Source organism: Olea europaea, chromosome 15 (assembly GCF_002742605.1).
Source record: "Olea europaea var. sylvestris chromosome 15, O_europaea_v1, whole genome shotgun sequence".
In the NCBI taxonomy this organism is placed as follows: Eukaryota; Viridiplantae; Streptophyta; class Magnoliopsida; order Lamiales; family Oleaceae; genus Olea; species Olea europaea.
In genome coordinates this window covers 4,982,103-5,054,191 of record NC_036251.1, presented here as the reverse complement: position 1 = coordinate 5,054,191, position 72,089 = coordinate 4,982,103, and the positions used below count along the sequence as shown (strand labels likewise).

At 35.0% G+C, this 72,089-nt stretch overlaps 1 protein-coding gene across 2 annotated transcripts; it reads right to left on the bottom strand.

The window, feature by feature from the left end:
* Positions 1-13,139: 13,139 nt before the first annotated feature.
* On the bottom strand, positions 13,140-57,988 carry LOC111409905 (DNA-directed RNA polymerase III subunit 2). Of its 2 annotated transcripts, XM_023040011.1 has the most exons (39): positions 57,790-57,988; positions 57,519-57,705; positions 57,347-57,428; positions 56,438-56,559; positions 56,147-56,239; positions 55,223-55,295; positions 55,019-55,109; positions 54,839-54,891; positions 51,436-51,500; positions 49,104-49,209; positions 48,907-49,017; positions 48,608-48,667; positions 47,608-47,646; positions 47,447-47,497; positions 47,249-47,347; positions 43,981-44,040; positions 43,804-43,896; positions 42,868-42,969; positions 42,594-42,704; positions 42,405-42,521; positions 32,184-32,300; positions 31,995-32,075; positions 24,870-24,974; positions 24,698-24,778; positions 24,469-24,600; positions 24,326-24,370; positions 20,906-20,983; positions 20,698-20,837; positions 20,476-20,566; positions 19,859-19,983; positions 19,631-19,766; positions 19,411-19,541; positions 19,093-19,218; positions 18,967-19,022; positions 18,060-18,130; positions 16,730-16,814; positions 16,553-16,656; positions 15,741-15,869; positions 13,140-13,456 (listed from the first exon to the last, which is right to left on the bottom strand). In XM_023040011.1, exons 2-39 carry the CDS (start codon positions 57,569-57,571, stop codon positions 13,406-13,408), a joined length of 3,465 nt encoding a protein of 1,154 aa, XP_022895779.1. In that variant the 5' UTR covers positions 57,572-57,705; positions 57,790-57,988; the 3' UTR covers positions 13,140-13,405. The 2 variants fall into 2 exon arrangements, with proteins under 2 accessions (XP_022895779.1, XP_022895778.1); XM_023040010.1 differs by having other exon boundaries at positions 57,519-57,988.
* Between the last annotated feature and the right edge of the window lie 14,101 nt (positions 57,989-72,089).

The window sequence follows — 72,089 nt, the reverse complement described above, 5'->3', positions numbered from 1 at the left end:
ATAGCCTCATCTGGATCTTATTATAGGAGTTCATCATTACACATCATTTCCTCAAACTGACCTCCCTAGGTAATAATCTCTCATAAAAGTAACTCACAACATGCCAACTTTCATAACCATGGTGGGGCAAAGGGCTTGCAATTTTTTGTATCTTTCACATGCTTAATATAAAGTTCCGTTGTCCTTTTAGACAAAAGAAAAAATTTGTTTTTTTTAAAGTAGTTGTTTATGATGGGAAAAGTATTTGCCAAAGAATGCTTAGATCATTTCAACCCAAGTCCTAATCGAACATGGTTGCAGTGAATACAGTTAGCTTTTTGCTCGCTCTTTAAGTGAAAATGGGAAAAATTTTAGCCTAACTACATCCAATGTACCATGTTGACTGTGGAAGATTGCCACCACCTCCTCAAACTCCCTAATATGCATTTATGGATTTTCGTTTTCAAGACCATGAAAATTGGAAAGAAGTTGAATCATTCCCGATTTTAAGTCCATACGTGACATGTTAGATGGAAACATGATACATAATGGTGCACATATGTGTGTGGGGTGAAGATAATCGTGCAAGGTCCTATAGGGTGCATCGCCGTGCTCACTATCAGACATTGTATTATGTCGTGTGATATTCATGCCAGCAAATGCATTATTAAAAAGAGCGTTAGAAAGTGATTCAAACACTATTAAGGCCTCGCAATAAATCCCTCTCACTTGTCTCGAAACCCGTTCATAAAACACAAAAAAATGAAATTAAATAAGAAATAACAGAATAGCTAAGAAAATAAACTAAGCTAACTACAAAAATGTAAAAGAGGAATGAAGTCACCCTTTTGCTCGAGAATCTTTCAATTATTTATACCATCTCCTCGACAACGGCGTCGAAATTTGATTACGCCCAAAATATAACGCGGTAATTGTAGTATAGCCTTGGGGTGTCGATTCCACAGGGAAATAGGAAATGCTCAATGGATCATAAGCTTAGGGGTTTCGGGAGTTATGCGAAACTAGTTTATCAATTTGGAATGAAATTTAAATATCAATATGTGAAATTAGTGAAGCATTGAAATTTCCTCAATTGGGTTGGATCGATTAACATCAACAATTCATGTATTATTACTCAATTAGAGGTTTTCATCCCAACTCTTTAATTGAAAGATTTAACAGTAAAGATCACTTTAGTTCCAATTGGAACTCTAAGATTTAGACTTTCTAATTATTGGAGTAAGATAAAAAGTAATCATATACTTCAAGCATAAAATCATAAATAACCCACCAATAACATGAATGAAATTGCAGCTCAATAAATATTTCGATCAAACAATAGAAAAAATATGATTGAATATATGAAAGATCTAATAAAAATTAAACCAATTTCAAAATCAATTCATAAGGAGAAATTTTAAAATCTAGAATTTTTTGACAATAAAATACCAAATTACATGAACAATTGATGTGATTTCCCCAAATCCAATGAGTTTCTTCTAAGCTTCACCAAGGGTTTTAATTCTTCATGGAATTCTTGAACCAAAAAAAAAAATGATGTGTGGACGAATGATGGCCTTCTGGGACGATTGAGGGCATAAAGAATATGAAAACATGTTTCCATAAGTATTGACTAGAAATTCGGAAACTGAAAATTTTTTGCTAGAATTATAACTATGCGACCACATAGTATAAATGCATGCGGTAGCATAGAACAAACTTTTGGCACTCAAAAAATCCCTGGAGCCTTCTATGCGTCGCATGGTTTTTGAACTATGCCACCGCACAGTTCAACAATTTTTTCTGTCGGACAACTTTTAGTATTTTGGCCATAACGTTTCATCCCAATGTCTGATTGAAGTGATTCAAGTTGCGTTGGAAAGCTAATTCAAAGGTCTACTACTTTTTTTCAATGTCATCATCCAATTCGATTGTTTGACATGTCAAAAATGGGTCCAATACGAGGCTGAAAATCGTTGCGTAAATTTTTTTCGATTGGGAATTTATTTGTGATCAAACTTTGACTGTATTTCATCCCTTTGACTTATTTTCTCATCCACTTGACCTCTAACACTTTCGAATCTTCATCAATAAGGTTAGACACAAGTTTGGAGTTTTTTCACTTTAGTCCCCGAACTTTCATTTTCTTCCACTTTAGTCTTTTTTCGCTCTTTTCTTCTATCTTCCAACTTTTCTACCAAAATGCAATCTGAATCAAAGCATAAGTATAATGAATACATTTTGGTATCAAATAATCACATGAATGCAATAATTAAGAGGGAGAAATATTATATTTTACGCTCTTATCACATGTTATCTTCATCCAACTTGGCAAATCCATTGTAATACTTTGCAAGTACCCTTTCGTTTAATTAAGGAAGACCTTTTCTTGAAAAAATTTGATGTTTCATCCCAGACTATCATTGAAATTGTCTAATGCTTGTTTTCAGCATTTCAAATATTATCTAAACAAAAAAAGTTTCAACATTGAGGCATCAATGCACGAATACAAGCATTGTTCTATACAATGCATCGCATAACAAATTTCACATCTTAGACCTCTAAGCATATATCTATAATCAATATAGAGATTAGACATTGCAAAAACTTTTTTACTTTACCAAGATCGGAATAATGCAAATATAGCTGAAGAGTACAATGAGATAATACCAACACAAGATAGATTAAAAATACGGAGGTTAGCAAAGCATACAAAAATAAAAGCTATTAAAAATAAATAAATAAATTGTTAAAACTAAAATTAACTAAAGTGGTAATCAAAGTAAAACATTCCTTAACAACAGCACCAGAAACTTGATCACTAAGAAAGTGCAAACCGCAAGTGCACCATCGCGTTCAAGTAATAAAGTAGACTTTTTTTAGTCCAAGTTGTTGATCCCTTAAAGAATGTATACTTTCGATTACACAATTTTAATTAACTTAATTTTAGCAATAAAAAGAAACTCACAATAAAATTTGATTCTTAAAAAATAAGAAAAATTAAATAAAAATTTATAAAATAAGAAAATATAAACACTTGGGAATTTTGGAAGACAAACCTGGTTGGGATTCATGGTTTCATTTAACCATCGCCTAATTAATTTTTCCAAAAGCCAATTAACAAATTATTCATTTACAATGTTAGACCCATTTTTCAATTTTAGTTAATTACCTCTCTCAAGCAAAATTAACCATAATTAATTGGTTTAACCTATTATATCTTTATATCGATTCAAACCAAACAATCGCATTAAATATTTGTAAAAGTAACTCAATAGATCACCTAGGGCTAGGGGTAATTTCTACTCAATGGATCACCTAAGGTTAGGGGTAATCTCTATCCCCTACACAAACCTAAGATTTCAATTATTTGGTCTAAATGTACAACTTTCTTTCAAACTTTCAAACGGTATACAAATCACTAAACATAATTATTTATTGGCCAAATAAATGAAAATAAGAAAAATACAATAGTAGAAACACATGAAAATAAGTATTTTAACATGAAAAAACAAATATTAAAATTAATTAAAGTTAGGTTAAACTAATACCATAAATTCCATCACAAGAAATTAGCCCATATTATATATGATAACAAAGGAGAATATTAATCTTATACATCACAAATGATAGAAAATAATAAAGAAAATACAAGATTTAAGATGAAAAAAATAAAAATAAAACCCCTTTTTGTTGGATTTTTGGTTTAAATCTTGAGTTTCCCAATTCTTCTCCACATTTTCTTTGATTCACTCTCCTTGTAGTGCTCTTGATTCACTACAAAATACCAAGAAAAATTAAAGAAAGAAGAAAAAGAAGAGAGAAAGAAAGAAGAAAGAAAACGAAAAAGAAAAAGAAAGAGAAAGAGACGGGAAGAAAAAATGAAAATGAAAAAGCCTAGCAAGAAGAAAAAAACGAATTCACGTCCCAGCTAGTGGTTTTAATTATAAACCTGATTAAGTCAATTCAATGAAGCTAAGAACCCAGCATCCAACTCATGAGGTTACCATTACTCTGAATCAAATTAATGCAAATTTTAGAGTCCATCCCCGCCTTTATTGAGGAGGAAGAGATATGAAGGTTGGACATCCATCGCTACCATAATGACGCGGTTGAGTGTTCATTCGATCCTGCACCCAAGTCTAGGCCGATCAAACCTATCCATTTTGTAGAAAATTGTAGCCAAGTCCCTAGGTTTTGGAAATAAATTAAAAGTGGTCCCCCAACTTTTAAAAGTGGCGCCTAGGTGCCAACTTTCTGTTAAAAACGCACAATTGGTTTCGTTTTTGCAGCCAAGCCCTTAGATAATTGCATGTCAAGTCCTTTAACTTTGATCTTTACAATTTAGTCATCAAATTTTGACATTTATATCAATTTTGTCCTCCATAAATTGCAATCCAAGGTCCTCAACTTTTGACATGTGCACTTTGCCCTCCACCACTTCACAATTTTTTGTACGCTTTTAGTCCCTTTTCCTCATTTTGCTTTGTTCTCATTCCATGGGTGATTTTTGGCCTGTAAATGCAAATATTACCCAATTGTGAACAGAATTCCACATATTTCCTCAATAATAAACATATTTAAATATTAAATAAGTATATAAAAACTCACTTATCAATCTCCTATGTTAAGACTTTAAAATTTAAAATTAGATATACTTATTGTATGTGCCAAACATCCCTTAAACATGATATTTGTCCGTCAAATGACTCCCATTTTCATCCACCTTATTTTAATTCTTTCTCATACCTATCAACACCTCAATCTGAATTTTTCCTTTTTCCCACTTAGGCACCCCATTTAATTATACCATTCACCCACTAAGTGCCTAACCACTCCCCACTTCACTCAGCATTTTAGACTTTAATTTAGTTAACTATCAAAAAATTGCCATTTTCATTTCATTTGGAAATTAACCCGTAGCCGCGTTTCATCTCAGAAATCCCAACATTTACACATAAAATTCCACTTACCTTTTTAACTCCCATATTGGTTAACTGCCAACCGCCACTTTCATTTGTATTTGAATAGCCACGTTTTCTCTCATAAACCACAATATACATACATAAATTTCGAGTAATACTATTTGTAGTCACTCACTGCGACAATCGCCCTACGTGACATACACATGGCAGGTAATTATTTGATACATTAATGTGGTATTTTTTTTATTCATTAATGCATCAAATAACTACCTGGCACGTGTATGCCACGTAGGGCGACTGCTGTAGTGAGCGACTGCAAATAGCATTATTTATAAATTTCACTTCCCCTTTTTCCATAAAGGCAACTTTAATCTAAAAATTATCTGAAGGATATGCTAGGAGCACGCTGCATTTTCTTACAAATTAGACACAAATGGGTTCTCAAACTCCAAACATTTAAGATAAGGAATTTCAAAACTTTTGTAAGTGAAGCAAAATCATTTTTTTTTCTGATTTGCATTAAACGTTTTATTGTGTTACTCGGGAGAAAATGGAAGCATCCTTTGGTGGTTCGAATAAGATAAGAAGAGGATAATTTTGGTACTCGAAAGGGGGTAACAAAATCTAAGAATTAGTCGACTGCTTGATCACTAGTTCGTTTTGCAAATTGACAGTGACACAAAAAATCAAAGTTTGCATTTCTAAAAAATATATTCTTAACATCATTATTTAAGTGTTTCCTACTAAAACCCTGTTTGGCCCTCATTAAATTATAATTCATTTCTCTATCTTCTTATCAACTACACACCACATTCTCCAAAAAATTACTATTACAAAATCAAATTCTCATTATAATGTGGAGTAATGAGAATCAAACACAAGCTTAGTATTACTTGTGGTACTCACCCTCTACTCAAATATTACATAATAGCTTGAAACATGATAGTAGCTCGGTATAGTGGCAAGTGCTTGGCGAAATGGAGTGCTCTTTAACTTTCTAGCAAATTTTTAGCTATGTAATTCTTTTTGTGAACACTTAGATGATGCTTTTAAAAGGTTTAAATGTCCATTTCAATTTTCATTCAGTTTTTATACAATTCACGTCATCTATAATTTAGAAATGACGGATTCTATTTTCTTACGAAAAAATTGCATAACTACTGTGCATGTTTTAGAGCAAAATTAGTAGGGTTTGAAAGGTTTATGAGTCTTCTCATAGTAGTCTTTGAAATCACCTTAAAATTTTACTGAGAAAAAAAAGTTATGCCCATTTTAGTAAATTGTTTCAGATCAATTTTGAAAATACTGTCCAGCATAGTTAAAAAATATTTTCCTACTTCAAACATCATCATTATGAATTTATGATCCAAATTTGTTTTATATATATATGAATGTTAGTCTCTATTAGATTTCATAAATCTTAGTTGACGTTTGCTAGGTCAAATATATTTTCTTCTCGCCACTGCACAACCAATGAAAACTTTTACCTGCTTGCTGAATCTTCTCAAAATATTTTTCAAAATCATTTATACCATAATAAGCCCTAGGTGGAATAGTATTTTTTGAAAAATGAGTGGTTGAGAAAAGAAGAAAAAGTTTTCGGATTACGTGTAATATTATTTTATGAAAAATTGTGTGGTTGAAAATAGGAAAGAGAAAAATGAAATGTAATTTATTGGGGGCTAAGTCTATATGGTCAAATGTTTTGATATCTCATTATTTATAAAATATTTCAAACTTTAAAATTTATCCTTTTAACAATTTATTTTGGTTAACTTTATAAAACTCAGACATTTATTTAGCACGTCGAGTTATAAGAATTTGAAGCATTATATAAAATATAATATCACCACAACTAGGGGTCAAGATGTTGAACTAATTTATCAATTACTTCTTTGTTGAATAAAACTACAGATTTCTCTCATAATTAAGAACCTGTTTGAGCTCCATTAAAATTGAATTTTGGAGAAAACGTATTTTCTAACAGTTTTTTTTAGATAATGTGTGGATAAAAATTTTAATTACGTATAACATTATTTTTATTGGAGAGTTTATAATTGAAAATAAGAAGGAGAAAAATAATTATTATTTTTTTTTAAATGGAGCCCAAACAGGACTAATATCTCTAATAATGATCGTCAAAGTATTAAAATAAAAAGTATTATGAGAAAATTCAATTACTTTAAAATTAATAATTTTTTTTCTACATTATTCACATTTATCCAGGTAGTGTGCAATAACAGCTATGCAACTTTTTTTTTAAATTACCCCCACAGGTAAGGCATAAATGATAAATGACCACTATATTTATTTAAATCATCTATTATACATGCCTTTATTATTGTATAACGCAACAGCGTTCGAATGAATACTATTTCTAAGAATATTTTCGTAGCTTTGTTGGAGATACTTCTTTATGATCTTGGTCAAGTGTTCTCTTTCATGAGCGTAAGATCGCCACTAGCTAGTACATTATCATACCTTCGCAAATTAATTTCTGTAAATAAACGCAGCAGAAGAAGCAAAATAGAGCTGACAATGACATTTCAATTCCTGTTTAGGTTAGTCGTATCGATGCATTTTTGCCCAGCTAAGATTTTTTTTACTCGTGCTATATACTTAACTTTCAATTTAAAGTTTCTCAACACGTAACAATTTGTTTCCTCATTCATTGTTTACTGTTTGAAACTTATTTCCTCTTTTTTAATGTCATCCAAATCAATTAGATCCATGCTTCAATGCCCATGATCATCGCCTAAATTACCAAGAATTGAAATGTCATTAAAATCACTAAAATCGTGATTTAACGGTGAAGACAGAGCATGATCCATTGCACTTTTTGGTGCGTTGGAGCCACCAAATATTTCGCAAACTCATTAGTGTCGAACAACCTACTATAACTCATTTGAAATTAGAATAATATATGGAAGAAATTAGAAAGAGGTAGGATTGGTATAATATAATTTATATTAGAATAACAAGAAAATTAAGAGATAATTTAACTCAAATTTAGACAATGAAAGAACTAATTGCTTGTATGAAGATTGCAAGAACTAATTTATTGTAGAATACTAAAATTGAATTAAAAATTTAGAATGTAGAAAAAATTATAGTGTGAAAAACATGAAGTTGGAAAGATGTAATATGATAAAAATCTTTAAAAATAAAAAATAAAAAATAAAAAAGGCCAAATTGTCAATGTTTCGAAAGCCGGCCCGATCATCAACCAGAAAAAGTTGAAGGGTCAAAAGTCAAATGGTCGAATCGAAGCCGAAAAGGGTTGATCCAGATTAGAATAATAAATAAATTTATATATTATATTAAGAAATTTATTAATTAAATTATCACTTTAAAACCCATTATCTACAATTTACTACTTATGGAATTTAAGTGGTAAAATTAAATGGGCCAAACCGATGTTTAGATTATGTTTAGGGAAGAATTCATAAATCATGTATTAACTATGCACAATTCAAAGACCATGTTTTAAGTTTAACTAATGCAAAAATCAGGTTTTTATTTAATTAATTAAATATAATAAAATCACAAATATACAATTAATGGTCACGTTTATTCATTGATCACATATCATCAAATTAATTGGTCACGAATTATTTTGAGGTCACGAATCAAAGCTTTGATAGGTCACAGATTTTTTCGAAGTCACATATCACAGTTTATCTATCGATTTTATAGGTCACAATTCATGTCATTGGTCACAAATTAAAAATTTTGTAAGTCACAGATAATTTCGAGATCACATATCAAAAATTATATAGGTCATAGGTCACATATTTTCAAATTTGATGGTCACATATTACTTTTAAATCACAATTGTTCGAATTTTAAGGTCACAGATTACAGTCACGGGACCAAACTGGTCACAGACACCCAATCCCGAGCCACCCTCACTCGGCACCACCACCAATGCCAACAAAATCACCCACGACAACCACAGTCACTCCCACTTGCACCACCACCAGCATCTCCAGTCTCCACTACCCCAACACCGCACAACCACCACGACGATAGCATCAACATTGCTGAACGTACCACACACATTGCCAGCAACATCACCACACATACCACCACAGCCAGATCACACAAACTCGCCACTAATCCTGTCAAAATATACCGCACCACCACCAACGCCATCAATACCTCACCTGCGACTGTTAACATTTAATGTCCGGCAACAGATCGCAATTGGTCACGATTCTCGCAACAAAATCGCCTTTCTACGCTCTGTAAAAACCGGTCGCCATATTCAATATGAAAAGCGGCGACGGCAGCGATTCTCCTCCGGGCGTGAGAAGAGTGTCGTTGCACCACCAGACCGCCTCTTGCCATTTCCTATCTTAAACGTCATCGTGCGAGAGTATAGTGCTGTGTCGCGCGACTCCGCTGCGAGGTGACAATCGGCCTGTCGGCACCGCCACCATTGTTGAGAGAGGAAAGAAAAGGGAAAATAGATCGTTTGCCCCATTATCTCCGGCGGCGGTCGCCTCCTCGACGGCGACGACAGTGAAGGCAGAGAGAGACGAGAGAGAGGGAAGAAAATTGGGGATATGTTTAGGGTTTGTAATTGGGGATAGATTAATTATATAGAAAACCTGATTTTTGCACAGGTAATCTTCAACCCTGGATTTAGAATTTGGAAGTTTAAACACCTGTAGGGGTGTAATTTTCCCTTATGTTTAAGTGCGGACAACATAGCGCACAAATTAATTAGTGAATCTATCATTAACACATTCACTAATTAATTAATGTACCATGTCACCGTTGCTTAATATAAAATAAGCAGTGGTGCTCATTAGATTTTTTTTTATATATTTGCTGGAGATTGTTTTAGATTCAATATTAGATGTTTCGATTAAAAATTTGTGATTTCTCCAAAAAGATACAACAAGAGTAGACAAGCAACTACACCAATTTTATTTTATATTTATGAAAATAACAAATATTCAACCTGCAAAAACCGTCATCGGTTCACAGATTTTTCGGTTGAACCGGGTGGTTCCCATTTTTTTACACCTATTTCTATGCAATTGGTTCATGGATTTTTTTTATTCGATCGGACGATTCGGTTCAATTTTCAGAACATTGCAAATTTTATATGATTTTTAGCCAAAACACAACCCTCGACTCCTATAACCAAAGCTCATGCGTCGAGCTAGACACGAAGAGTCAATGAACTGCTCATCCCATTTGCCAACCCTAAGTGTTAGAGATTCCAAACCCTAAGCAAATTTAATTGCCCCTATGTTTATGCATATATTTATTCGCCAAATTGAAAAGTTTAGGGAAAATTTTATCTCTGTAGGGATTAAAGTGAAAAGTAATGAAAATAGGTATTTTGTTAAAGACAAATTACTTACAAAGTAAATAATGATTAAAAAATTATATTCACACAATAAATAAATAAACCTACAAGTTTGGATCAATTTGCAATTTTTGGTTTTTAAGGTACATAACTGCAATTATGTAAAATTGTGTGTTCACAAATGAGCATTCTCCAAATATGTGACACACACACACACGCACACAATGAACATGAAATAAATAATCACTGAAATCAGGTTGCAATACCCTATAAATTTTATCAATAACTGGTTTGTTAATACTAACGTTATCAAATGTAAATAAAAGAATTTTACTTTCGTAATTATATTCTTTAATAATACTCATAATAGCGTCAGTATATTGTTAGCATTGTGTGAGAACTCAATTATTTTGAAAGCAATAATTTGTTATACATATGTCAAAGTAGGTCAATGTAGTGTACAGTTACAGATATATAACATCTTTTATTAAAGATATATAACACTACCATACTTTTGCAAATCAATAATTAATTATTTCTTTGTATTAAGGAAATATTATATTGTACTAGAAAGAAGAATATTTCTACTGACCTCAACGTACCTCAGTTGAAAATATTCTTTTACATAGGAAGCGAAATGTTTATTGCCCGTTATTGCTAAAGGCAACTCGGCACCAACAACGAACTTTGCCATTCATGTTCAAACTTTCTCCTCCAAATCCACATGATAAGTGTCGTAGAAGCAAAATCGACGATTAGACTACCAAATTGCAATTGTGTTTGAGTGCCACCAACAAGCCCATGTTTGACCGCACATTTATTGTAGTGACGGTTGAAGTAAGAGTACCAATAGCCTTTTACCGATTTTCCCCCCCTTGCTTCGCTCTTGCATCGAGAATATCTAGTCCCACTTGTTCTATTTCGAGAACATCAACATTATCCAAATTAATTGGAATACTACTTCCGTGAGCATCCAAATCTGAAATTTTTTCAGGAATGGGTATGTTGTTGAGACCGACATTCATTGTGAAATTGACTTTGTGACGTCATAGGTGATTCACCTTTGATACCGAACAAGCCCTTAACAAATGATTGTGGATCCACTTGTAATGAATTGATAATATAAGAACTTGAAAGAAGATGAAATGACGAATGACTATGTAGAAATTTGATAATTGTAGGAATATAAATTGTAATGAATCGGTGTGTAAAAAATTATGTAGAGAACATATATTATAATTTGTATAGTAACTAGTAAGTAAATAAAAAGTATGGAAGAGAGTAAAATTGTAAATTTGTAAAAATATTGAAATTGAAGGTGAAATGTAGTAAATTGTAGAATGTAGAAGATAATACGAATTGTTGTTGGCGTGTGAATTATCGTGGCTTGCCAAGCCTACTCATGGGCGAGCACATGAGGCGAGCTAAGTCGATTCAACTCTACTGTAGAACCAGCCCGCACAGCTTGGACGAGGCCGAGTAGCACACAAGTCGAGTTTTTAAGAGTCGAGCGGCCAAACCAACCGGCCACTTGATCCATTTGCCACCCCTGGATATATTACACAACTTGGAATAATAAAATAAATTTAAAGAAAACTTAAAGACGACTTATGTTTAACTCAGCCACAATAATGCTTGCTCTCACAATGAATCAAAATTTACCCATTCCCTCTGGACCAAACCACAAATTTACCGTCATGACTAACCAACCTCAAAATCCCATCTCAGCTGTAAAGTCCTAAAAATTTTCATAGATGGAATTAATTATTTTATCCTCTATATATATTTTAAATTTCAATTTTATTTGGGTCAAATTTTTAGATTGATAGGGCGAAGATAAGTATATCAATATTGAGATTCTTGGATAGCTCGTAATTAATCATGTATATTAGGCTTAGAAGAAAAAAAGTTAATTTGTATAAGTGAAGCCTGAGTTATTAAAGAAAGAAGAAAAAAAGTTAATTTGTATAAGTGAAGCTGAGTTATTAAAGAATTTGTTATTAAATATTATTTTATTACTTTTGTTTGACTTGTGAAAGTGGGCAGCCACACTATGGTTGTTGCAATTGAGTTAAAATAGGTTGTTTTATTTGAATTGTTGAGAAGTTTTAGGTAAATTTGACTTTCACTTGTCATAAGACATTTTTCCTATATTTATTCATTTATGCAATCGATTTCCACATAGAAAAAAGTGAGATTTCTTTCACAATACTACATAATTTTTATAAACACGACACCTGGATGAAAATTAAGTTAGAACATGATCTTGATTTCATATCTCCAAAATAAAAATTTGATCTAATGAGTTGAAGTTATTTTTATCCCATTTAAATTATTTTTATCGTATTGCTGAATTATTATACTTATGAAAATTAAAGATATAATATGATATGTATAATATGACCATTCGATACCAAATATATGTTATGTACTGTGCTCTTACAAGTTACAAGTTCCTAAAGATATAATGATGATATAATATTTTTTATGCACGATTTAAATATTTTTATTCGCGATTGCATCATTATCCGTATCCTACTAAGTATTCCGTTGATGGATGATGAGATGCAAATATGATGCCAAAATTTATAGAACTTAATAAAAATAATCCGATGTAACATGACTATAAATTTTATTTTCAGCATTATCTTGGTTTTATTATCATGTGGTTTATGCCATTTAGGATTTGAAACATTGTTCTAATTGTTTATGTTTTCTATATATTTTATTTAATATTGGCAGAACCAAAATTCCAAGTTGTAACGTTTGATTTATTTAGTTAATTACAATATGAATAAAGTATGGCGTAGGAAAATCTTTGTTCTTTTCTTTTTATAAATGAATATATACAATTTTCTACATGAATTTGAGTAAATTACCATTTCGTAATTTTATACATATTGCATGTCATGTTATTTCAAAAGAAAATTTGAATATTAAAATTTTGGGTCGTTACATCAGCTGCCAACCTAACACCAAATAAATATATACCAAAGTGATAATTTAACTCAATTGCATGTCCCCAAAATTTTCTTTGAAAACCTAGTATAAAGGGATATTCACATTTCAATATTGGCATTTGCACCAATCATGTTCTATTACAGCACCTGTAAAAGCAGAGTCGCGCTAGCAAAGTTAAGTATTGCCTTCCAAAAAAATTGGGAACAGAACATAACCTTCAAGCCTCTGTTAACTTCAAACGGGGTACAATATTCATCGCTTGAAGTTCCTATGATGCAAGTAGACAGAAATAAAAAGGCTCAGACACATAAATGTTTGTCATTAGAAATTGAATACTGGAAAACAAAAGTATCAACCAAGTAATATAGTGAAAAAAAAAAAAAAAAAAACAAATAGAATCACTCTTTATGTATTCATCTATTATGTTAAAAATTCCTTGGACAGGAACCACAAATCAAGAAAACTAACAAGGCAGTACAGACATTGACCTGTAAAAGCTCATTTTACATCATAAACCAATTCTTGGCAGAATTAGATCCTGCCTGACCTGGATGAGAAATATATTCTTGTACTTGTTAACAAGGGGTGAAGATACCAGAATTTCAGCCATCTAATGAGGAAAAATCTTAAAGATATATTGGGAAAAAAAAAAATTATACATATATATATATGAATGAATGAATGAAGAAGCTTTATAGCATTTTCTGCAAAGTCAAGTACGATCATCACAAAAGGTACAAGACAAAATTTGGAGAGAAATGAATACTCGGTTTTCCACTGATTTTCAAAGAGATATTTAGCTTCTATGAAACAAAATTTCATTCAGATGCAATAATAATAGAGTTTCATATCACTACAAACTTCCATCAAGACTCTTGACTTCAGTCCTAATTCAGTTGTAGTCAGACTGACTATTGAGGGCATTAATCATGATTCAGAAGATTAGAGGAGTACTCTGAATCTAAAGGTTTTAGATTGAGTAGAATGAGGACGGATATGGAATATTTTTTCCAGTAGTAGTAACAACGTGAATAATAGTGGAGTTAATTGGAGGATAGTTTTATGATTGCATGAAAAGAGATTCTTATAGGTATTTAAGTTTTGGTCATTAAAGATTTGAATAAGATTTAACGCATAGAATTGATTATTCTGTAAAAAATATTATATTGGTTACACATTATGATAATGTTCAATTGTTAAATAAAACGTCTATAACATAACCACAGCAAAAATAACTTGTTTATATGGATATGTGACCCTACTATAATCGACTAGATAAATAATAAAATAAATGTCAACAAGCAGAGGTGACACTGTAGAAAAGGTATAGGGTCCTGTGGTCATGAATAATCTAGTTGAAGTAGATCTTTCACTAGATCATGTGATGAGCAAAACAGAATGACGAAAAAGAATTTACGTAACCAGCTCCCAACTTACTGGGGAAAGGCAGGTTTCTTGTGATAATAAATACTTGTCATCTAAATCCATAAATGGAAACAAACCTACAAGATTCCATCAAATCAACTCCCGCTCCCCCCCCCCCCTTATATGAATGAATGAATGAAGAAGCTTTATAGCATTTTCTGCAAAGTCAAGTACGATCATCACAAAAGGTACAAGACAAAATTTGGAGAGAAATGAATACTCGGTTTTCCACTGATTTTCAAAGAGATATTTAGCTTCTATGAAACAAAATTTCATTCAGATGCAATAATAATAGAGTTTCATATCACTACAAACTTCCATCAAGACTCTTGACTTCAGTCCTAATTCAGTTGTAGTCAGACTGACTATTGAGGGCATTAATCATGATTCAGAAGATTAGAGGAGTACTCTGAATCTAAAGGTTTTAGATTGAGTAGAATGAGGACGGATATGGAATATTTTTTCCAGTAGTAGTAACAACGTGAATAATAGTGGAGTTAATTGGAGGATAGTTTTATGATTGCATGAAAAGAGATTCTTATAGGTATTTAAGTTTTGGTCATTAAAGATTTGAATAAGATTTAACGCATAGAATTGATTATTCTGTAAAAAATATTATATTGGTTACACATTATGATAATGTTCAATTGTTAAATAAAACGTCTATAACATAACCACAGCAAAAATAACTTGTTTATATGGATATGTGACCCTACTATAATCGACTAGATAAATAATAAAATAAATGTCAACAAGCAGAGGTGACACTGTAGAAAAGGTATAGGGTCCTGTGGTCATGAATAATCTAGTTGAAGTAGATCTTTCACTAGATCATGTGATGAGCAAAACAGAATGACGAAAAAGAATTTACGTAACCAGCTCCCAACTTACTGGTGAAAGGCAGGTTTCTTGTGATAATAAATACTTGTCATCTAAATCCATAAATGGAAACAAACCTACAAGAATCCATCAAATCAACTCCCCCCCCCCCCCCCCCCCCCCCCCCCAGCCTCCGCACACGATAAACTACATCCTTCGAAATCAAATATTATCAAACTGTACATGTAATTAAATAATTCATATTGAAGAAATATCGAAGGATCATTCAAGATTAATTTTCTAGTTACCTGGAATAAGAGCTTGCATGCATATGGCAACTTCATTGTGGATATATTATCCCCATTCTTACATGTAGAACAGTTGGCTGTCTTTAGTTTAAAGTTGTAATATCCTAATAGACCACATTTTCGGCAGACCTGTGGAGAAACATGATTATTTCAAGGAATAGCATAAGAGAGTTCGCAAAAATTTGAAAAAGACAGATTGCTGCCACGGAACAAGTTAAAATTTGCATCATTAATATATGTAATAGTCTACCATTAGTATAAGAAGACATTAGTCACATTACACTACATGCGTGCTGAGTATAAATGACAGATGATCATCACATTACACTAGGAGACATTTCAATCTTCAGTACTGGTTTGCATATCAGTAATTTAAGCACGGGAACCAAATCTCAGCAGTCCTATGAACATAGTTTTCCTATTAACATGGTCCAATTCATTGTCAACCTTTTAACTAAAAGAAAGAACCATTACAGGCACTATGATTCACATCATTTAGCTACTACAGAAATTTACATCCCCTATCCCATACTCGTGAGAAATAGCAGCTTAATCAAGTCCAACATTTACTTTCCTGCAATATCAGAAGACCTTAGACAATCAGTTTATATCATGTGCGTCTCTAGTTTAATGTATGCAGCATCTTAGCAGCTCAGACCTTAACCAGAGTCAACTATTAAATCCTCTTTTACATGCCAACTCATGAGCTATAACACCATTCAAAGATCCTTTGAGAAGTGTCAATGACACAAGCTTCCCACAGTAAAATGAGTACAATGGTATGTGTGGAGGAGTTCCAACATGGGGCTTACCTGAACCTCAAAGGGATCACTTGAAATCATTAAGCGTTCGTATATTAACATGCTGGCTCCATAGGCAATTAAGCAATCACGTTCCATTTCTCCCACCCGAAGTCCTGGTCAATTTGAAAATCAAAAAACAGCATTCCTGGGTATGAGAGTTCAAAACAGATAATTCGAATTTCAGACCTCCATTTCTACTTCTCCCTTCAGTAGGCTGTCTAGTAATCATAACTCGGGGTCCACTACCTCGAGCATGCATTTTATCTAAGACCTAAGAGTCAAACAAAAGTTAAATTATGGTAAGTAAAAATATTCATACCACAGGGGACCTTCGCCCTGATAAAAACAGAACTCTAACTGTCAGAAATGTACACCGAACATACATGATACAATTTTTCTCAAAATTCATAGATCTTCCACAATGCAACAGAAATTCCCTTATGCACAATATGTGGCATGCAAAGCAAGGAGGTAAAATCCAGGACATCATATGGTTCAAACCAACGTGCACAATAATTACGCGCCAATGATGGCATGTAAATACACGTGACATACATATAATCTGGATGGGGAGGAGATAACTATGGCTTGATTAACTCCATCATAAATTATTTTTCCCCCAACCACCACCCCCCACCCCCCCAAAAAAACCACCAAACACAAAAAAAAAAAAAAAAATCCCCTCCCCACCCCCCTCAAAAACCACCAAACAAAAGAAAAAAAGCATTTCCCATCCACATGCCAGAGGGTTATCCTACAGGATACACATAATTTTGTTTGAACATAAAGTACTAATGCCTTCATGACACTGATAAAAGGAATTTTATATGTGAAAATGATACCAATTCATAACACTACCATTTAATCACAGAATTGTTTCCTTGTATTCAAAATGGGAATGGTGCTCCTTCGGCAATTTTTTGGTTTGATCTTACTTTATAGCATCACAAATTTCCATACATATGAATTTTTTGGCCCCCATTATTCCACATGATAATGAGATGATAGTAATTTTTTGGAGAATGTATGGTTAAAAAAGAATAAAAAGTTTTTGGGTTTATGTGTAATACTGGAGGCCAAACGGATTTACTTCATCAATAAGAGGCTAGAAATATCAAGGCTTGAATTTGATATTGTTAGATATTAGCACTCATTATCTTTCATTTAGTCTATATTATTATTATAGACCATGTATCTTTTAAATATTGTTCAAAGCTGGACATTTTAGAAAAAGAAAACTGCATCAGCAGATCAAAGTTCAGAATTAAGTAATCAATGGATGAGTTCAGGCTTTGGATTGCCCCATTTCATATAAATATGGCTGATGATGGAAAGAATATAACTAGACATGCTTGGATGGGGATTGATGTGGCCTGACCTTCCTATTTATAGTTCATAAAGTACATTGTCAAACTGACGAGCTAATAAGCATCAAATATGGCAAATGACAAGAGGCACAATTGATGCTACATCCATATGCTTAGAGCAACAGAAATGGAGAATTTTTTTCCCTTACCATGTGTTTCAGCTTTTGGTAATAAATAGGACCCATGAATATGTATGCTTGCAGTGGCTCACCAGTGATACCTGGTCATAAAAGGACAAGACGTACAAAAATAACTAAATGCAAGTACATTTTGACACTAGTAATCCACCTTGAATAATAGAACATTTGTGTCCTCATCTGTTGGATAGAATCAAAAGCGACATCCAAACATTGCCAATGGTTAATCTACAAGTAGTAATTTTCTACAATATGTAATGTCGCGGAGAAGTTGAGAAAAAGGATCACAAAGCCGACCTCTTATTTATAGGGAATAAGCCTTTTTTCATAAGCTGTTGCATACAATTTGTCTTCTGATATAGAAATAAATTTCCGGCTTTATAATCTATCGAAAAACATGAATAGTAAACTTCCAAAAAGCTTATTGATCGAATTCAGTATATGATAGCAGACAGTTCAACTATAGATAAGGAGGAGGAATGGGTAAAATAGTACACTTCTTAGATTCAGGAGACTCCTCAAATTTTGAGATTCAGCGCTTGTTTGGTAGGGATATTAAGTCAATTAAAATCAATTTTTTGATCATTATTTCACTATTCCAGTTGTCATTTTTGAATTCTTCTCTCACAAGTAGAACCAACTTTATTTCTAACGGTCAAAAAATCAATTAGCAAAATTTCCACCAAACAAGCTCTCAGTCTAAAATATACAAGAAAATATCACAAATTTAAATTGTCCGCATAAGCAGTAGAATAGTTCTTGCAACTATTGAAAACAAATCAACAAATATTTTCAAGGCACATCCAACATTGAAGAAAATCACCTATTAATTTTTTAAATAAAATGCCATGCGTAGAATTAGTAAGTTTGCTAAGATATTATTTTCAAATGCTGAATTCTAAAAGGTAAAAGAGGGGACCTGAGTAAATGAAGTCTTTGCCATTGTAACTGAAACCATGCTTTACAAGGGTTTCACTGCAACATTATAAACAGTGATGAGAAACTGCGAAAGATACACAGAGCGGACCTCAGGGAAAAAGAGGACCTTATAGCTTCAACTCTATCGGCATGACCACTGGGCTCTCCAAATGCACTACCATAATGAAATCTACCACAAGAAACTCCAGCTTTGCTTCCAAGAAGTTCTATCATCTTCCCCACTGTCATTCGGCTGAAGATGCACAGCATATAAGAAATTATATATTATACCAACACAGAGATTGATTTTATCTCACTTAACCATCTAAAGTCATGCTTACAATTTCAAACATATTTGACAAGGGCAGTTTTCATTCAAGGAGGAAGCCACTTATTTCAAATCTTTGAGCCAATACTCAAGATCACGAATATAGAAACTAGTTACCTTGGAAATCCATGAGGATTCATAATTAAATCAGGACATATGCCACGTTCAGAAAATGGGAAATCTTCCTGTTGAACAATTGTGCCACAAACTCCTTTTTGACCATGTCGGCTACTAAACTTGTCGCCAACCTGGGTAGAAAGGAACTCCCCAATTTTGAAAGAATACAATGACACAAGCAGAAAAACTGCATCCGCACAAGTTGAATATGAATTCTAACCTCAGGCCTACGAGTATGACGAATCATAAACTTAATGCATAAATTATTATTCTTGTCAGAGAACAGTGACACTCGATCCACAACAGGCGTCTCCCCTTCAGGACCTTTGTATGTCTGTCTACTGGGCTTATATGCACTGGATCCATCAACATACAGGTGAGCTAGTAACAGCCATCTACGTAAAATGAAAACTGGAGGAAAGATATCAGGAGAGAGCAAAATAGAAACCTGTCTGGCAGCCCCATTGGAGACGTCACTGGCCCCCGTGTGATTGTGGGGGACTCTTTATTAATATAGATGTCATGAGGTCTAATTATTTCTCCAGGAGCTGCTAATCCATCATCATCCAAAATCTGCGTGTTGTAGAATATTAAAATGGCAAGCAATGAAAATTAATTTCACAAACTTTTAAAAAATTAGTAGATAATATAGAACTGTTTACTCATTGCCGAAAGCACTTATAATAGATAAGTAATTTGACTAATTAAACCCTAAAAAATATAAAGGTTCCAATTGACAACATAAAAAAGATCTTTATCACATCACAAAACATAGCGAGAGTAAATAATAGCAAATTAAGTAAAACATGGTTCAAATCACCTGCAGATTACTGTACCAGTACAGCTGATAAATCAATATCATCAGGCCTGATTATCTAATTGAAACCAAACATTTGTGCTTGTTCTCTCAAATCAGTCCAGTTTCAAAGGAAGACAATAAGCGATAAATTAAAGATTCAAAAATATAAATAACTATTTTCCTTAATATGACTATTCCCAAATTCAGTTATGATATTAATATGCTCTTATCTCGGTGCAAAATAACACATCAAAACACAAAATTACCTGCATTCGTTCGGCTTCATACCCTTCTCGTTGTGGTCTAATTATACGATCAGATGTGCCATTTTCGTACTTCTGACTAATAGCTGTCATTCTGTTCATTAAAAACATTTTACGCATTACCACAAAGAATATAGTATATGATTAGAAAAGGCATGTGAAATCGACTGCAAAAGCCAAAGTAAAACATGAAGCGTTTTGAGATAATTAGGGAAAGAGACGTACTTTTTCATTACAATGCAGCGACCAAAACCACGGTCCAAAGACGATTTATTCATAACTATTGCATCCTCTATGTCGTATCCACTGTAACTCATTACTGCTACAGTTGCATTCTGCCCAGCTCCCAGTTTATCATAGCCAACCTGTAAATTGTCTTATTAAATTCTTGTCTTCCTACTTCGTATAAAGAATGATGATACAATCAACTAACCAGCTCAATTGTTCGTGTCGTTAGTAATGGCCGTTGCGGATACACTAAGAGATAGATTAGCGTATCCATCCGAGTTAACTGCATTGGCCATAAGTTATTGTTAGATGAGATTTATAAGCATAAATTCATAGTATAGACAAAATAAACAACTTGAGATACACATTTAATTCTTAAAGCATTAAAATTGCAAGGACAAGGTAGAGAATATAGATTGAGGGGAGAAATGAATTTCATTAAAATGTCAAAACGTCTAAAGAAAAATAAATTGCAAAGATTTTGCTATTAACTAAAAAATCTTCAATGTGTAAGTGATTGAAAAAATAAGGAATAACAAGTCTTTAAGCACAAAAGGAAAAGCAAAGAGATTTTTGGCAAAGCTTAAATTATAATTTAAGTTGGACAATTCTACTCTCTGTCCATACATTTTGTACGAGGCACAATTTAGTACCCACTTATTATCAACACATTCTGTAAGACCCCACATCATATCAGCACTACCAAACAAGTGCTGAAATTTCACTATGAACCATCTACACCAAAAGATAAATGGTTTTAGCACATTGTCATATATCTTCAGCTTCTTTAATAGCTTCGAAAGAAAAAAATGTTCAAAATGAAGTAGGTCAATAAACTCCCCCAAAGACCAAAAAAACAATGTTAACCATATCTTCTTATACAAGTGATGCAAACAGATCACAAAAACAATGTTAACCTGTAGAATTTCAAAAATTAATGTAATTTCATTATTTATTGATATTGCAAATATTATTTTGCAATGGTCCATTTACAGATTACATTGAAGAAAAAGACTTTTTCTGATAAGTAATCATATAACTTTATTAATCAATAGAATAATACATGGGAGGGGTATTATTAGAACAAACAAGAAAGAAACGACATGAAGTTAGGCAACTCTTCTATATGATTAGTGGCCGCAGCATTAAATCAAATAAAACAATTATTTGATCTGCTCTGTTGTTTTTGTTTGGTCTTCAAAACAGCGATTGTTCCTTTCTCTCCACACACACCATACAATGCATCCCGTATTAAGACTTCACACAAATCTACTATTCTTATCTTGAAATTTTCTCCTCCATACCTGCAACACGTCTTCTATGGGCCTAGGCATCACCCAATCCAAATGTTGGGGAGCTAGAATACCGTTCTACAACCACCGAACACCATCACAATGGATAAACAAATGGTCAATCGTTTGCCCATCTCTTTTACACATATAACACCACTCGGTAATACAAAAACCTTTTCTTCAAAGATTATCCGCCGTTAATGCCTGCCCCCTCATAACCATTCATAATAAGAAAGACACCCGTGGAGACAATTTATATTGCCACACCATTTTTCAAGGAAACGAACTCTCCACTGAGCCGAATATGGATCTAAAATAAGTGCGAACTAAAAAAATATCATCCCGTGCCAACCTCCACCTGCTATGATCACCCTCTCCTACTTGAATATGCGTCTCGTGCAAGGAAGTCAAAAACAGTACATAATCATCCAATTCCCGCAATATTCCAGCTGTAACTTCCATTATATATGACTATTACATCATTCACCATAGCTGACGGTTCCAATGCAATGTGGTGCAAAGAAGGAAATCGTGCCTTTAGCAGACAATCTCAATACCGGCAATCATCCCAAAATCTGATATTATTGCCAATCTCTACCACATAAGTCAATTTATCTCGAAATTCATTCCATTTTCGTCGGATATACTTCTACAAACTCTCCCCTTAGGATCCATGACTCTTGATCGAGCACCAACCCCCTTCCATCACACCATACTTCGCTCCTATGATTTCTCCCCAAAAACTCTCCCTCTCCATTCCAAATCGACACCACCACTTGTCCAATAAAGCCTTGTTAAACAGAACAAGACCCCTCAATCCAAGGCTCCCATCCTTACAGGAAAACAAACTACACCCCATTTAACCAAATGAAATTTCCTCTCTTCGCCTAACCCTACCAAAAGAAACTCCCTTTGAATCCTCTTTAATCTATTTGCCACTGTAACAGGAATCGAAAACGAAGACAAGAAAATAAATTGAGTTTGAAAATTAAATTCATTTAAGCAAATCATTCTTTCCACGACTTAAATGGTACTTTAGAATTGCATTTACATTGCATGCTAACTAAGTTAACAAAGAACAAGAAGATTGTGCACAAGTAGACCATTATTCACCATGACCATCACCAAGACTTGAGGGGCACATCTCACAAGTATGAATACTAGCACTCCGAAATATCAAGGGATAACCCGCAATCATTCAAATATGGAGCCAAAAAGTGGCCTAACAACAAGAACCCAGACGGACTAGGAAGCTGAGAAAATGTGATGGAAATAAAATTGATGGAAAAGTAATATGATTTTCTTTTAAATAACATGCAGCAACCCAAATAACCCAATATAATTTCCACCCAAATCATAGAAATAACCATACAACACACTATTTGCATCACCTAGGATGTTAGCTAAAAGTTAACAATTTAGGTGGATTTTCTCAATGGCAAATTGCTGAAAAATGGCACCCATAACTTCTCGCACAAACATATGTGGCCCAAACTCAGTAAATAACCAATCTGTAGGCTAACCACTAGATAATCATCGTGACCAGTAGAATAAAACACAATTGCTGAACTGACAAATGCACAATTGTTGAAACCATCTGGAATAGAAAAAATAGAAAACTCTACTGGCAGGAAGAACAAATATTGTGTGATCCCTTGCATTAGTAGAAAATAAGATCTATCTGAAGCAGTTGAAGACCTCTACACAAAGGAACAGGTATTGTGCAACTCATAGCAGCAAGAAACGGTAAAAACAGTCTCCTGCACCAAAATTGTTGTTCTGAAGAGTACAACAAGAAGAACACGGCCGTAAAAAAAAAGGTTTATAATCGCAACCAGGAAGAAGAGAAGTCGTGGCTATATTTTTTTGCGCTTTCTTCACATCAGACATGCAAAAATGAAGTTGTCTCTCACGCTAGTCAAAGATCTGCTCTTCATTTCTCTACGGCACTCCATTATCAAGATAAATTATTTAGCAAGATAAGTAGTCTAGCTTTTTAGTGATTGCTCCATCAAAGCCAAGTACTAAATGTGTTAAACTCCCCACACAATATCGCCATCATGTGTCACAATGTCATTAAAGCACCAAAAAGGCTTTCATGCAATTCTGTCAGTTTGAAGCCTGTCAAGATAGTAGGTGAGAAATAGAAAACAACAACCATCACACAATCTGCTACATGGAAGGCTTAACAAATAACACACTGACTACAATCTAAATTAAACATACATAACAACAATATGGATCTCGCACTGTTGAAGCTTTTTGGATATTTCAGCTTATAAACACATTAAGATTGTAAAATAGAAATGAACTATAGGATTACAGTCACTTGCCTCATTATATGCAATGTTGCCCATAGCTTGCTTACCCATAGCGCACTGCAAATGGGAAAAATTAACAACATTATGAGAAGAGACGACAATATAGTCCATGGTTCTCATAAAACCAAGCTACACAGAAGCACAAATAAGCAAACCTGATACGTATTTCTTGGTGACTGGTTATGATGAGGATAAGGGATCAACCCAGCACAAACGCCTAGTATGGTAAAAGGCTCTATTTCAATATGTGTTGTACCTTCTTTAGCATCTTCTTCATATAAAGCAATCTGTCAAACATAATATCCTTCAATGAAATGGGGCTGTAATTGAATCTCTTAAAACTGGAAGGAAGAAATTGAGATTGAGAGAGAGAGAGAGAGAGACCAAAGCATTGTTCTCCTCATTGACATCAAGGTACTCTATCAGACCCTCTTTCAGAAAACTGTTGAAAGTACGGACTCCATCCTTCATCAAAACAAATTTTCAATCCAGTAACCGAAACAGAATTGACAAATTTACCGTATTGAAAAATAGAACGAGCATATGTAGCAATTACCCTCAACTCCTTCATGTGGTGCTCCTTAATTCTCGATACACCTTTGTCAGCAATTACAAGTGGACGACAAACACGACCACCATCTGAAGCAATATAAACGCAACGCTGCAAGATAGGACGCACAACAGTTTATGAAAGATAAAATATCTTAATTGACCATCCAAGCAAACAAATTCATGAAATTGATAATGAATGCATTTTACTAGCAAAGATTGAACTCATATAGGTCATCAGAGAGTAAAGCATGTCAATTTCAGATATCCTGAGTGTTGAACCAGTAAACTTGAACCCCTGACATTCCCTATATTACTCATTTACTTGTATATTACCAGCTTGAACTCGTATAGGTCATCAGAAGAGTAAATCAGTTTGCCGTAGATTGTAAACGAAGCACAAGACCCAGAATTCCAATTTCAACTTAATCATCACATCCCGAATAACCTGAATCTGCTTTAGTCTCTTCTTTTAAACTTCAAACTTATTTGCATCATGCCTCAACTTAGGAACCATTGCTCAAAGTGCATAAGACAACCTCATTTTTCTTGAGTCTCTTTCTTCCAAACTATCCTCGTTATGAATATCATCACTATTTACTTATGCTTTCAAACTTTTCCATCACTTCAACCGGTCAAATTCCTCCCAATTAAGGTGTCTCCATATGCTGTTTATCACCTCATATACCCTCAACCATCAAGTATCACTAAAATCAACCAAATAGAATCCCACGCATGCTTCTGAAGTTGTCCTGAAAGGATCCCTTCAATCCAAATCAGAAAGCTGATAAAAGAATTCCTTAAATCCAAATCAGAAACCTGATAAGTATGTTTTTCAAGTGGAATGAGCCAAAGAAACTTTATTGGATAGCCTTCTCCCATATCAATGAACAGTTCTTGAATCTTCACCACACTACAATTTTTAGAAAATCTGATCTCATTGAGGACATAAAAATCCATCAACACATTGATGGACGCCATTATTTAGATTTTCAGTTTCATCTGTGACACTATCCAATCTACCCCATTTCGTAATGGAAACCATGTTAACATTTTTCCATAGTTTTTACAGATTATCATTTCTATGTCTGGGGAAGATCAACAATTGTTGTACATGTGACTCATATAGAGTGAAACACAGGTCCTGAATTAAATGGGCTGATGTCGGCGCGGAGTGGAGTGGAGTGAAAGGAGTAGAGCGCATTGAACGGAACGGTATCAGAGCTAGGTTCAGATGGCGAGTTCTTCGATTGCAAAATTTGATGTGATGAAGTTTGACGGATCTGGGAACTTCAGATTATGGCAGCGAAAGGTGAAGGATTTGTTGGCGCAGCAAGGGATGGTGAAGACACTATCTAGAAAGAAACCAGAGGGTACGTCAGATGCCGATTGGGAAGAGCTCGAGGCGCGAGCAGTTGGTACAATTCGGCTTTGTTTAGCAGACGAAATCATATATCACGTCATAGACGTTGAGTCTTCGGCGGAGGTTTGGGAGAAGTTGGAGAGTCGTTATATGTTGAAGTCTCTCACGAACAAGTTGCATCTAAAACAGCGGCTGTACGGGCTGAAGATGTTGAAGGGTACGGATTTAATTCAACACACCAATGTGTTCAATCAAATCATCAACGATCTATTGCGACTTGAAATCAAGTTTGATGATGAAGACAAGGCAATGATTTTGTTGTGCTCACTTCCTCATTCGTACGACCATCTGGTGACCACGTTGACGTGGGCTAAAGAGACTCTCTAATTGGAGGAAGTCACATCAGCCCTGTTAGCCTAAAACCAGCGGAAACTACGTACTGGTGAAACTTCACGGGGAGAAGGGTTGATCGTAAAGGGCTACCAGAAAAGGAAGGACGGGTGTTTCTTTTAGAGGGAACACAAGATCAAAATCTAGGAATCAAAATAAGAAAAACGTCAAGTGCTACAAATGCCATCAGATGGGCCACTTTAAGAGAGACTGTCCCAATAAGAAGTAAAGTGACGAAAGGAAAGGTGATGGGTCCTCAAACTCAGCTAGTGTTGCAAAAGGAAACTCGAATTCTGGAGATGGAGACATGTTATCAATCTCTGCAGGTAATTCTGTGAAATTAAATGACTGTAGGGTACTTGATTCAGCCTGTTCATATCATGTGTCCTCACCGGGATTGGTTTCATTCATATCGTTCTGGTAATTTTGGATCTATTCTTATGGGTAATGATGCATCATGTAAGATCATTGGAATGGGGTCCATAAAATTTAAAATGTTCGATGGTGTGATAAGGACCTTGGAAAATGTTAGGCATGTACCTGAGTTGAAAAAGAATCTAATATCTTTAGGCACTTTAGACACAAATGGTTACTCTAATAAGTCAGAGTGTGGGGCTCTAACAGTAAAGAAAGGGGCTATGATTGTGATGAAGGGTCAGAAATTAGTAGGGAATATCTACAAACTACTCGGAGATACAATTGTAGGTGGAGTTGCTACAGCAGAATCTGTCAGATGACACTCTTCTATGGCATATGCAACTGGGGCATATAGGAGAACGTGGCATAGTTGAGTTTCACAAGAGGAATTTGTTGAGGGGATAAAATCATGCAAGCTGAATTTCTGCAAGATCTGTGTACTTGGAAAACAGTCCAGAGTACAGTTCAAGATGGGAAAACACAAGACAGAGGGAATTCTTGATTACTTGCACTCAGATGTTTGGGGACTAGTGAGAGAGTTGTTCAAAGATGGATCTCAGCATTTTATTACTTTCATTGATGACTTCTCTAGAAAAGTTCGGGTATATTTCAGGAAGCACAAGTCTGAAGCCTTTGCCAAGTTCAAATTATGGAAAGCAGAAGTAGAGAACCAGATAGGCAGAAAAATTAAGTATCTAAGGACAGATAACGGTACAGAGTATACAGATTCACAGTTTCTGAGATTTTGTGAGGAGCATGGTATTCAACGGCACTATACAGTTCGCAGGACATCGCAACAGAATGGTGTTGCAGAAAGGATGAACAGAACAATTGCAGAACGGGCAAGAAGTTTGAGGTTGAATGCAGGGCTCTCGAAGAGTTTTTGGGCAGAAGCAGTGAACATGGCATGTTATGTCATAAGCAGATCACCACGAGCAGCACTAGATGGGAAAGTTGTAGAGGAAGTTTGGACAGGTAATAAAGTTGATTATTCTGAATTGAGAGTATTTGGTTATCCAGCGTATGTGCATATATCTAGTGATCAGCGATCCAAACTTGATCCGAAATCAAGAAAATGCATTTTTCTGGGCTATGTTAAAGGTGTAAAGGAATAGAAGTTTTGGGATCTAGAGGCAAGGAAGATGGTGATAAGTAGGGATGCAGTTTTTGATGGAGCATTCATGCTTAAAGCTTCTACAGATAAAGAGAAGCTCAATTCAGACGAGGGCAGAGGTAAGAGTCAAGTGGTACAAGTAGAGCTAGACAATGTTAACACAGAAATCAATGCTCAGGGAGCAGATAGTTCTGGGTCAGAGGTGGAGCAGTATCATAGTGTTGCCTTAAATAGACCACGTCGCACTACCAAGCCACCAGAAAAGTATGGATTCGAGGATTCGGTTTCTTATGCACTCATTATTAGCAATAGCAATCCTATAACTTTTCAAGATGCCATTGGTAGTCAGGAGAAAGGTAAATGGATAGAGGCTATGACGGAGGAAATTGAGTTACTGCATAAAAATGATACTTGGGATTTGGTGGAGCTTCCAGAGGGGAAGAAACAAATAGGGTGTAATTGGGTGTATATAAAGAAAGAAGCAATGTCAGAAAAGGAAGTAGAAAGATATAAGGCTCGATTAGTAGCAAAGGGATACTCACAGAGGAAGGGAATAGATTATGATGAATTTTTCTCTCCGGTCGTCAAACATACTTCCATCAGGATTGTTTTAGCAATGGTGGCTAATTTTGATTTGAAGTTAGAGCAGCTAGATGTGAAGACTGCTTTCCTTCATGGTGATTTGGAGGAACATATTTCATGGAGCAGCCAGAAGGGTTTTTGGAACTAGGAACAGAGAATCTTGTATGTAAACTGAAGAAGTCTTTATACGGGCTTAAGCAGTCTCCACGGCAATGGTACAAGAAGTTCGACTCTCATATGATTCATATTGGCTACAGTCGTTGTGAGTATGATTGTTGCGTTTACTACAGAGTTATTGAGGATAACTCATATATTTTCTTGATGTTGTATGTGGATGACATGTTAATTGCTGCTAAAAACATGGATGAGATAGACAAATTGAAATCTTTGTTGAGCAGTAAGTTTGATATGAAAGACTTGGGACCGACTAAGAAAATTATTGGCATGGAGACCAAAAGAGATAGGAAAGTCAGAAAATTATAGGTGTCTCAGAAAAATGATTTGAAGTGTTAGAGAGGTTTAGCATGTCAGATGCAAAATCAGTTGCCACACCACTTGCAAATCATTTCAGATTGTCTAATGATCAGTTCCCAAAGGATGAAGAAGATGTTGCAGAGATGTCAAATGTACCTTATGCCAGCGCAGTTGGATGTTTGATGTATGCAATGGTGTGTACCAGACCAAATTTAGCACATACAGTCAGTGTGGTTAGTAAGTATATGGCTACTCCTGGTAGAGAGCATTGGAGAGCTGTAAAGTGGATTTTCAGGTACTCAAAAGGTACAATGGAGTGCGGGATCGTGTTTGAGAGACAACATGGTGATATTTCAGTTCAAGGATATGTAGATGCAGATTATGCAGGGGACTTGGATGATAGAAGGTCTCATACAGGTTATGTTTTCACACTCACAGGTGGGCCCATATGTTGGAGGTCATTGGTGCAATCACTTGTGGCATTATCTACAACTGAAGTAGAGTACATGGCGACAACTAAGGCAGCCAAGGGATTATTGTGGTCGAAAGGGCTTGTCAGGGAACTTGCGATCAAGCAAGATGGAATGAAGTTGTATTGTGATAGTCAGAGCGCCATCTTCCTAGCTAAGATTCAGATTTATCGTGCAAGAACCAAGCACATTGATGTGAGATTTCATAAAATAAGAGAGTTGGTTACTTCAGGAGAGCTATTGTTAGAGAAGGTGCATACCTCAGAGAATGCAGCAGACATGATGACAAAGCCAATCACAATGGATAATGCTTGAACTTGATTAACATCTCTAGGTGTTAGAGAGGATATGTCCCAACCCATTGGTCCTAGATGGTGTGGTTTTTTCCAGGTTATGTTTTTTCTCCTAAGGGGTGAATATTCGCCAAGATGGAGATTGTTATGCATGTGGCTCATATAGAGTGGAACACAGGTCCTGGATCAAATGGGCCGATGCCGGCGCGGAGTGACGTGAGAGGAGCGGAGCGACGACATCGACCTTGCGCGGGTTTAATTCACTGTCTGGTTGTTAGGAACGCTAAATGGGTTGGGGGTGCGGGGGCAACGCGGGGCGGTACGGTACAGGGGTATTTCTGTACGGGCCTTAAAGTCTTATATGGGCCCAAACTAGGATTAGTATAAATAATATGTTGTAACCCTATTTTTCTCAACTAAATAAAGAAATCTTCGCTTCGCTCTCATGAACGTAGGCACACCGCCGAACCACGTAAATTCTTGTGTTGATTATCTTTTTTCATCTCTTTAATATTGCGCATAAAATCCAACAACAATTCTCGATAAGATTAACAAATGGATAATTTTCAATCCAGATGAGGTGGAATTGACTTAAACTGGTTCGTAATTCACTTCGTTTCTTGTGGCATAACATTATTATAACTAACATACTATTTTTGCATGGAAATTGAGGTACAATCAGATGTCGGCGAATGAGATTCCATCCTACAGATTTGGCCTTCAATTAATCTAGAAATGTAAGTGTTACAATGGGAGTAAATTTATTGGGTGCACCTTTCTTAAATCTATTGCTACTGTAAAGGGGAAACATTTCTCCGCATTATGTGATATTCTGCTTCTGGATTTCATCTCTCCATGCACTAGGTTATGTTTCAAAAGTAGAGTGTGTGCATATGGTTCCTGGACAAGGGTAATTCCATTTTAACAACATTCATTAACTAGTTTTATCCAGTCAGATAGGAATGACATGAAACATCATAATTCACCCATGGATGCAAGTAGGATTGTGGAGTGGATGGAAAAGTGGATTTTAATTGATGAGGAACCCTAAGAAATTTGCATCTGGATTGTGAATAGGAGATTCAAAACTGCTTTGCACATGAGGATTCAATTTTTATTCTGATCCCAGGAAGAATCAAACATTGTTATTTGGAAAAATCGTATGTGATATATGCTTCAAACTAAGCCCTGATGATTACTTCAAGACCAGTTGATTGTGGGAAGGAGTTTTAAGAGTCACAGTGGGAAGCGCTTTTGCTTTCCCTTAGTTTGGTCGCGCTGAACTTCTGAAGCAAAAGTGAAGGAAATTTTGGAAAGACAGATTGGGGCATTATAGATTCTTGGGCAGAATCAGAGTCACTTCGAGTTGTTAACTGCAGGTGTCCATTGGGTTGGGGAAAATCCAGTATGATTTGGAGGAAGTACGGTACATGGCATGTCAACTAAGGGATTCATTTTCTCATATTTTGAAGGCAACTCGTGGCAGATTGTTTGGCAGCAGCAGGTCTTTCTTCACAATCTTCTAGGATATGGGACTTGTAAGGGGTCACCTAGCATGTTTTTTTGTTGGAGGTAATCGTTGTCATCATCCTCTTAAGTCATGTTTTACCACCCTCTTAAGGTTGTACCTACAGTTCGGGTGATAATAAAACTATTAACTTTTGGAGGCCTTCACTATCAAACAAAAAAAAAAAGGAAGGAAAGAAAGAAAGAAAGAAAGAAAAAGAAAATAAGAAGTTTTTGTGCAGATGCAAAAATAAACATTAATTGTCCAGTAATTATAATATTAATTTTTTTGTATAGATCATGAAGTTTAGTTGTCTTTCAATTCATGGAGATAATACAGAAATGAGTATATGCCCCCATCACATTACTTTTATTTACATGAAACTATGGAACCACCATTGATGCCAACAGAAGCTAGATAAATTGTTTCTTACAACATTCAGATATGTTACACATTCACAAGTTTATCAAAAACCAAATACGAAATTAACACAAATGAGAAGAATGTGAAACTGAGACTCACCTGCTTTTCGTTCACAAAGATGCTTACAAACTCGCCAATTTTACCAGCTCTTCTGAGTTTTCTCATTACATTAGCAAACCGCTAGACAAAAGTATGCGCATAAGGTGAACAACAAACAAACAGAATAATATATTCATTCACAAATAGACCTAATGGCATACATTTTGTCAGCTTATTTGATAATTATACCTGTGGCCGCCTGTGCTTGCCAAGAATAAGCCCATTCAATATGATCAGATAGGAGTTTGGCATGTGAAGTTCTTCACCAGAGAGTAATTCCAAGTCTTCAACTCCCAGGGAGTAGCACTATGACAGAAAGAATGCACAAGTTCAGATTATATTCATGGAACAGCAAGAGGATGAGCTTTCAGAATAAACACTTGCTAAGGAGCAGCATTCTGTAAATTTATATCAATATATGCATTTACTCAATTACTCCCTAAGGAAGTAAATCATGAAATTACAATCAAGAGTTAAATTTCAAATCTGACCGTAGATAGCAATGCTATAGGTGCATAGTTATATTCTTGAGCTATGAATACAAAGTGATGACTTTTATAAATAAATCCTGTACATGACATGAAGGAAGCTAGTACCTCAGAATTGCCATCTCTGGAACTTATGTTAAATGCATTCTCACCTAGATGGAACTTCGGTAAATTGAACCAAAAGATGATTGTGTCTGGTGTCAATAAATATATGCTTGCACCAAGTAGGAAAGACTGGGAAGCTAAACTGCCCACTTTCATGGGGAAAACAAGGATTTCATTTTGTTTGATCAAAAACTCCCTTCAATTACAAATCGGTTAAAAATAAGGACATTTATCACATTTTATGAAGTATTCACCAACAATATAACAAAAATATATGATTTCTCTGAATTTAGAATTTCTGCCATCCAAATTCAGACTTTGAAGATGAGCATGCGAAATTCTTTCCTTATGTCCATCCCCTGAGTAACAAACTTTTTTTTTTGATAAGTAATCAGATAATTTTATTACTTAAAAGAGAATACACGGGGGATGTACAATCACTTTAACCCATTAAGGAACAATATGAAATTAGGCAACCCGTCTACAGGATTTCTAGCCACAGTATTAAACCAAGAATACAAAGTAAAGTAAAATGTTTCTCTTATCTGCTCTATTGTCTTTGTTTGATTTTCGAAGCAGCGGTTGTTCCTTTCTCTCCACACGCACCATACAATACAACTCGGGATAAGGTGTCATGCTAGTTTGCTATTCTTATCACAAAGTTTTCTCCGTCATGCCCGTATCACGTCCTCTATACAACGAGGCATCACCCAATCCATAGATTGAGAACCAAGTATACTATTCCAAATCCAACGTACACCATCACAATGAATGAACAAATGATCAATCGTCTCCCCATCCTTCTTGCACATATAACACCACTCGATTACGTAGAAGCATTTACGTCGAAAATTATCCACTGTTGAGACATGTCCCCTCACAATTGTCCACAATAAGAATGATACCCGAGAAGGCAATTTTCATTGCCACACCAACTTTCAGGGGAATGAATTATTCACACATCCCATGAGGGAACCAAAGTACGAGCAAACTGAAAAAATGTCATCCCGTGCTATCCTCCACCTGATACAATCACTCTCTCCTACCCGAATTTGTGCCTCATGTAGAAAGGTCATAAACAACGAATAATCTTCCGATTCCCAATCCTGTAGACCCCTCCCAAAATAATATTCCAGCTATAGCTCCCATTATGAATGTCTAAGAGATCACTCACCATAGCAGAGGGCACTGAGGCAATGCGGTGCAAGGAAGGAAATCTCTCCTTCAGCAGTTGATCTCCACACCAACAATCATCCCAAAATCTAATCTCATTACCATTTCCGACCACAAACTTCAGTTTGTCCAGAAAATCACTCCATCTCTGTCGGATATACCTCCACAAACTCACCTCATAAGAACCACGATCCTCAAATGTACACTACCCCTTCCATCACACCATACTTCGCCCCAATTATTTCTCTCCAGAAGCTCTCCCTCTCCACTCCAAATCGCCACAACCACTTGCCTAATAAAGCCTTATTGAACAGCACAAGGCTCCTCACCCCAAGACCCCCCATCCTCATCGGCAAACAGACAACTCCCCAATTGACCAAATGGAGTCTCCTCCTCCCCCAACCCTGCCCACAGAAATTCTCTTTTAAGTCTCTCTAATCTCTTTGCCACTGCAATCGGAATGGGAAACAATGGCAAAAAGTAAGTAGGGAAATTGGAGAGTTCTCCCCCAACCCTGCCCACAGAAATTCTCTTTTAAGTCTCTCTAATTTCTTTGCCACTGCAATCGGAATGGGAAACAATGGCAAAAAGTAAGTAGGGAAATTGGAGAGAGGATTTAATGAGAGTAAGTCTGCCTCCATTAGAAAGGTACATAAGCTTCCACCCTGCTAACCCTTCTCTCCATCATTTCCACAATATCATTCCAGATATGGGTACTTTTAAATCGTGCCCCTAACGGGAGCCCTAGATATGACATCGGCAACTGCACAACCTTACAACCCAATATATCAGCCAGCTTCTCCATGTTATCGACCTCCCCTACTGGAATAGCCTCAGACTTCCCCAAATTGATCTTCAAACCAGACACCGCTTCAAAGCATAGGAGCAGACGGCTCAAGTTCATGAATTGTTCAACATCTACATCGCATAAGATCAGCGTCATCTGCAAATAACAGATGGGACACCTGCAATTGATCAACCATAAAACCCCTTATCAAACCTGCTCTCACGACTATTTCAATCATCCTACTGAAAGCCTCCATCACAATGACAAATAACAATAGAGATAATGGATCCCCTTGTCTCAAGCCTCTACTACTCCGGAAATAACCCTCAAGTGTTTCGTTGACCAAAACTGAAAATGAAACAGTAGAAATACAGAATTGAATCCATTTACACCACTTATCCCCAAAGCCACAGCGCCTAAGCATATACAATAGGAATCCCCAATATACATGATCGTAAGCCTTCTAAATATCTAGCTTACATAACATCCCTGGTACCCTTAGATACATTCTTGAATCTATGCACTCATTCGCTATAAGCACAGAGTCCAAAATCTGACGCCCTTTTACAAATGCATTATGAAACTTGGACACTACTTTTCCCAGCACCTCCTTTAATCTGTTTGCCAGGACTTTCGCAATAATCTTATACACCCCACTGACAAGGCTAATGGGGCGAAAGTCCTTAATATCAGTTGCTCCCGATTTCTTAGAGATGAGCACAATAAATGTAGCGTTAGAACAACTCTGGAATCTGCCACGTTCAAAAAATTAAGATAAAGTATTCAAAATGTCCAGTCGAACCACATCCCAGTGCGCCTTGTAGAATGAGAACGAGAAACCGTCCGGTCCCGGAACCTTATCATTATTCATGCTGAACACTACCTCCTTAATTTCATCCTCCCTAAATGGTCTCTCCATCCATCTGGTATCATCCTCCCTGATAGTAGAAAAGTGCAATCCCTCCAATTCTCGCCTCCATTCAAATTGCTCCCGATAGATGTTCTGATGGAAACTCACCACTTGGCTTCCAATTTCCTGCGGTTTCTCATAAGTAACCCCGTCCACCTCCAAAACTATGATGGAATTGTTCTGCCTATTAGAATTAACGACCCTGTGGAAGAACTCAGTGCATTTATCCCCCTCTTTCAACCAAGTAACTCTAGATTTCTGTCGCCAAGCAATCTCCTCCATCTCCACCAACCTCTCCATCTCTTCCTTTAATACTCTATTTTCTCTCCTTCTCCTCCCCAGCCAACCATTGACTCTCCTCCCGCCTATCCAACTCCTCTATCTCTGACATACACTGATTTTTACTACAATTAACATTGCCCACAACTTCCTCATTCAATTTCTTTAAGTCCCCTTTCAACGCCTTTAGCTTCTGATCCAATACAAAACAGGGAGACCCACTGACTTCATAGGAAGTCCACCACGTCTATACTCGCTCCCTGAAACCTTCTACTTTCAACCACATTCTCTCAAACCTGAAAGGTCTTCTTCCACCAACCCTCCTATTCCTAGATAACATAATAGGAAAATGATCTTCTATAATTTCTCTCCAGAAACTCTCCCTTTCCACCCCAAACCGCCATAATCACTTACCCAACAAGGCCTTATTAAACAATACGAGGCTCCTCAATCCGAGTCCCCCAACCCTTAAGGGAGAACAAACTGCACCCCAATTTACTAAATGAAATTTCCTCTCCTCTCCTAACCCTCCCCAAAAAAACTCCCTTTGGATCCTCTCTAGTCTCTTAGCCACTGTAACAGGAATGGGAAGTAAAGACAAGAAATAAGTGGGGAGATTCGAGAGAGTAGACTTGATAAGAGTAAGACGACCTCCCTTTGAAAGGTACATACGCTTCCAACCCGCTAATCTCCTCTCCACCCTTTCCACTATACTGTCCCAAATGTTTTTACTTTTGAACCTTGCTCCTAATGGGAGCCCAAGATATGTCATAGGCAACTGTGCAACCCTACAGCCCAATGTAGCATCCAACCTTTCCACATTATCGACCTCTCCAACAGTGATGACCTCAGACTTCCCCAAATTTATCTTCATTCCAGATGCGGCTTCGAAGCATAGAAGCAAACGACGCAAATTCCTAAATTGCTCAACGTCAGCGTCACAAAAGATCAGAGTATCATCTGCAAATAGCAAATGAGATATCTGCAGTTAACCAATCCTAAAGCCCTTTAACAAACTTTCCCCCACAGCCTTTTCAACCATTTTACTGAATGCCTCCATTACAATAACAAACACTAATGGAGACAAAGGATCCCCTTGTCGCAAACCCCTACTACTTCGGAAATGGCCTTCAGGAGTGCCGTTTACCAGTACAGAAAAAGAGACAGTAGAAATACAAAATTGAATCCATTGGCACCACTTGGCTCCGAAACCACATCGCCTGAGCATATACAATAGGAAACCCCAGTTCACGTGATCATAGGCCTTTTGAATATCAAGTTTACATAGCATCCCTGGAGCCCCTTGACGTAGTCTTGAATCAATACATTCATTTGCTATGAGAACGGAGTCCAAGATCTGTCGCCCTTTGACAAAAGCATTCTGATATTTAGACACCACTTTTCCCAGCACCTCTTTTAATCTATTAGCCAAAACCTTTGCAATAATCTTATACACCCCACTTACTAGACTGATAGGTCGAAAGTCCTTAATGTCTGTCGCTCCTGGTTTTTTTGGGATCAGCACAATAAATATGGTATTTGAGCTTTTCAGGAATCTACCACACTGGAAAAAGTAAGAAAAAACATCCACAACGTCCGAACGTATCACCTCCCAACAAGCCTTGTAGAATGTGAAGGAGAATCCGTCCGGTCCTGGGGCCTCATCATCATTCATACTGAACACCACCTCCCTAATCTCGTCCTCCCCAAATGGTCTTTCTAACCAACTGACATCCTCCTCAGAAATAGTGGAAAACTCTAACCCCTCAAGCTCTGGCCTCCAATCAAACTGCTCCTTATAAAGGTTTTGGTAGAAACTCACCATTTGGGTACCAATATCCTGTGGGTCCTCAAAAGTTACCCCATCCACCTCCAGCATAGAGATACAATTATTGCGCCTGTTGGAATTGGCCACCCTATGGAAAAACTACACTTATCTCCATCTCTTAACCACTTGACCCTAGATTTCTGGCGCCAAGAAATCTCCTCCATCTCCACCAGCCTCTCCAGGTCACCCCTTAATTCTTGACATCACTCCCTCTCATCCCCTCCCAATCCTCACCTTTCCTCCTTCCTATCCAATTTCTCTATTTCTAAGGTGCATTGATTTTTGCGCCAGTTAACATCCCCCACCTTCTCCTCATTCCATCTTTTGAGGTCTCCTTTTAAAGCCTTTAATTTCTGATCCAACACATAACTGGGGGACCCCCAGAACTTGTAAGAGGCCCACTAAGTCCGTACTCGCTCCCCAAAACCATCCACTTTAAGCCACATTTTTCAAACCTAAAAGGCCTTCTCCCGCTATATCCCACATCCCCAGATAATGAAATTGGGAAATGATCTTAGTATGCCCTCCCTAGTCTCCTCTGAGCGACATCCGGGTACTTAGCCTCCCGCTCCACACTAATCAAGAACCGATCTATTCTAGAATGAACGGGTAGCTCTCGATTAGATGACCAAGTAAAATCTCCCCCCATCAAAGGCATATCCACCAACATATTCTCCCTGATAAAATCTGAAAAGTCCTCCATAGCCCCTGTTAGTCTCCCGCCGTTAGACCTTTCAGTAGGAAAGCGGACCACATTAAAGTCACCCCCTATGCACGTTGGGAGGTTCCACCAAGCCATCATACCTGTCAATTCATCCCACAATCCGCCTCTACTTTCATCAACATTAGGCCCATAAACTCCTATGAACATCCAACGAAATCTATCCCCAATATTTGTAAATGAAAGGGATAGGTAAAAAAGCCCTTCACTAACCTCCTCCAACTGAAAGACTCTAGTATCCCACATAATAAGCACCCCTCCTAAAGCCCCCACTAACCCCACAAATTGATACCCAATATGTTGTCCTCCCCATAAGCTACTAACAACAGCCCTCGAAACAGTCTCCAACTTTGTCTCCTGTAAGCAAACAATGTCAACCTTCCAACCCCTTAAGAGATTTCGAACACCTAACCTTTTACCAGCTTCATTGAGCCCCCTCACATTCCAGCAAACAATTTTTGGGATCATCTTGACACACTTTCATCCCTCTCCATCAATCCTCTTCTTGACTCACCACTCCTTATGTCATAATTAACCGAGCATTCAAGCCTTTTAAGTTCACGGTCACCCTTTCTTCTTGTCTTAACTCCTGGTGTATCCATCCATTGTCCCTTACTCGCCTCCAACTCCTCAAATAGTTGCAAAAGCTTATGTTCATACCCATCACAGGACACCCCCACCATTTTGCTGAAGTCCAAAATTTTTTGAAGAGCCCAACTCGATGGTGGTGGTCTAAAGTCAAGCTCACTCATTTCCACTATCTCCCCAGAGGAAAGCTGATCATATTGTAAGTCCTCTTCTTCCACCCGACCTACATCCCTATTTATATCCTCCTTTTTGGCGCCCTCCACCCACACAACTAGTGCTTTATCATTCCCTGATTCTCCCTCATTTATAGACTTAGAGTATCTCCTACAGTAAGTATTCGTGACCATCTTTGCCAAATCTGTTGCACCTTGTTGTTTCTCAATTGCCACATCCGGTCACTCCGACTCCAAATTCATCAAACGCGGTTCCCCTTCCTTGTCCCTTACTTCCACCTCTGCCCCTCTACTTTGTACTTGGGCCTCGCCACTTGGCTCAACCATCACCTCTGTAGTGTTAGCCCTCTTCGATTTCAACTCCTTAGACACCTCATTAGCTACTACATTTCCGTTTGCTGTATAGTCATCTGGGCCCACTCCACACGCAGGACAATACTTCTGCTTATAACCCATTATCTTCCCGCTATCCAATAACCTCATTAGTTCATCCAATTCCCCTTTCAGTGCCTTTATATGTGCCCTTATGTCAGCATAGTTTGCAGAAATATCATACGTTCCTTCAGTAGTCTTATTGCTGTCCTTATGCGCCGTTAAATGGCCTTCCTTGTTTGGTCCCCAGATTCGTGGACCACTCCTCTCATTTACTGGTTTATCCTTCTGCGTCCGTACCCATTGATCAGCATTCTGAGAGGCCCGTGTCGTAACTGCAGCATAGGTCATCCCTTGCAGGCTCTGATCTTCCACTACTCGATGCTTGGCCTTATCTTCGACAACAAATGACTCTATAACTGCTTGAAACACGCAAGAGATCGCTGCCCATCCCTCTCCATTACGCCCTTCAGGTACCATCACTACACCCTGTCGCCGCCGCTCCCCATACTACGCTATTATGAGATATCTTCCACGATTGTTAGTACATCGTTGTGCCAAAAACGCTCGGGGGGTCTCATTAAATTTCGCTACAAAATCCTCCGACACACTAGCCATCCTTAACTTATCCATCATATTAACCATCCACATAGCTCCAAATCTTCCCATGAGAATAGCACTGGAGATCTTAGCTCCCCATTCTGATATCTTAACCATGCCTGAATCAGTGACAGACACAACAAAATGCTTTGCCTCAATTCTAAAACTGGAGCTGAAGACCAACATGCCATTAGGAACTCTCTGTCTCCCTAGATTTCCTGCAATCGAAGCATCATACGAAGAAACAGGATGGTTATTTGTCTCCTGCGAATTCTGCACGATCGGAGCTCTTGCCGGTGGCGGCGCGTGGGTGCCACGCGCTGGCAAGCGCGTGCCCTGATCGGCGCGTCCACCGCGCCGCCTCTCCCCCGTGGTCGGAATGCCCTGGCCAAGTCCCCTGTCAGGCGCGTCGGTCGGAATTCTGGCCGGATCTTGAGCCATCTGGGCTCGAATCCCCGACCGATTTCTGCCTGTGACCGCTCGCCAACCGCGCCGTCGCCTGCTTCAGAGGTGGCTGGGTCGTCGGCTAAAACAGTAGATCGGGCGACGATGCTGGAGTTTACACCCAGGGCCGTCGCCTGCAATTCTGGCTCGTTTTGTGGCGTGAGGCCGGTTTTGTTGGGTCCACTGGGTGCTTGCATTGTCGCCGGTATGGTGGATTTGGATATTAGGGAGGGATGCTCCATCCCACTACCTTTTGTAAAAAATAATGTCAGGTAGAAATATTAACCTTAAAGAAAGTCATCTATATTCCAATTACAAGAAAAGGAAACTAGTAAATTGTTAAGTTGAGATCGAGATGGCACATTAATGGAAACAACACCATAGTATCAGTGTGGATCATCTGTGACCAACATTAATCTCATGTTAAGCCCCCATTTGGGCTTCATTAAAGTGAGATTTTGGGGAAAACTCTATTTTGGACAGTGATTTTTTGAAAAATGTGTAATTAAAATATAAGAAAGAGTTTGGGGTTTAACATTATTTTATAGGAGAATGTGGTATTGAAAATAAGTTTTGAAAAAAAAATGTATTTTTGAAAAAATGAAGCCCAAACAAGGACTAAATATTTTTCTTCTTCCAGACAAAAAAAGTCAAAGAACAAACACGAACAAAAAAGTGAATCACGAAATTGTGTCAAATTTAAATTGCTATCACGTGCCTATAAAAGTCTTTATTGCAACAATTAAATCTATACTTAAATGTGCAAATTTGATACCGCCATAATGAAAAAGATGCATACTCTAAAATGAAAATTCATGGATGCAAATTAGGCTGACTACACAATGACATAAACAGCTAACTCTATTTGGACTTCTTGAATAGTACACTTACAACTACCTATGAAACAAAATTTACAAATAATGACCACTTTCACAATCCAGAATCAGAATAGACAGCCTTCCAAAGAACAGTTTGCAGTAATTATCATACGATACCGGAAAAACAAATTCCATGATGTCTTCATTAACATAAAAGAAATTTCGCAATAATGTCCTCTTTCTAGAGTGCTCCAAAATAAACTTCTTACATTTTAATGAACTACGATCAACCATAGGAATTTCATGTAACATCCCAAATTTTTACTACAAGTAGTTAGATTTAAATTCAGGACTTAAGTGCGTTATTACTAAAGTTTAATGACCTTATTAGTAATTGGCCTAATCTAATGACCTTATTGGTTATTGACAATAGTTTCAGGACCTAAATGGAACGTTATTTTTGAAGTTAGATTAAATCGTGCTTAAAACATATGTAAATATGCCAATTGATCTTGATTAAAGAAGATTTATTGACCACATGCATTCATGCCACATTTCAAGCCAATGTAATTTATTTTGACCACATAAATCAAGGAAATTAATTTGACCATATGCATTATTTACAGCAAGTTTTAAGCCAATTGAATTGATTTGACCACATGATTAAAGGTATGGATTTGACTATTTCCATGACAGTACATTATTTATGCATTGACCATGCCTAACAACTAGCCATATCCTTTCACTTTTCTACACATGGTCAAGAATTGATGATTTAAGATGGTCGGCGCGAAGATAGCTTATAGTGGCAAAAGTTTCAATAATAAAATTATTACGTTGTCAAACTATTATTATTTCATTTGATTTTAAATATTTTAAAACATTTCTCGTTTCAAGTTAATTTATTAAACTCATTGTATTATTTGAATTTTGGTAAGTGCTTCAATAATTTATATAATTATGTTGAATATTCTTTAAATTAGTTTTAGTTTATGGTTTAGTGTCACCCAAATCGTTAAAGATTCAGGTCATCATGTTTCAAGTACCAAAATCAAATTCCTACGTTAGCATGGTGAACAAATGAAAAACAAAGGATCAATAAGCTGTCCAGAAATGGTTATAACCAGAGAAACAAGAGGGGCTTCGTCTTCATCAGTTGTAACATGTGTCATCAGGGCCAGATTCTTCACCAATCCACAGGCTTCACCTTCTGGAGTGTCACAAGGACACAACATGCCCCACTGCAGATAAAGTGGTTTAGTGTAACTATGTAGGACAGATAACACCATGTAGGCGAGGATATTTCAACTCACCTGGCTTGGCTGCAAGGCTCTAGGTCCACTAACTTTCCGAGATTTTTCAAATTGTGGAGAGACCTTCGTCATGTGACCCAATGTTCCTATATATGATAGTCTAGCTACAACCTGAAGGAAGAAATTCTGCCTTCAATCATACTGTTCGGTTCTTCCAAATGAAAAAATCCTAGGATGAATACATAAATAAATATTTATGTATAGACAGGCAGATAGATATAGATATAGATATAGATATAGATACAAATATAATATCACCACAGATATGCATCACCTGTGTCATGCCTTTTCGGTGCATCCTGAATCTCTTTACATCCCAATTTCCAGTAGAAAGTGTTCTTTCTAGACCAACTGTAATACTATCTTTTACTATGAACTGAAAGTGTACAAAATAAAAATGTCAAAATAAATGTTTACCAGATAAAGTGTCGATATGAACAGTTTAGTGATCATTATACAAGCAAAGGTAAATAAATGAACAAATTGTTAACTCCTCTCTCAACATTTTGAAACCTGTTCTGTAGATATCCTATTGTAACAGAGTATCCACTGAGAAAATGCCTTCCCAAAGTGTGTTGATGGTAGAATCTAAAGACGTTTGTGCCTAGCATAACACATTTCTCTTCTTTTAACAGCTCCAATCCAAAACAATCATCTCTCTCTTCATTAAATTATCTTCATCAAACTATCGATAATTATGACCAAAAAAGCACACTCATCTTCCCTAGTATATGTTGAGCACCTATGCAACAGATTTTACTCATATGTTGAAGATCAATTAGTAAGCCCAGACACCAGCTAGTTTCCCAGGCACCAGCTAGTTTCATTAATAATGTGATTCAGGGAAAAAGAGCAAAAAATAAGAAAGAAACAATATATGATAAAACATGCATAAGTGGAAGCGCATAGCATGGCCATGTACATCTTGGGTTCAGCTCTCCATCAATATCCAGAATGGGTTTGCTCGCTGAAAACCTAATATTCTGTAGTAAACTATCAGAGCTTCCACTATCACCAACAGAATTTTTTTCTCTTTAAGAAATCCCTCATATTCCTTTATAACTTCTTTATCACATAAAAAGACTAGTGATTTCTGAATATTAGGGATCTTCAATATGGATCAAACCTTTTATTTTTCTTTTCTTTTTTTTTCTTTTCTTTTTTTTTTTTTTAAGATATTTCTCAATTCAAAATAGGTTATAGGACAAACCTGAGAAATATCAAAACGACTAGAACGACTTGGTTTCGCTAAGATGGTATCTATCGTTTTCCTGGCTTCATCATTCATTGTCTTGAACAAGTCCTAAAATAAAAAGTTTGACAGATATTCCATCAGCAATCAAGATTGAATAGGACATCGGAATAAAAGAATAATGGTCGAAATTACCTCAAAAAGTAAAGATAGTAACTGGCCAGATAGTTCCAATCTTTTGTTCCCTGCATAATCCTACAATAATACTTGTTTAGTATACAACACACACCAAGTGCCAGATATTAACTGCATTCCCAGTTTCATAGTATGATTTTAAGAACATGGTGGTGACAAACTTAGAATTGAACGGTTTCTAAGAAGTGTGTCAACAAGAAAGAAATTCTCCAGGCACCAAAGGACGAGAACAGCTTAAATATTCAGGTACAAACTTTTCAATAAGTATCACTATCAAAGCAGTTTAAACATTGATTATTAGAAAATCTAAGTATCCTGTAGCAACTGAGAGTATAAATGGGAATACTGCATCTAGAAATGTTGTGATGAGCCTATTTAAAAAAAGAAATGTTGTGATGAGACGAGGTGGTATTGGTAAAAAGTATCGGTAATTAGACAATGCAGTGAGGCTTACCAAGCCCCCGTTTGAGCCCCATTATTTCTCATTACATTAAATTAAATTTTTCTCTCTCCTACTTTTAACCACACAATCTTCAACAAAATAATATTACACGTAAATCAAAAACTTTTCAACCACTCATTTTTCAAAAAAAATTATTCATCTCATTATAATCTACAAATAATGGGGCTCAAATGGCCCCCAAGGTTGACGGTGAAAGGACATCCCTTTGGTGTGATCTTATGCCCTGCCTACTGATTAATGTCTCGCTCCTTCATCTCAAGTCTTTGCTAATCATATTAATAAATCATGAGCTGAGATAAGACTAAAATCGCATTTTAATTAATGAAAATCTATTATTGTTGTTGATGCACATTATCGGATACAGAATCAATGAGGGTGATTTTGTTATGATGAGTACTTCAGGTGAGCATTATCCAAAACATCAAGCTAAACAACTTCATCCTCAATCGATTGGTTCTTTTCCTATTTTTCGAAGGATTAAAGCTAATACTTATTTACTTGAGTTGTCACAACATTTAAATAATAGTCTAGTTTTCAATTTAAGGATTAGTTTCCTCAGCAAGGCATATTCTATCCTCAGAAGTTTCCTTTATTTGTTTTTGCATGATAGTCTTCTGTTCCAGTTATTCATGCTCCTATTATGTGGAGTAAGTGGATATCATTATTGATATTTTAGAGGAACTTTATGTTGCTTCACCAATAGTGCTTGAGTTTCAACTCATTAATATGAAACGAGAACGATGACAATCAAGACTACTAGACAATTTCATATAAACTCTCCAAAGTAAGCCCTTGTTGGGCTCCATTTTAATGAGGTTTTGGGGAAAATATATTTGGAATACTAATTTTTTTTTAAAATGTGTGGGTAAAAAAGAAGGAAAATTTTATGTTTACGTATAATATTGTTTTATTAAATTGAAAAGAAGAAAGAGAAAAAAATTTTAAAATTTTAATGGAGCCCAAATAGGGGCTGAAAAGATAGGGAGGCGTTTTGGTCTTAAAAGTTTGAATTATCCCTAGACAAATTTCGTTTTTACGACAAGTTTGAGAATTAAAGAGTTAGGTTTATAATAGTAATAAAATCACAGAATGATGGGAATTATGTTTAAAAACTAGAAGAATTCTACTTTAGATATGATTGTTCATAAAACTAGAATAATTCAGTTCTTGGAAGTAAAGGGAAGCCGGCTATGCATAGGATGAAGATGAGAAAAGCAATTGGTCAGATTCCCATCAAGAATGGAAGTATATAATCAAATAAGTAATCAGGGCTAAAGCACATACATATGGAGAGGTGCAAAGGACAGATGTGCCAATTAGATTAGAAGTCAAGCCCCCTTGGCTCAGGCTAAGTGGTCCACCCACGATGGCTAGCAAGCACCGTGGCGAGTATTCAGGCTAACGAAAACTAATTTGTCCTAAGGGTTTAGGTCAGGCTTTGTTTTGAGAGAAGGAAACTGTCTTAATGCCGCAAGAATAGGTTTAGGCCCGGCTAGCCCTGTCAGTCTTTTTGTTTTCCCTGAGGCAAGGTCGGGGTCCTTACAAATAGAGCTAGGCTAGGTTTGGTAATACCCAAAACAAATGAAAAGAGATCGGAGTCGATAGTTGGTATGGCATGTGGATATATTATATGAATGACAGAATAGTTCAATAAAATTTATAAGAGCATAAAGGTGTTAAAAGAATGGAAGCTGCTGTGCATATTTATTATTGTTGAAATTATGCCATACAATGCTCTAATATCAATGTTTTGTACTAAATTTTTATTTTCCTTCTATATATAAGCCTTCAATACACTTCAATTGTAGTGACTTTATAAATATGTAGGATGTCACTTGCCTTAGAATTATCTCTAGACAGAATATACAATTTTTTTGAGAATAGACTAACAGCTGCGTATATTTCCCTGTGCAACTCAATTATAAACATCGATAAAATAGGCTTTTCACTAAGGGAATCAGTGTCAGTTAGGCTTTTCTGGGTATAATAGCCATTTGATCTGGGATTTCATCACCAATATACTGATAATAATTATTAAGAGGAGACAAGTAAACTGCCTCCACGGGCGGCTTTTTTATTATGGACGGTCATGAGGAAGCAGGCGTTAACAGTGGATAATCTTCGAATGAAAGGTTTTTATGTTACCGAATGGTGTTATATGTGTAAGAGAGTTGGGGAAACGATGACCATTTGTTCATCCATTGTGATAATGTTTGGTGGTTATGGAACGATATTCTAACCTCTCAACATTTGGATTGAGTGTTGTCTAGGCGCATAGAAGATGTGTTGCAGGGATGGTGGAGAAAATTTCGAGATAAGGATAGTAGGCTTGCGTGAAATATTATTCCGAGATGCATTGTATGGTGTGTATAGAGAGAGGAACAGTCGCTGTTTTGAAAACCAAACAAGAACAACATAGCAGATTAGAGAATTGTTTTGTATGACTTTATATACTTAGTTTAATGCTACGGCCACTAATCAAATAGAAGGGGCTGCCAAATTTTATGTCGTTTCTTTCTTGTTTAAATTGAAAATACACCTCCCTTGTATTATCCATTGATTAATAAAATACTTGATTACTTATCAAAAAAATAAAGTGGAGACAAGTTCTTTAAGACGGGACTTGAAAATTAAAACTTATTACAATTTGGAATATATTCTCAATTCCAACTTGCCCAAGTTGGGGCCAAATTTTTTTGAATACATGGGCGTTATTTCTATATAAAGTACTATAGAGAGGTTTTACTATACTCAGTAATCAACTACGGTCAACTTTAAAAAGTATTTTAAATAGCATTAATATACCTTATCATCCATTGCATCCTTGTTCAAGATTGCCTCCATCATTCGTCTCAGCATGACTGCAACATAAATGCATTTTGGACGAAAATTATCTTGATGCACCTGCACAGAAAGGAAGATGCAGAATGACAGGAGGCAACTGGTCAAAAAATAAACAAATGAGCAATAGAGACATAACATGAAAATTGAAATTGAACTTACCGGGATATTGGCAAGGAATATATCACGAAGGATGCCCAAAGCCCGCCCTTCCTGAATAAAAATAGCAAGTAATAAGAGGGGGAAAATAGAAGTTGCAAATGAACAAAAAAGTTCCTCAAACTAGACTCACACAACAAAAAAAAATTAACGAACCAACCAACCTTCTCAATTAGAGCAGTAGAATACGGCAATTTCTTAACCTGCAACATGGAAGAGCAATGGTGTTCAATAAAGAAAAAACATAAAAGAACAATATAACTCTCACTAGAAAACATTTTGTCAGATACTAATGAAGATCCTAGTAGACAATATTATGCTGATAATCTGCCAAGTGTTTGAAATATTAGAAGAACAAAAATAAAGAACTCAATTTATCAACACTTAGATCTGTCAACTATCTCCAACTCCAAAATGAAAACATTAGTTTGTATGCCCCAAAGATTTAGTGATTACAGGTTACTAAGATGAAGACATTATTCTCTAATATACATGCCTTTTCTAGATATATTCGAATTATCAATAAGCATTCAATAGCCCATTCAATTGTAGAAAGTAAACAATCCTTTGCATCTAAATAGATTCCATAATCATGTCCCTTTGTATCCTATTTGTATTATATGCATTGAGAACTCATAGTGTGGAATCAATTGCTTAGTCAAAGAAGAAAAAATAACACACTTCTTGTCAGAAAAATATCGTGAGAATGGTTGAAATATACTGGAATTCTCCCAGCTCCTAACTTTTTCATCCACGGAATTTCATCAGATATTAATGATTCTTTATGGGTCTTCCCAGGCTTCTACAAGGTTAGATCAAGATAGGACGGATATTAATGGTATTAGATGGGTGTCTTCTTCTTTCCTTTGTCCATATATTTGTAATGGTCTTTGGATCCCTAACCAAACAGATACTATACAGAAATTTTGAACTTAGAAATGTAAAGCTTCTTTTTTCAGTTAGATAAACAATATTCGTTACAATCAATTTCAGGGATGACTTTTATGCAATAAATGATGTTTTAATAAAAGATGAATTTTGGTGGATGTATCCCTTTCGCACAATTCATTTGTACTCAACAGCCATTTAATTGATTTATCTTCTTTATTTTCTTAGATTTTTTACAAATAAAGAAAGAAAAACAATTTTTTCTATGATTAAAACCTTTTGCTCAAGATATTCCAGTGCCTGATATTGCGTATATACAGCTTCCTTTGCACAATCCTGAAATCAAGATAATAGGTCATATATTCGCAGATGACAGTTACTAGAATGAAAATGAAATAATTTGCAGTTCAGGATCGTTGAACCATAACCCATTCCTCAGCAGCCAAAAAACCATGGATTTCATAATTTAGAGGCTGTATACCATTGAGTTATGAAAAACTAGCAAAAACCCAAAGTTCCAACAAGGAAAGAAGATGTGTAGCCAATAAAATATGGTACTGTAACAGATTGTGTACCTCTATTGAAGGGAGTAGCAATTCACTATACCGAGGATCTCTTCCAATCATCTGGACAACCTCTTGATCACTCTCCATACCCATAGCTTTCATGACTATCATAATAGGAACCTAGAAAAGATAATAAAATCCAAGCAATGGAATCTATGTAAGATAAAATTAAAAGAGGAGGAGAGTCATAAGTTGACACATTAAACCTTGCTTGTAAACTGATTCAGGTACAAATATATCTTCTCTTTCTCCATTTTTATAACTGTTTTGCTTTTCGTTGTCTCTGTACTGCTTGTGACGGATGCTTGTACACTAGTGAGAAAAAGAAGAACGGCACAATCATACAAAGCCATGAACATAAGTTAGGATGAGGCCTGGGCAATAATCAGAACTTTGCACCAGCCACCCAATTTGAAAAGCTTAAAAGAATAAAAACCCCACATAGGCACACTAATACATGGATTAGATGTCTTAAGAACCAAATAACTTCTTGCAGCATCACAGTAACAAAATTGAGCCATGTACAAATGAAGCAACCATCAATCTGAACAGGAACTATAAACAATTCGAACAAAAATGTAGAATCAACAAGTCACCTAGCATTAGGCAAGTCCTTGAGTTTTTTCTTCAATGTGATATTCATATTCCTTATTTTATTTAGGGAATGAGGTTGTATATATTTTTGCAAAGCATGAGTAACGCATTTTGATGATTCAATGAATATGCTTAAAGCCATGCATTGATGTAGTCCGAAAAGAAAAGCCACTAAATCATTTATCAATGACTAAATCCTCTTATAAAACATCAAAAATCAATTTTCAAAACATCCACTATCCTATCAACTTCACTAGAACTCTGCTGTGAGGACCAAATCATCTGATATATCCCATCCAACACATTTGTAGAAGTGCCGGGGAACCCCATTCTATTTTTGTGATACAACTCTTAAAGCAGCAACATGTGACTTATGCCAGTATTGTAATCTTTTTTTTTTTTTCCCTCTTTTTGGGTTGGGGATGTTGTTTGTGGCTGCCAATCTGCCTACATTGTTCTCAAATGTCATCATAAAAAGAACAAAAGAATAAGAAGACACTAATTATAAGTGCAACAATCAGTTGCTTAATCATTTTGAAGTCTCCCTCTTTATTAAATTTCTAAAGAAAGAAAGGTTTCTTCGTCCTGATGAGTCCAAACAACACACCCGCTAGACAAGATTTCAAGCCATAGACAATTCGTTCGTTCCATCCCACTTTGTGATCTTAGTATGTCTTTTTTGAAAATACAAGACTCAATAACATTCAAATTAATTTCAATGTTACAGGAAATTATATCTCTAATTCTCATAGCAAAATATTCTTATAGTTTCATAAAAAGACCTGAATCCATTGCACTACGTCTTATCTCCCCACTGGCCACTATTATGTTGTGTATAACAACCCATCACACTGGTGGTGAGCAATCCCTAAATTCAGTTGGGTTGAAGCAGGATCCGAGCCTAACAAGTACGCTGAAAAAAGATAATTTCTCCCATACATTTGCACTCATGATATGTAGTTCTTGTACAGTTAAGAATTCACAGTCCTACAGCCAAAATTGGCATGAATGTCTGGACCAATAAATTAGTTTTGCTCCATTACACTCTATTGCAGTCCTTTTCTTCTGAAATATGATCTTGTGACTTTTCTCATTACCTAGATATCACAGTTAAAAGCAATGTGATAGAACCATCTAAAAATGATTCTCACTTGCAAATGTACATAGATAGCTTATCGTGTTTAAGTAATAAATAATAATTGGAATTAGCCACTATGGAAATACTCCTATTGTTAATATTTTACAGTACAAATGCAACCACGACCTGCAAATGAACCTGCAGTACATCCTTAAATTGCAACTTCAGAAAACAAAATATTTCTAGGAGGTGAGAATTTTTGAAATTGTTTCAAGCAAAACCGTTGCAAAGGACGAATTTAATAATAATCACTAGTCTTTGACATTGTCTTCATAAGGACAGACCCCAAAATTCTGATGACCAAAAAGTCTATGTATCGAGGCCATTATTCTTGATCAACCATAACAACAATGAAAGAAGACCCCAGATAATCAGGTCCAGTAGAATGCTACAATAAGCATGGATAGGTCCTTTTTTATTCAGTGACACGCTGCTCATGCACACTGCAAAAACCATATAGGTCACTTTCATAGTCTGGACCATAAACATTCCATACCACGTAGAACACCAAAAAACTTGTAAGGAAACCCTAAATGGATCCAGCCCCCTATTGAACTAAATCTGAATGCCACATTCTCTCACATAAAATTTTACATATAAAAAATTATGAGCAATTTGTTGTTGAATTCAGAGCAAGAAAAATGTCAACAATTTAGCTACTTTACAAAACCATGAACTATATAAGAAAATACAAACTCCTTGAAAAGTAAAACGGTAACTCGTAAGCTTACAAACATAGTGGTAGGATAACCCTTCTCACAAATGGGGAGGAGGAAATAAAGAAATATCAACATTAAATCACTCACCAGCTTTTTTTATCAGTATCAATGATTATTCTGTTCTTCGAAAGTTGTTCTTGTATCAAAATCACCTGCAAGGATATCAGCAAGATCAGCACCATTCTCACCAAACTGCAATAACTGGAACAGATTTATAAAGATTAAAAACACATTGGGAAAATTACACCTGTGGTCCCCCAACATTAGCATAATGTAGCACTTAGGTTCTAGCCATTTTGGTCCCTAACTTTTCAATTTTGCAGAAAGTAGGTCATCGGTGGATAGACAAGGCCAGTTCGGACGCACAAGAAACACTATGAGGGCATAAAAGGGATAAACATGATAATGTTGATGAAACAAATAAATAAAAATGAAAGAGAGAAAAGTAAAGGGAAGGTAATAGCAAACCAACACAAGATACTTCCCTCCACCACTTCATGACCTCCCCCCCCCCGGCCCACCAAATTATCATCCATCGGTTTGGCTTTGCCTATACCTGTAACTACCGATGTGGTCCCCACCACCTTTCCACATGCTACACCAGGGTTGAGTATGGGAGGGAGGATATGTTTCTTTTTTCTTTTTATTATATTTGATGAGTGTATTGCACTCGCGCTTTTGAAACCATTTAATCTTCATATTTAGCTTATTTCTACGAGTTTTGGAACGTTTTGATTTATGTTTTCGTGTTGTTTTAAGTTAGATGAATTCATGTGAATGATACAAAACTTGGAGAAAAGAGTGATGTTGGCATGAATCAAGAAGAGTTGATGTTGATTAGCTGAAACTCGATGATTGGAAATTAAATTCATAGGAAGAAGTGAATAATGACGCAAAATAGTGAAATTCAAAGTTTGAGAACTTAATTGCAATTTTTCAATATTTGATTCGAACCACAAAACAATAATTGAAGAATGTTAGGAGTCAATCAGATGCAATTAAAAGTCAAAAGGGAGTGAAATATGATCAAAATATTTTTATAAATCAATTTTCAACCGCACAGTATGTTCCAGATTTTTAGCTAGAGATCAAGACCCATTTTTGACATAATAAACGTTCAAATTGGAAAAAGTTATCTAAAGTAAAGTTGTAGTCCTTTGAATTATCTTTCCAACGCACTTTGAATCGCCTCAAGTGATATCGAGAAAAAAGGTTATAATAAAAATAATAAAGGATGTGCAGTGCTGATTTTCTACCCGTAAGAAATGAATTTTCACAGCAAAGCGGCGATGTAGCGCAAGTAGGTGAGAGGAAGAGTTTTGAATTTTTGGTCTCATTTTAATGTCAATCTGACTCTAATTTCTTTTGGGACTTCAAGATGAGATAAGTACCAATTGAGAGAACACTTTTAAACTATAATTCAACTGGGGCAAGAGGCAAAATATCATCATGAAAGCAAGAACATTAAGAGGAGGATCGATTCAACCACCAAAATAGTTTTATCTTTCTTTTCTACTTTTTTTTATTATGAATTTGATTACGTCTCTTTCTAAAGTCATGTACTAAACACCATATCTAGGATTGATATAACCAACTTGAGATTATGTTTTGACATTTAGATAGTTGGTTCTTTAGGATTTTCAAATCATGTTTATTTGTGTTATTTATTCTTAATGCTTTGAATTAATTGACCACTAATTGAATGATTAGATGTTTTAATTTAGGCACTCAAGAGAGGAAAATTTAAGCGTAATCATAAACTAACACAACCTAAATTTTATAGATTTCGAGAGAAAGTATAGAATCTTTGAAGCGCTTTACACATAAGAAACACGAACTTGATAATTTATAGGTTTTAATTCAAAATAAAGATATTGGAATTGAAATACATGAATAATTTTTACTCAGCACTCGAAAGAAGAATTAGAATTAAATTAAGGTTCTTGCTTATAAACTTGGAAAAATTGAATAGAAATAATTATATAAATGAGAATCATATTTGATAGTTAGATTATTTCACATCTTGATTATGCTTATAACTTGCATTTATTTGTTGAATTCATCATCACATTCATTACGTTAACTTAGTTAAAACTTAAAACCATTGTATCCAAATTTCATTAATTCAGATAAAATAAGAGCTACACAATTATAGTACTTGGTAGAAATCAAATATCAATCTCGTGGGTTTGACACCCTAACTCCATTATTATATTACAAAACTTGACGTTGTACACTTGCGGGTCATAAAGCGCGTAACAATATTCTCTAGTTTATATATTTTTATAACAATTGAAAATAAAAGTAAAATCACATTTTCAACCAAACTTTGACTTTTAAACTACTATATTTAGACGTCGGGAGGTCCAAGTGCTAAAATAGGGTGGGGACCCAAGTTCTACGTTATGCAAATGTTGGGGACTCGAGTAATTTTTCCAAATACATTTTTGTTTAGGACAAAGGAGATTTAATGGAAACAAGAAGAATTATATTGTCAATAACCTTCAAAAAATTACGGTCAAAGCTCACCAGAAAGTTATGTATAGAAATCGGAAGAAATCCAGTGTTGACAACATAGAACACTGATATGTTTAAATTTAAAAGATAAAAATCACATAGAACACTGATATGTTTAAATTTAAAAGATAAAAATCATAGATAATGTCCAGAATTCACCGAAAGTAATCAAGATTATGCAATCTTTTCTCATAAATTAGCATCCCTCCAAAGCAAGTACCTAAGTGACTGCTATTTACATGGACATCTTAAACATCATATAACCCAATTTACAGATGTCATCCAGCTTAAGGGTGAGCAGCCATGATACTGTAAATGTCCTTAGTTATCCCATGCAGATGACTATGTACTTGTCTTGGTAGTGCTTAGTTGTGGATTCTACAAAATTTGTGGATAAAAAGTATGTTTGACCAATTTATATTATAATTTAAGCTTTGCCAAACATGCTTTATAATCATCCTTATTCACATCGTACGTATAGTAACAAAAAAGAACTCCCAGATGCTGCCCAAATTTCACTAGCCAGAAACCAAATGTCAAATCTCATGGAACTGCAAACTACCACCATTCAGATGCCACTGGAGAGTATTCAAATGATATCCCCAATAGATGAAAAGAATTTATCAACATCCTACTGAGAAAAAGAAAAATGTTGAGTACCATGTCAGCAATCCTAACTTAAAGAAGTGCAATCTTTTTTTGCAAGATTTTCAAACATTTAACATTTAAACCTTATTATAGATAGTCAAAAATGCAAGGATCCCTATTTAGGATTGAGAATAGCTGAAGTATGATTTAAAGAGCCAGATCCGCTATGTACAGACATAGAAGTCATAGCTATACTCCCTAAAAGGCAAATAAACAAGCAAAAGGGAGGGGACAAGAATAAAGAATCATAATTCCGTATGATATCTTTTAAGCAAGTACTAAACAAGAGAAATCAACTACAAATGATACTGGGTAAGAGTATCACCTTCTCCGTTCCTTTAATAACGAAATATCCTCCAGGATCAAGGGGGCATTCACCTAAAAATAAACAGTAAATACAATTACAGAAAAATAAAGAAATAATTCACCATGCAAATAGGTGCCACTAATAGACCATCGAGCATGTCTATATATGTATTTCTATTGAAAAGTTAAGCATATATACCACATCTGGCAAGTTCTTCTTCATCCTTCCCATACAATACGCAACAACAACTTCTTAACATGATAGGCATTCTTCCAATAATAACATCCCTCTGCAAATATAAAATAATAAATATGCATCTGAATGATAATCATCATATTTTATGCACTAAATTTGTTCAAATTCCTGAATCTTTCACGACATAAAAGAGGTTAATTGAAATACCTTCATTTGAGTCGTCTTTGAACCATGGCTTCCCGTAATATACTCTATGTTCACATATATTGGAGCAGCATAGCTGAGATTCATGAAGTAGCAAGAAATCAAAAACCAGGAGTAAATAGGTAAAGTTTCAAGTTAAAGCAATCATTCAGGGAAACCAAATTAAAGGAATTTTTTCCTTTTTCTGAAATCAATAACAATGTACAAGGAGGAGTTAAACATTGCTCGCATTGAAACGTGATCAGCAACAAAAATTGTTTTTCTTGTCCTGCCATTCCATTTCAATCATAAAGATGGAACGGGCCATAAACAAAGTTAAAACACAGTGGGCCATTGTAGTGCATCAGACTTGACCAAGAGGACAGCCTAATTCCAATTAGTGTTGTATACTTTATCAAGTGCAGCCATCAAACAGCCCTAAGATATTGCCTCTACAATGAAGAGAATCCAAGAGGTGGCCAGAAAAACTAATAACAATTACTATATCTAGAAATCTGAGCAAAAGGCTTTGCATCAAGGAAAGCTAGTTAATTGGGACAATCTGCATACCAAAACAAAGACCGAATGGGAAGGCTCTTTAACACTAAAAACCTCATGCCCCCCATAATCTACCAGACTTCCAACCTGACAACCTGACAAAAAGGTTGTCTTTTCCAAGAAAAAAGGTCCACGAAGAGAAACAAAGAAAAATGTAAAAAAAAAAAAAAAAAAACTACCAAAAGCCTATTTCGTAATTACAATGAATTTACTTATTTAGGGAGAGGCCTTCATTCATCTTCTCCACGCCTCAAGAAATCTACTCTAAACCCTAATCTGATGTCACACCCAATGTGAAGCTCACGAGTTGTTCAGGCAAAGTCACTCCTCTTCCCTCCCACACATGCATAGAAAGTCCAAGGAAAAAAAGTAAAAAGAACAAAAACTCACGTAAGGTCGGAGAGACGACATTTATGGGGTGTAAGCTTTTCAGTCACACCATCTATTATTATCGATGGTTCACCAATCCGAACATCTTTGTATCTGCAGCCAGCCAAGGAAAAGTAAAAGGGTATCAATTTAAGTTTGTCGACAAGAAGAGAACTTTTGTGAGCAATTGTAAGTTGTAACCTAAATTGTAAGCATATGCAACTTTTAAGAATATTCAGATGAAATTACTCAATGTTGAAGAATTCATAACTTATACAACAAAAGAAGTTACACAAAGGACATCAAATTAACCTCAAATAGATACTGGGGTCGATCCTAGAAGTGATGAGATCATTGGCACGAACTATCTGTTTTATCTGAGTTCTCACAAAGTAATTAAAGGAGTCGAGATGCTGCTTCACCAAACCTCTTACCTAACAATAGAAAAGAGAATTTAATAAAAAAGCAGTAGCAGTCAAATTTCATGTAAGCTTGTTCAACCATTTTCTTAATAGTGAAAGATCCAAAATAATCAAAAAGAGCTACAAACCTATTTTCCATGAATTAACAAGAGTATTTGTACTGTTCTTTTTCATTGTTACCTTGTTATAAGAGTACTAGATGGAGACTTCTTTCTAAGATTTAGTCTGGGCCAGCCTTTAGTACATGGATTCGATATAAGAAAGTGAAAAACAAATCATGTATTCTTTAAAAGGTAGAATATAAAAGTCAGATTGTGAACTCAACTGATTGTTAGATAAAGCATGCACAAGTTCGCTAGCCTCACAGCAAAACACCAACATTTTTATTTCTTAATTACGCTTTGTATTAAGCCCTTGTTTGATTTTATTTTTTTGAGAAGTGATTTTTGTGAAGAATACTTGGTTGAAAGTAGGAAAAACATATGGTGCACTTGCAAAATTATTTTATTGGGAGAAAATGATGTTGAAAATGAGTTGATCAAAATCAATCGAGGGCTAAATATCAATAAACCAAAAAACCATTCCTGTCAATATTCTCTCATTTTCTTCATATACATTAAGATTACTTTAATCTTTGAACACAGGATTCATTCTTCCCCAAGCTAAAGCGAAAACTAATAAATAAACTAAGAAACCACCCAAAAAAAAAAATCCATTTTTCTGCTTTTTTGAAGAAATAAAATTGAGAAAAGAGAGTTATCTGAAAAGACAAAGAAACAAACAATACAAAAGAACGTACCTTCAAAAATTCGGGAAGTAACTGAAACTTGTCGACGGCAGATTTCACGGGGGCTGCAAGTGCTTGCTTGTCAACATTTAACCTATCCCATAATATTAAAACCATCAAGCAAACTAAACGCAAAAAATAAAACGATTATAAATATAGATGTGTATGTGTGAAATAGAATTACCTTTGTTCTTGTAAATCATTCAGCAAAGCAGAATCCTCCTCTTTCACTCCCATTTTTGTATCAGAATTGAGAGAGACAGAGAGAAGAGATACGAGTAATGTTTAGTACTTCAATGGCTCATTTTTCTTAACTCCAAAACGGCTAAAACCTCGTCTAAGCATAGAACTCGGGCCAATTCGAAAGGGACTTACGAACAAGGAAAAGGAGAAAGATTTATAAAACTCCTATAATATAGCTAACTGAATGCGTGAACAACCTGATGGATATATACCCGACCCAGAGAAAAATTCCTGTGGTGACTGGTGCGAATAAGAACCTGTTGGAGGCTTGGAGCTCGAAGAACGCAGAAGCAGCCGATAGTTTCAACGGCAGTGATTATGGGAGATTTGGGTCGGGTTATAACAAAAAATTTGTTGAGTTAGGGCTGGGAATGGGCTAGATTTTGTGAGAAGCTCATTGATCCGAATGAAAATTTATTTGGGGAAAAATTCAAGAGTAGATGTTAACTTTGACACAATTTATTTTCAGGTGTCAAGTTTAAAATGCAAAACTCAATTAATTAATTAATTAAAAATATTTATTAATTAAGTATAATAATGCCACAATTACAAAATTAACTATCAGATATACATAATTGTTTGTCATAACTTATTTACTGGTCACATATTATCAAATTAATTTATCACAGATTATTTTGAGGCCACAGATTAAAAATTGTGTAGGTCACAAATTATTTCAAAGTCACAAATCAGAAACTTTATAGGTCAAAGTTTGTTTCATTGGGCACAAATCGAAAAAAATTACAGGTCACAATTTATCTGTCAGTCATAAATTTTCAAATATATTGGTCACAAATTATTTTTCAATCACAAATTATCAAATTTTAATATCACAGTTTAATATCATCACCAACACTACTGCCTTCGCCACTTACGACCACCATCACCCTATGATCGTTGCTAGCAGCACAGTACTACCACCATCGTACCATCGCCATCACCATGGTCATCAACCGTCGTCGCACCATTGTCAACATATCCACTTGCACCACATAAAAACCATTTGCAGATCAACCATCTCTGTCATTACCACTGTCAACACCTCCACTTACACCACCACACAAAAATCGTCGACAAATCCACCATCGCCGCCTGTACTTCTACCTACACAACAAACAAAAGCCACATAAAACCCCCCAACACCAAAACCACCGCAACACCTCATCACCACCATCACCGACATCTCACCATTGCAACACCTCATCACTGTTATGACGATAACATAAAAACCACCGTGAGCAGATCTAATTAGTATCGAACCTTCGTACCAAAACCACCGCAACACCTCATCACCACCATCACCGACATCTCACCATTGCAACACCTCATTACTGTTATGACGATAACATAAAAACCACCGTGAGCAGATCTAATTAGTATCGAACCTTCGTACAGATCTTCTGTAACGCCCTGAAATCTTTTTCATTTTTATTATTATTTTTAAAATAAAAATAGTTCGAGGTGTTACCAACATCTTCTTTTCTAATTTAAACGGAAAATATCACTTTCATTAAGTGTGAAAAATGTAGAAAAATAGCTATTAAACAGTGTGAACAAAATTCAATATGAAGATGTTCTTCAAATAAAAGTTTGACAATTATTTTTTCTAGAAAATTTACTTAGTGATTCTATAAGCATCACTCGATCAATCTTCAATGCATCCAAACGACTCGTTCTTATATGAAAGATATTGTAAGAGTGAATATTTTAAAAACACTCAGTAAGTTATGTACATATTCTTATTCACATGATATAAATATAAAATTGACATAACATACTAACATTTCTTAGATTTAGAGTTCAAAGAATTTCTTAAAAATCCCTATATCCCGTAGGATTTAACATGTTTGACCAAACACTCCATCCGTAGGATTTAACATCTTTGATCTAACAGTCCATCCCAAAAGATTTAACATAAAGTTAGACCCGAAAGCCTCATAGCATTTTGTACCAAAAATTATACAAACATCAGGGAATAAGAATTTACCATTTTGCACAATGTATTCTTACCTCAATCAATACCCTAAAAAATGGTTTGAAATGATAATGTGGAAGTGAATAGTGTTTTGTGTTAAAATAAAAATGAAATTATAAAATTTATAACACAAAACACTCTTACCTCACACCCTATATATAATCACTCGCACGTAACATTTAAGGAATTCAAAAGGTTTGTGACATAATTTAAAATCAATGAGGTTACTTATGACTTAATTATGTTAATTATTTTGGTAATTATGTTAAATATCTTTTCTAATTCCTACATGAAAATTCGTCTCTTTTTTCTTTCTTTTTTTTATTATTATTTATATTAATAAAATATTAAAGGCTAACGCATTTCTTTTTATTAGAATAACTCGAACAAAACTAACTCAAAATTACTTTTTCTTGAACCAAAATTATATTATTTAATATGAGCTATAAAATGAGTATAATATTTGATATATTTCAACAACTTCTAAAATACTTAAATATTCGACACAAATAACTTACGATAAATTCTAAAAATTCGTAAGCAAGGTAAATATTTTATGCGAATAAGTGAGTTGAGCTTATCTTTTAACCTTTGAACTTTTAGTGTAACAACAAATCTAAACATTTCATTTGCTAAGTGACCTATATTAAGTTTAAGCCCATATGAAAAATAGTTAAAAAGTTCGGGGTGTTACATCTTCGAACCGACAAAAATTTCAAATCGTCGAACCACAAACCAGACGCTCTGATCTCCTCTTCATTACAGCTGGTGGCGATGGCACACAAACCCACGTCATCGAACCCACCATCACCACACAGCTACTTCAGTGACGACAGACAATCACCATTGCCGGTCTATGCAGAGCCACACATTGGGACTTAGAGCCTGAGAGTGCCTTCGCGGGCGACTCTCTCTAACGAGCAATGACAGTTCATGTGTGACGAGATCTGCTGTGGTGTTTAGTGATAGAGAGAAGAAAGTGAATATGGAGAAAGAGAGAGATAGGAGAAAAATTGAAGATAGTAGGGAGAAAAGACAGGAAAAAAAATGATTAGGGTTTGGAATAATTGGGTGGAGATATTTAGCCCTTGTTTGAGCCACAATAATTGAAAATATATATTTTTCAACAGTATTTTAATATCATTTTTTCACACGTTTTTTAATAAAATAATATTCACACGTTTTTCAATAAATAATATTACACACAAATTCAAAATATTTTCTTATTTTTTACATTTCACATCAATACACTATTTAAAAATTAATTACTTTTCCCAAAGTGGGGCTCAAACAAGGGCTTAATAATTATTATATTGACACCTGATTTATGAATAATGAAACTTTAGCAGTGATTTTTGAATTATGATCTTCAAACATCTGGAATTATGTAATTTTCACAATTTCCTTAGCCTTTGACCAGAATTTATATTAAAAAAAAGGATATGAACAAAATATTAATATTGCTTTGCCCTATTTTGCCCTTGAAACCTATCAAGGAAATCTCTTCTTCTCATTTCGTTTCTTCAGTTAAATAGTGAAATGCATGAAAGTGCTTGGATGTGCATGATTTTCTTTAGTTGTGTCCGTTCACTCAATATTAGATAATTGAAATGGTAATATATTTGATAATTTTTAAATGAAGGTCCACGAGCATCATGACAGAACAATTTTGCTATTCATTTTTTGAATGGGGAGTCTTAGATGTGAAAGCAGATAGACATTTAGATGATATTGATATTCGTAGTCATTTTACATGTTGCATTCGCGTACCTCGTTTCATTTAATCTCCTTATTTCTATGTTTTAAGAAGTCGAAATTTGTGCCCTTTTTTTATTTCGGTAAGTCGAAATTCTTTCGACATCTTGCAAGTGTAAGTTGCGAATTTATCGTCTTTGCATATGCATAATTTTGTTGAATGGAATATAATTCATGCACCAATTTATCCAACTATATTCAATTTACAAAGGATTATAAATGAGTTCTTCATGATGATAGTTTAAAACACATTACAAAAGATGTCAACTTGTCCAAGAATCAATTGTAAAAAGAGAAAACTTAGATACGATCAATCATGCTGCACGTAAATCACTTTTTACATGTGCAATGACAACACACTATTGGATAGTTTTAAAAAAAAATGTTTTTTCCACCAATCAAATCATGCCAACTTGGATGATCTTAAAAGTGATATGCACTTTTGATGTACAAATGGTTGAATTGTAGACACTAGTGTGTATGCACCTCACCAGAATGCTTCCCAAAGAACGAGTCGTCTATACGTGAGAAATAATTGGCGTTAAAATTAATGCATTTAATTGAGTCAATTCAGATATTAGTTTTTATGTGTCATTGAGTCAAATATATTTTGAAATTGTGACATGGTTTAATTGTCTTTTAAAATGCCATGGAGTTAAATTCTAGATTGGTAAATAGTCAAATAAATGTATTTCAAGAATTTCTAAAACTTGAACAGTCATATATCTCAAGGAAAATAAATTGAATATATTGGATGCTATGTTGGGAATCTACTTAAACGTGCACGTAGGGATGTAAACGAGTCGAGTCGAGCCGGCTCGCAAGCAGAAATTTTGGGCTCGGCTCGAGTAAATCATAGCGGGCTTTTTTTGGGTCCGAGCCGAGCCAAAGCTCGGCCAAAAAAATAAGGTTGCTCGGGCTTTTTACGAGCCGAGCCGGCTTGATTTTTTATTTTTTATTTTTTTTACAATTTTTAGTGACATTTTTTTCACATGCTAATTGTTGTGGTGCAATTTGTTTAGTGTAGAAAGAAAAGAAATTGTTTAATGACATTTTTTTGAAAGAATTTAAAAATTGCATCATTTATTATATATACAAATTACAAATTAAATAAAAGTACAACTTTCAAAATTATGTAATTTATATGAATAACAAAATAAATAAAATTTACAAATTACAACCCTCCTCCTTTTTTCGGGCTTGGGACCGGCTACAATTAACGTGGCGGAATTAAAATTGTACACGAATAAAATAGTTCGTGTACAATTTTCTTGAATCAAATAAATTTAAAAAATACATTTCTTAAAGAAAAATAATTAATTTAAAAACTTACAACATCCTATGTTTGGATACGTTGCAACTCTTCGGTCATTATACTATCAACGTCTATCATCATAAGCGGCATCTCTGTTGCAGCCACGTATGCAGCCATTCCTTCACGAAATCTTTCCTGTGAATATACAAAGGTAGAAAGAGTAGAATTAGAACCGCCAAACACTAGTTCGGTCTGTTTCGAGTCGAGATCGGCTGGCTTCGCTTTACAACTCCTTAATACGTGTCTATTCAAATGCGTTGTTCTCAAGCCAGGCTTCCAACTAAGTTCTTTGTCACAGTAATTGCAACATACTTTCCAAATATCTACTCCATTTTGAACACCAATTTTTTTCGTGTCATATGTTGCCAACAGTTCGATAATTCTTTTTTTGACCTTTTTGTCTCGAGTACTTGAACTATTTCCTCTTCAATATCCTCCAAATTAATTGGAACATTTTCACATGCATCGTAGTTAGATGAAGTACTCGAGCTACCGCCAAACTGATTAATTTCATCACTTGTAAAATCCATAATAACTAGTATAATAAAAAATATTGAATATTAGACTGTAGAGTGAAAGAAATTGAATATATTAATTGTTATATGAGAAGTGAGAAAGAAGAAATTGAAACTTGAACGATTGAATCTGAATCTATAATATAGAAATAATGCGAATTAAAATCGATAGTAAAGTGATTTAAAACTTCAAAAATCATCCCGTATTTATAGATAAAAAAACCCGCGTTATTTTTCAAATTTGAATTTCAAAATCTATACGATTAAAGGTAACAGTGTAACACTACGTAAAAAATGCCTGCCCTAGCTGGTAGCTATAAAGCTGTCTAAAAAGACAACTTTATGGCTGCCTAGAGGCAGCAGGTCACGGCTAGTACGCAAGTCAAATTTTTTTAAAATAATTTATTTTTTTATTTTTTTATTATTTTTTTTAGGTCCTTTAATTTGCTCGGGCCGAGCATTATTGTCAGGGGCTCGGGCCGACCTCTTATTTTGAGGCTCGCTCACCCCGAGCCACGAGCCGGGCGGGCTCGGGCTTTTCCCGAGCCGAGCCACCGAGTCTTTTTGACACCCCTAGCAGCAGGTTACAGCTGCCTAGTGACCTGCTGCCTTAATTTATTTTTTTTTTTTTTTGGTCCTTTAATTTACTCGGGCCGAGCATTATTGTCACGGGCCATTTTTGGCCCGTGACACGAGCCGGCTTGCTCGAGCTCGGGCCGACCTCTTATTTTGAGGCTCGGTCACCCTGAGCCACCAAACCTTTTTGACACCCCTACGTGCACAACAGAAATTAATACAGATTTCAATTCCCACAAATGATCTCTCTGTGTTTAGATAGAAATTGTGATAGAAAATTGTACCTTTGAAAAATTCTACAAGCCTTTTGCTTTTCTTTTTGTTCCAGCAATTTCGATCTGTCACCCATAGCTGTCTAATTGTCCAGCCTCTAACAATGATTCACACAGAGAACAAAATTGTAGATTAGGGTTTTCTTCTTGTGTTAGCAAAAAGAATGAATTGAAATTTTTACTAGAAATTGAAAGCATTTCAGATCACCGAACACTTGCCACTATGTCAACCATTATCATGCCTTGATTTTAACCTATAAAATTGTTGGATGAGTACTATAAATAATACTCAATAAGAAGCACTTAAACAAATGGTAAAAATATATATATATTCAGAAATGCAAACTCTGTTCGATTGTGTCACCATCAATTTCAAACGAATTGGTAATCAGTCAGTTAGCTTACTTGTAGATTTTGATAACTCCAATTCATTTATCATAATCATCTCTTTATATCTCGTGTAAACCACCAAACGGTGATTCCGTCATGAATAACACAATAACAAGTTTAACGTAAACGAAGACATAAATCTTACATCACTTACAAAAGCGTCGAAACACTCATACCTTAATGCTTGGAGTTTGAATACTCTTTTGCGTTCAATATGAAATCAGATGCAGCGTACTTGTATGCCTCTTCTTTAGAAAAAATTTCAGATTCAAGGTGTCTTGGTCTACGTAGAAATGATAAAATAATTTTATGCATATGTATAATAGTTTGGGAGAAAATTATGGGTATAGAGGTTGTAGGAGATTTTTTATTTTTTTTTTCAAACACCAAAGAATGACGGTGATTAGTAGTAACTGAAATGAGATTAATAACTATGGTACTGGATTATTAATGATTTGTATAAATAGACTTTTTAGGTTGCATTTTCACATAAAATGGAAGTGAAAAAAAAAAAACGTTCAGTTATGAAAAAGGGCAGTAGTTTCTTTTAACATAATGGGTTTTAAATGTTTGGGATGGTTATGGTTTTAAATTTCAAATGGAAGTGGTGGTTAGCAATAAATTAAAAATGGAAGTTAAAAATGATAAAATAAGTGGGGTCGGTTAAAATTGAAGGTTACAATTGGAGGCAGTCTCTTTCTTTAATTCTCGAGGAAGTGGCCATGAATTACATTTAAATTGGAGTTGCAAAATTTGATTTTTAAAGGGTGGTTACAATGAATTAAAATGGAAGTTATACAGGATAATATAAGTGGAATGGTTAAGAATTTGAAGTAGGTGTCTTCAAGTGGTTGCGAAGGACGTGCCATTCAAATTCCAATTCAATGGCAGTTTTTTTTTTTTTTTTTTTTTTTTTGTATTTTTATACACACATTTTTGCGGTTAACAACAAAGAAAGATGGAAATTAATATAGAAAGTGGGGTAGTTAATAAACTTAGTGGATAGAAAAACCATAAGAAGAAATCAAGATAATGGAATTAAATTTGAGTATAACAAGCGTATAAAATCTTAAAATTTAAGGTAGCAATTAATACGAAATGTGTCGTCAAAATAATGTAACAACATAAAATTTTATTGTCTAAATGAGATTTTGACACCTTACACAATTTTTAAAAAACAAGTACACGAAACTTTACTATCATGGCCAAAACTTTAATTTGAATTCTTAAGGAAGTGTCGGAACGACGTAATAATATAATCCAAATTATATTTGAGTTCTATAATTTTATTTCGAAACGAAACAAACATTTTTTTCTCGGTCGCTATACCTAGTGACTTATTTGTATAAGTCCAAACGGGTTTAGTCTGACGCGGTCCAATATTTAATTAACCTATTTAATGAAATCCGATCCGTGAATTAATTAATTCATTTAATTAATTTGGGCCTATAAATAGCAACCTAATTAATTAATTTATCCAACACTTGTTAAATTAATTAATTAACAAATCACAATCTTTCAGTTCTCCTTTTGTGTGCAACCCATCAGATTACCGATCACGATACTTAACGATGTGAATTATTATTTTGATCTAATCAAAATCAATAAACTAAAACACCCTTTTAATTTATTACCAATTCACGTTCGCCGTCTCAAATTAACATCTAGCAATGTTAAAGGGCAATACATATGACGGGAAATGTGACGTAGTATGACAAAATCATACTCTTTTGTTTATCCTGAAATTTTAATCTCTTGATCAATATGATTTGATCAATTATGAGATATGGAAGTGTGTCAATTTCGATTATCGATCATATCTTTCATACCACTATTGAGTCAATATAAGTCAAAAACTTCTTCTCGATTTGACTTTTGAGTATACCTTGGCCAAAGATTTCGCTATCGACTTAATTGAATGAAATGCAGATCATAATCTTTTACTATCTAAGAGTGACAGATCTTCTATTGGTCATTCACAATCTTTATACGATTCTTGACATACCCAAATGATGTCGTATTAGCTGCCCTTGGCAGAGCAACATCCAACACTGTCAAAACATGTCCGTCCTCATAGAAGGCACAATGATGATATCAAGTTAAAGGACCAATTCTATTACCGAATGTTAGAGATAACCACTGACACTCAGATAGTTATCAATGTGGAATCTATTAGCGAGTCTCTAATGTTTTTTTTATAACAAAACATTCACATATTCATTTAAGTGTCACCACATTTTAACTTGTAAGATCAATTACTTACTTCACAAGTAAGAAATGTCACACGTGATGATCTATCCGTAATAACGATATCTGTATCTTATTATTACTTACGATCATAGACAATTTAAGATTCAAACATATGTAATTTGTATCTCACAAGCACAACTCCTCGTGATTAAAAAATTATCAAGATTTAAATATGCGGACTCTATTATTTAATTTAATTGAATATTAATTAAATAATAAATTTGTCATAAAATTGCATCAAATATTAAACGTGTTTATATCCAAAGTCGATTGGACCTAGGGCATAACACTTACAAACTCGTACTTGTACTAGATCCAATCACTTATGTATCTAATATTATAAGAGTCTGCATGATGATCATGTTTATACTGCGACAACTATTTGTCAATGGATCTGCAATATTATTAATTGTGGAAATTCGTTCTTCTCTTTACGTTATTTCTTTGTATTATCTCTGTGATGAGATTATACCGCCTTAATACATGTTTGGATTATTGATGAAACTTTAATTCCTTCGCTTGTGCGATGGCTCTACTGTCATCACAATACAATTACATGTGATCAACAACATTAGGAACTATTCCAAGTTCATTAATGAACATCTTGATCCACACTATAACTCTTTGTTGCTTCTAAAGCAATCATTTTTTAGGTTTCTGCCATTGAACCAACTGTTGTTTCATGTTTGAAACCTTTCAAATGCACTGCTTAAGAGTAAACCAATTTCTCCATATAAAATCTTTTCAAGATTTTATCTATGAAGATTGGGATGAGCTAAATTATCTTCTAGATCTATCTTTATAGATCAAGTTGCTTCTCTCATATCGTTAATGAATAAATCATTTAACAATTATTATTTCAACGATTGAAACATAGGGATGTCATTTCCTATCGACAATATATTTTGCATTTAATATTAGGAATGCTACAATGCCCACTATCTTCTTATAAACACACAATTCATCTTCATATTCGATAAAATCAAACCTTTTGATTTTCTCATCAAATCGAAGATTTCAGCTCCAAAAGTCTTGCTTTAACCTATAATCACAATATATAACTATTACAATCAAAATCCGAATGGACTTCAGCATAGCTATAGGCGAATGGTTTCATCAAGGTTGACACTTAACTTTTTGCTACTAGCCTACTCTGTATCGATGGATAATCCCATCCATATCGACTTTTCCTTGTAAACCATTTACAACTTATGTGCTTCATCTCATTAGGACGGTCGAACAAGATCCAAATCTTGTTTTCATATGTTGAGCTCATTTCGAATTTTATGGCCTTCTGACATCTATTCGAGTCAACACCTGACTCTGCTTCTATGTAAATGGTAGGTTTATCATCCTCAATTAATAATACTTGATTAATAATTGTGAATCCGCACTTTTTGAAGGTCGAATGATCCTACTAGATTTAAATGAAGCTGTATTGTCCTCAGGAGTCTCTAGTTCCTAATCAAGAGTGTGTTCCCTATCAGGTGTGTGATCAAACTCAGATTCATCTACTTGGTCAACTATATCTGTGGATTCATGAACTTCTTCAAATTCTATTTTACTCTCACTGTCCTTTCAAGGAGTAAAACTTTTTCTCGAAGAAAACGATATGCCGTGAGACGAAGACTTTATTCTCAATAGGATAATAGAATTTATATCCAAATATCTGTTTTGAATATCCCACAAATATGTATTTATCGGATTTAGACTCAAATGTATCCAATTCAATGCGCTTCAAATAAGCGCCACAGTCCCAAACTTTCATAAGAGATAAATTAGGACTATTATCTTTATAACTCATATGTAGTTCTATTAACCAACTTAGATGAGACATGATTTAGTGTGCAACACACTGTAATCAGTGTATGATCCCAAAACAATTTTAGGAGGTTTGTAAGGCTTGTTATTAATCGTACTATATCTAATAGTTTACAATCCCTCATTTCAGATACACCATTATGTTGCAGTGTATGTGGAGGAGTCCACTACAAGAGAATCTTATCTATTTAAAATATTTCCACTTGATCGAATTTTAGTGTGAGAATCTCTTCACCTAATTGTTTCTCTACTTTTAGCTTGAATTACTTGAACACTTCAAAAGTTTCATGTTTGAATTTCGTCAAGTATATATGACTATTTCTGTAATAGTCATTAATAATTTTGATGAAATAAGAGAAACATCACCTGACATGAATTGACATGGATTCATATGCATCAGAATGTATTAGACCAGCAATTATGCAGACTTTCCTCTTTTCAAGTAAAAGGAGATTTGGTCGTTGTGCCACACATGCATAATTCGTACTGGTCAAAATCAATTGACCCCAAGCATACTTCTCTATGTATCTTTGGAATCACATTTTGATAAGTACATTTTTATGCACTTATATAACTTATAAATATAATTAAATTACGAGCAAAGTGTTTGAATTGTAGCTTAAATTCGTTTAATTCTTGGATTGTAGGGTATATTGATGGATATAGTGGAATTCACAAGAAAAAGAAGCAAAAAAGACCAAAATGAAGCAAAGTGAAAGTTTAGGAACCCAAGTGCAAATATCCAAAAGATGACCTGAAAGAAGAAATCGAAGATTTGATCGTGTCAAATACCAATTGGAGGTCAATATTAGTTGATGGAAATAGAAGAAGGATGAAACGAGGCCAAATTAGAAGAGAGGAAAGTTAAAGGACTAAAATGAATACCTTCAAAAGAAGCTTCTATGCGACCGCATTCACTATTACTATGCGGTCGCAAGCTAGGTAACCGAAAGTGAAGGTCGCATAGGTTATACCTATGCAACTGCATAGGCAAAGACTAGAGGGTCGATTCTGCAGTTTCTGTTTTGCATTAAAACTCTTTTGGAACTCGATGGGAACGTGATATAAAGCCTAGACTCGTCAGAATTAGGGCTAGAACGCATTGGAGGAGAACAACACACATCTTGGAGATGAATTTGAGGGAGATTAACGGAGAATTTCACGAAGATTATCAAGATTTCACGCGTATCTATAATTCGGTGATGCTTTATTTTCAAGAATTTATGTATTCATTTAATTTTTGCAATTTGACAATTAAACACGTATTTGATTATTTGAATGATTTATATAAATTAATTTCGTCCATTATTGAGTGCACGTAATTGTGTGATGTGTAGTAATTTATTTCTTACATTCGAAAGAAGGGAAATAGATTTGATAAGGTATAAATCATCGTAGGGTCCGATAGGTGATAGAAATATACATCTATACTTTGCGTGAATCGTTAATTGCTCATAAAACTATATGCATTCTTATGTATAAGCATCCGTCATAGAGATATAGACTGGTGATATATAAGAATATGTTCAATATTTCTAGAGAGAGTATGTTGGATAGACTTAGGAACATTGATTCGTCAATAATCAATTTGTATTGTCAGATTGTGAAATTAGGGTTTCAAATGATTATTACATAGGAATTCGTGATCCTAGTGCTTTCCAATTTCATTGAATACAATCAATTTTGCATTCCAAGCATCACATTGCAATTAATTTCATTTAGACACATCATTTTGCATATTCAATTCATTTCATAATCAGTTTTGTAGAAATTAGGGTTTTCACTAAATTAGGGTTTTTCTTAGGTTAAAGTCAAATTGATAAATTCGTTTCAGTTAAGGATAAGGTAGATAAAATTGAACTACTCGATCTCTGTGGGACGATATTTAGAATTTAATATTTCACTTTATTATTTGTTAACGAACCATACACTTACGGTAGTTTTAAATCGAAAGAAATAATTTCGTGAACATATTTCATCTAGATGACAAAGTTTGCCATGATAGATTTAGGTAATAATTAGATTATCACATTTATGCCTTATAATTTCTATACTAATAATAGAATACTTAGTATTAAGAACATAAACGTCGTTTTGTAATTTACCATAACTATTAAGATCTTCATCAAGATAAACAAGAACAACAATTGTTCTTAACAGTAAAATGGTTCGTGACCGAACATGAAACTCATTTAATGTTCCAATTATGTTGGTAGAAAGTAACATTTCTCTAATTTCAATATTAAGCCTAAAGGCAATGGTAAAAATTATGCTCCTACAGGCAATGCAGCAACATTTGCTCATTTCCAACATGAAGGTCAACTTCTCTTTTTTGCAGTGGTCTACTTTCATTTAGTTTCTCTATATTTGTATAAATATAAGATCCACATCTGGTATCTAATACATGAGAAGCTAATGAAATAGACATAAGCTTTGTAACATTTCTACCAATGACCTTTCATTCTATAATGAAGACAATGGTCATTAGATTTGATATTGTCCTTCGCTTAGTCTGTCTTAACCATATTGGATGCTTTCCGAAAGCTCCTTTAGATTCCTCTTATCATTCTTAGAGGAATCAATGATTTTCCCAATTCAACTTTGATATCGGACTTAACAGTTTTAAGCATGTTCAGCAATTCAATGAGTGTGCATTCGAGTTTATTCATATCATAATTCATAATTAGTAAGAATAATTCTCTGACAGAAATTGCAGAACTAAGTCAATACTTATTTCCTGGTTCATGATTGAACTTAATTGAGACAACTTCTCAATGCCAATTATCTTCTATACATGAGCACTAACTGAAGATTCCTCTGTCACTTTGCATCGGTATAGTCGCTTGGAAGTATCATATCCTTCCACACATGATTATTATCATACAACTCTTTGAAATGAAAAATCATGTTTTAGCATCTATATTCTTATGTTGCTTTTGTAACTCATGTGAGATAGTTGCAAACATCGCACATGTACATTACCACCGTCATTGTAGTGTTTATTATAGTAGCCATCTCTTCTTTAATCAAGTCATTAGCAGGTGTCTCTAAAAAGGACTATTTAAGGACATGACCAATTTTCTCATGCTTGAGAACAATTCTCAAGTTGTGATGCTAATCAAGAAAATTAAATTTGGTTGTTGGCATCCAGTATGCCTCTTAAATACATATGGTTACTCAAGATTCAATATAAATAACGAAAAGAAAATGAATAATATACAAAACGCATCAATTAATTTTACATGAATTTTTATTAAATTAATTATTCTTTCACTGTTTAACTCAAATTTATGACTCTCTCACATAAATTTATGGAGTCAATACTTGACTCCTAGTGGGATGGGATTCCATTTGTTATATTAAGACCTTGAGTGTACCCAACATAATAAAACATATGGGTAGATACCATTATCAATTGTATCTCCATACAACTTCTAGATCATTAAGCTGACAACTCCTTGTCTTAACACATTTTATGTGTTAGCTTAACATGTATATAAAATTTATCTTCTTAAGTGTACTCGATAAAGGATAAATTTTAGTTAAGTCAAACCCAAGTATTAGAAATATCTAATACTTCATAGTATCAAACATATCCCTAATAGACCAATCTTGAATACACTCAACAAGCTGAGATCGATTG

What these genes read in the sequence shown, in the direction of transcription:
- LOC111409905 (XM_023040010.1), bottom strand. Translation starts at nt 57,571, where the DNA reads ATGGGAGTGAAAGAGGAGGATTCTGCTTTGCTGAATGATTTACAAGAA. An exon ending in TGTCGTCTCTCCGACCTTAC is followed by an intron (nt 55,296 to 56,146) that starts GTGAGTTTTTGT and finishes CATGAATCTCAG; the next exon opens with CTATGCTGCTCCAATATATG. An exon ending in CATGCAAGCTCTTATTCCAG is followed by an intron (nt 13,457 to 15,740) that starts GTAACTAGAAAA and finishes CTTGCATCATAG; the next exon opens with GAACTTCAAGCGATGAATAT.